The sequence below is a fragment of the Quercus suber genome, unplaced genomic scaffold (assembly GCF_002906115.3).
Source record: "Quercus suber isolate HL8 unplaced genomic scaffold, Cork oak 2.0 scaffold_724, whole genome shotgun sequence".
NCBI lineage: Eukaryota > Viridiplantae > Streptophyta > Magnoliopsida > Fagales > Fagaceae > Quercus > Quercus suber.
Window position 1 is genome coordinate 2480 of NW_027070164.1, and position 71206 is coordinate 73685.

The 71206-nt window shown below is 35.8% G+C and overlaps 7 protein-coding genes across 7 annotated transcripts; 5 read left to right on the forward strand and 2 right to left on the reverse strand.

Annotated features, from left to right (window-relative positions):
- Positions 1 to 2391: 2391 nt before the first annotated feature.
- LOC112025314 (uncharacterized) lies at positions 2392 to 4387 on the reverse strand. The gene is made up of 3 exons (XM_024057967.2): positions 3951 to 4387; positions 2792 to 3164; positions 2392 to 2676 (listed from the first exon to the last, which is right to left on the reverse strand). Exons 1-3 carry the CDS (start codon positions 4329 to 4331, stop codon positions 2486 to 2488), a joined length of 945 nt encoding a protein of 314 aa, XP_023913735.1. The 5' UTR covers positions 4332 to 4387; the 3' UTR covers positions 2392 to 2485.
- Positions 4388 to 9174: 4787 nt separating this feature from the next.
- LOC112025306 (uncharacterized) lies at positions 9175 to 13716 on the forward strand. The gene is made up of 7 exons (XM_024057958.2): positions 9175 to 9471; positions 10153 to 10299; positions 10512 to 10610; positions 10784 to 10975; positions 11099 to 11218; positions 11754 to 11825; positions 13233 to 13716. Exons 1-7 carry the CDS (start codon positions 9214 to 9216, stop codon positions 13455 to 13457), a joined length of 1113 nt encoding a protein of 370 aa, XP_023913726.1. The 5' UTR covers positions 9175 to 9213; the 3' UTR covers positions 13458 to 13716.
- Positions 13717 to 16127: 2411 nt separating this feature from the next.
- On the forward strand, positions 16128 to 21307 carry LOC112025303 (uncharacterized). The gene is made up of 2 exons (XM_024057952.2): positions 16128 to 18453; positions 20982 to 21307. The coding sequence occupies exon 1, from the start codon at positions 16244 to 16246 to the stop codon at positions 17321 to 17323; it is 1080 nt and encodes a 359-aa protein (XP_023913720.1). The 5' UTR covers positions 16128 to 16243; the 3' UTR covers positions 17324 to 18453; positions 20982 to 21307.
- LOC112025271 (uncharacterized) lies at positions 17952 to 18554 on the reverse strand. Its single transcript, XM_024057924.1, has one exon. It carries the CDS (start codon positions 18552 to 18554, stop codon positions 17952 to 17954), a length of 603 nt encoding a protein of 200 aa, XP_023913692.1.
- An 8235-nt stretch (positions 21308 to 29542) lies between the features above and the next one.
- LOC112025295 (uncharacterized) lies at positions 29543 to 31304 on the forward strand. Its single transcript, XM_024057944.2, has 2 exons — positions 29543 to 30155; positions 30532 to 31304. Exons 1-2 carry the CDS (start codon positions 29694 to 29696, stop codon positions 30856 to 30858), a joined length of 789 nt encoding a protein of 262 aa, XP_023913712.1. The 5' UTR covers positions 29543 to 29693; the 3' UTR covers positions 30859 to 31304.
- Positions 31305 to 37522: 6218 nt separating this feature from the next.
- On the forward strand, positions 37523 to 42848 carry LOC112016573 (uncharacterized). Its single transcript, XM_024049126.2, has 8 exons — positions 37523 to 37867; positions 38872 to 39016; positions 39097 to 39265; positions 39754 to 40024; positions 41015 to 41280; positions 41554 to 41769; positions 41991 to 42102; positions 42291 to 42848. The coding sequence occupies exons 1-8, from the start codon at positions 37717 to 37719 to the stop codon at positions 42350 to 42352; spliced, it is 1392 nt and encodes a 463-aa protein (XP_023904894.1). The 5' UTR covers positions 37523 to 37716; the 3' UTR covers positions 42353 to 42848.
- Positions 42849 to 44202: 1354 nt separating this feature from the next.
- LOC112016574 (early nodulin-like protein 8) lies at positions 44203 to 45318 on the forward strand. Its single transcript, XM_024049127.2, has 2 exons — positions 44203 to 44575; positions 44688 to 45318. The coding sequence occupies exons 1-2, from the start codon at positions 44383 to 44385 to the stop codon at positions 45083 to 45085; spliced, it is 591 nt and encodes a 196-aa protein (XP_023904895.1). The 5' UTR covers positions 44203 to 44382; the 3' UTR covers positions 45086 to 45318.
- Positions 45319 to 71206: the final 25888 nt, after the last annotated feature.

Below are 71206 nucleotides of genomic sequence, written 5' to 3' on the forward strand. Positions count from 1 at the left end.
ACTATTTTGAGCACTCATTGTTTTTGTTTCTAAGTTGTAAGGTGCTTAAACACACCTTACTAAGTTGATAGGTCTGACCAAGTGTTTGCATTCCACAATTACTTGATTTTTTAATTATAATTTCAAGGCTTCTCAGAATACTGTGTTCCCCACCTCGCCTCCTTTCTTTTCTCATTCTGTCCATTTGTGAATACCTCAACAAAGATGATCCAGTAACTATCAGTGACAACTGCCCCCTATTTGAATATTCTTGCAGCTTTATTACCATTGGGGAATCTTAGGTCTTGTTCTTTGTTTAGGAGTTTCCCTGAGCATGCCCATCCTAAATTCCAAATCCATGAGAAGCCATTAGATCAGAGGAAAAAAGTACGTCATATTTTTCTTTAAATGATTATTAAAGACCCTTAATCCATAGAAAACTGTTGAAAAAGAAAGGAGTAACAATATTTAAACAGAGAAAATTATCTGTATTAGAGTGTAGGGTTTTTCAATTGAGAGGTTTCCCTTGGTTGATGCATGCCAGATACTTCATGTTTCTTATTTGCAGTTTGCTCTTTTATCCTGCTTTAGTCTGTTTTCTAACTATTTATGGGAATTCATAACAATGATTATAGGAACAAGATATGTTACATTTTTTCTTTTCCTTTTCTTTTTTTTTTTTTAATCTTTGTGGATCATTCAAATGCTAGAGATTAATCTCTTTTATGTCAGATATTTTTTTTTTACTCAAACTAAAATTAGTGTAATAAAATCCAGGAAATTGTTACTTTTTGGAGTGGATAAAAATTGGTAACATCTTACATTCAGTGGTCAGAGATATCTGTACTCAAAATTCAATGCATGAGTACTTTTACCTTTTTTTTTTCTTATCATTGTTGGTAATGTCCTGTCTTGCCTCCATCAGAGTGAGTACCAAGGAGGAGTTAGCGCCTGGAACTTTGATATTGAGGATTTGAAAGCACAAGAATCACTGAAGCAACTTTTTTTAATATTTATCAATTATCAAGTTAATTCATATTGACTGCTGGGAATGAAGTCATTCAATATGCATCAAAGATTTTCATCATTATCGTCATTGCTGCTGCTGCTAACAATAGACTGCAGCTTTACAGAATTTGTTGCATTAATTGTTTTTCTCCCCCTAATAGGGTTTAGAGATTATTTAGATGACAAATTGTAGGCTAATCTGGTGCAAATTAAAGGATGATTTTCTGTAACATTAGAACTTGCACTTCTGATTCTGGAGTACTGAATAGGGTTCAAGGGCTTGGCTCATTGTTTATTAACTGAATTTATGTAATATTATGCTGCAGTAACATTTTACTGGTTTATTCATCCCAAAAAAAAAAAAAAAATTACTGGTTAAATTTTGAAGTAAACTGTGTACAGAATAGTGGCATAGTGCCTTATTATTAGTGAAAATTATTCAGCTGACAGACTTTATGCCCAACCTCAGGGCTGCCGGGTTTTGGGTTTACTCTACATGAATTTTATAAGACTTGGGAGCAACTATGAGTTGGACTGAGCCCTCAGATCCCCGTGTATTGTTAAGGCTGGGGAATCAAAGAAAGTGATTCCTATTTGACACCCAGAAATACTTGCTCACTGCACCCTTACATATATGTGACAAAAATTATGGTAGCAGATAATGGAAAATGCTTTTCCTAAAAAAGGTGGACGTTGGAACCGTGAAGTACTGGAAGTTGATGGAATGACACTGTCAAAGAATTTTTTTCCAACCATGTAATCAGAATTCAATTTACCCATTTGGTTTATAAATCCTGAAGTTATTTTGATTTTTGACCCCCAAAACATTCCATTTCCAAACGCTGGAAGTGGATTCCAACTTCCAAGCCAAGAGGCTAGGTTCAATTGTTTCAAGCCAAAAAGAGTTCAGAGGATTTTGCTACAATAAAAACGGACAGTTCATGATCGTGGAAATGACTTATTATTTTACTTTAATATATTGCTAGAATTTGGGCAACATCAATCCGGGACATACCATTTGCTACATTTCAAGTAACCTATATGTGCCATTGGCTTATGAAATTCAGCTCAGTTTGCTATTCACTGTAGATGGTAGTGAGAGTTGGTTGAAGTCACTCACTTTTCAGTCCTTTGCCTAATGCATCAAAGCACTTAAGCAAATACTCCACAAGGCATTCTTTACCATCTACATTTTCTTTTTCAGTTATTGATTTGATCCTCAATTAAAAGGGGAAGGAAAAGCGGAAAAGGGAGTAACACCTTTTGGCTGCATCTAACAAAAGTTTCGATCTACCAATAAACTGTAATTATAGATCATTGTATCACTTAGGATCCAACTTGTAAGATATTTGGTTGAATTGGAGAAAACAGAACTCATCAACAATCAAAAGCACAACTACAACGAATTCTGAATGGTTGCCACATTTTATAAGACATGAATTTCGCATATATTACATATTATAGCTTTTAAGTTTGATATATCTAGCATATATGGACATTACCTTGAAATTGATTTTTTGATAGGAAAAGGACTAAGTAGCTTCATCTTAAAACAATAATCTAGACCAACAGAAGCAAAAACAAAAAGGAAAAGATTCTCAGACACATATACAGCTCCATCAAAAGCATGTGATAAGAAGCTTCCAGTATTTAGTTCCAAAGGTGGTCCACTACCCAGCATGGCAAGACCTGCATTGTGAATTCATTTTTTAAATCAGAACCTGAACTACCTGGTGTCTGAACTCTGTAGTACCAAGTTTTGAAAAATCATCCAAGTTCCTTTTACTCAAAACTATATACATACCTTTAACAAATCCAAAAGCTGCAGATGTCCCTGTCTTAAGCTGGATATTGTCCAAGTCCCTTCTTATTGTGTATCGAAATGTTATTCCAAACAGTGCGCAGCTGATAAAGTTAATTGTAAGAGGAAGTATGAGTTCTGAACTGCTTGTTGCTTGGGTTAAAGAGATGGGCAGGCCTGCAAGGGTGCCAACAAGAGCAGAAATCAAAGCTGCTTTTATGGACTCCACTCTCTCCTCATTTCTGTCAATTTCTTCGCTTTCTTTCTCCAAAAAAGCATCTCCATCTTCAATTCCATCCACATTTAGCCCTAGTGAGCGCTTTGCTTCTTCAACCATTTCTCCTGCTTCTAATATTTCCCTTTGACATTCTGCAACCTTAGCGTGCACCACGTTGAACACCGTTAGCAACAAGAAGTCTCAATAACACAAATGAAGGAATCAAACAAAGAGCTGTCAAAGAAAGTAGGTAGTTTGTTAGATTGACATTTGCCACATTCCCTACACCTGCTTACGGTGCAAGAAGGGACAAATCCCCATGAAAGGAAATGTATGTGTTTATGAATTATGATGATAGACCAAGATCATATTGTTTCAGAACCATCTACTTACAATCATCTTTTCAGAAGAAATTTCAAAGCTGTACCATCTTCACCTCACAACAATTTTAACTACAAAGACAAACTAAATGTCAAAAGAGCAGTCCTAATTCTTCAAAAGCATGAAATTGCAATGAAAACCTCCTCTAGACCTTATATATAAAAACAAACTCAAACCATTTCATTCACTGGTCCAATGCTCTTTACATGTAAATTTTAGTTTTACTACCACGACAATGTCAAAGTTGAATTTGCACTTAGCACCATCCAGACTGGTTTTCAAATCTGTCCAATTTACAGCATAAAACACAACAAATTGTCTAAAATCAAAATTGCCCACATAATGAAATCATCCAAAACGTCCAATTCTCACATCAGTAATCATTACTTCAACTTAATGAAATAATAACATGAAACATTGTCTAAATCAAAATTACCCACATAATGAAATCATCCAAAATGTCCATTTCTCACATCATTTGTCATTACTTCAACATAATGAAACAATAACATGTCCTCCAATAATTAAAACAATGAAGCATAATAATACTAGAAAGTAACAGACCTCAGAAGCTTGGCTCTCAAGCTGGTTAATGTAATCCCTCATCTGCTTCGCCTCAAGTTCTTGTTTTTCAATCTCTGCCAGCTCTTTCTTGGCCATCTCTACCCTCTGTGACGCCTTGTCCAACCCATCAAGCAAAACCCTGTTCTCTTCTCTGTTCAACAGCTCCCCTACTTGCTTGTCCACCATACCAGCCAGTGCATCCTTCAGATTACCACCGCTACCTTCTATCTGGCCCGAGTTGTTGCATTTCACTATTAGGATTCGAGGCCTTGAACTTGAACAGGCTCTGCGAGAGATTGGAGATGTGATAGGAAACGTTACCGGGGAAAGAGTTTTGGGGTTTGGAAAAGGAACCAAAGTGAGCTTGATTGTGGTGGGCATGGCGTTCAAGTACAACCAATGCCTTTGTTTATCCTTTATTCCTTTTAACGGTTTGGAGTATATATTTCGGCCAGAAAGATAGTCAAAATACTTGAAAATTTGAACCTTTTTATTTATTAATTTTTGTTTCTATATGTTTTCAAATGATAAAAGTTAGAGTGGAAAATCTGATTTCAAGTTATAATTCCAGTTGTTTCTCAAAAAAAAAAAAAAAAAAGCTATAATTCCAGTTGATTTTTCATATGTGTGTAATAATTAATAACAGAACGTATGTAATACTATTCTTTCTTGAATAAGTTGTTTAAAAAAAATGATATATATATATATATATTTTTTTTTTTTTGGATGGGAATGATAGATATTTTTTTTTTTTTTTTTGGAGACCAGAATGATAGATATTTTATTTGTTAAGTAATTCACAATCCCCAGCCCAAACTACAAAATATACCTATGTCCTCTCTTAAATATTGGAATTATGTAAATACCCCTAACCATCCACTTTACTATTATAAATAACTAGAAAAATCTTTTGATTCCTTAAAATTCCATACCAAAGTTACTAAAATACAATTCTCTAGATTGACACTAGTCTTGGCTTTCAAGATGTCTTTCGCTACGCAAAGCTCATACATCAAATTCATATAATGTAAAAGACATTTTATTTATTGTGTAATTCAATCTAAATTGACTAAAATGATTATGTCAAGGATTAGAGGATTTAGGATTAGAGGATCATATCCACCAGAGACTCATAATCAATCTACACACTTAAGATCTCCATTTTATTCTTTTTTATTTTTATATTCAAACATAGGATCATTTTTAGACAAATATCTCGGACTAAAGTTCATTCAATCATCTTAGCATTCAAAGACTCCTCATCATGTCTTGCCTAGTCAAATGACCTTGTTCACCAAACATCTCCTTCCTTCAGACTCAACATGATGTCCAAGTCAGTATCATCCCTTAAGCATTAGCATTAGGTCTACTAAATGCTAAATTTTTAGCATTTAGCACACCAAATAAAAAAATAAAAAAAAATCACTACCATCCACTTTACTATTATAAATAACTAGAAAAATCTTTTGATTCCTTAAAATTCCATACCGAAGTTACTAAAATACAATTCTCTAGATTGACACTAGTCTTGGCGTTCAAGATGTCTTTCGCTACACAAAGCTCATACAATTCATCAACACGAACGTTCCAACAATAGAATCGTACAGATAAATATGTTATTAATATTTTAGATTTTTTTTTATTCATACTTTTTCTCTCTCTGCTGTCATATTTGTTGACAAATAGGCATTACTCAAATTTGCCCTTGTGGATGTTGGGACTTAGGAACCAAAAAGAAATAATAATAAATAAAATTAAAATTTTAAAAATAAAATAAAATGGTAAAAGAATAGAAGATATGATATAGGGTGTATTATAAAGTGATGTGTTAAAATAAATAAAGTAACTTTTTAATGTGTTAAAATAGTATTTTTTAGAACATCTGATGCTAATGCTTTAATGCTATCAATGGAAATTGATGCCAATATATAGCACTTTGTCGTCTCATTGGACTTTTGCTAGTGATCATATCGTTGTTGATCCTCTAAAGATGCATCGTAGTTGATCCTCTAAGGATGCATCGCGTGACAGGAAAATTTGGATAATGGTAATTTAGAACATATTTGTGTCCTTAAGCTACAAGCACTATGTTCAGATTCCTTTTCCAATCAAGCTAATTTTAGTTATTAATTAGGTTAAAATTTAATTTGAGAGGGCACTTAAGGAATAAATTGACTTAATTTTGAAGGTTAAGGGACTAAATTGACACACCCAATAGTTGAAGGACTAAATTTAACTTTTTCAATAGTTGAAGGATCAAATTAGTAATGTGTCCTTACTTTTATAATTAATTATAACACATCACATTACATTGTGAAAATATTTGGTTTGGTAGACAGTGGAAGAAATAAGCAAAATATTAGGGTTTTTGTTTGTTTGTTTGTTAGAGATTAAATTCTATAAGGATGTGGTATTAAACTTAAGTTTTATACCATCCAATCCTAACCGCTACATCATACCATATCATTTTATTACATGTTAAAGAATAGACATAACTACACACAATCAATTATAAAACTCATTTGAAAATCCAACCCAACTGAGAGTTTATTGGGATGTTATTAGGTGTGGTAGGATGTACTGAGTTTTAAGTAAAAGGTTAACGTGACAATTTCTTATTGGATTGTAAAACATATGTTTTATACTTCATTCTTACCAAATTCAGACTCTTTTTGTTATTAGTAATTAGATAGTTGGGGAAGGGATATTTGAACACTAGACTTCTTTTTTGGAAACAATAAAAATATCATTTGTACTACAAAATTTTTGACCTAATTGTTAGGGGGTTTAGTGGTTGTTGAGGGCCATTTTTGAGAAGTCATAGAGAGAGAAAGGAGCCCAGCAACACAGACAGAAAAGAAATTGGCAAAAAAAGGATAGAAAAAAGAACCATTAAGTCCAAGTGGTAGGAATAATAGATCACAGGTCCATAAAATAAATAAATGGGCCTTGAGGAAGCAAATGGGCTCAAAAGAGCCCGGAAAGAGAGAAATAGCAAATAGTAAACTCATAGGCAGTGTATGATGTAGAAAAGTAAGAATGAGCCACGACAGGCTCAAAGCAATGCAAGCAAAGAGAGTAGGGGATTAATGGCAGGTCCACAAACCCCAAAGATGAGTATGAGGTAATTAGGCGGGGGCAGCTTAATGAAGTTAGTAAAAGCCCATGAGAATACAAAGTTAGGAAAAAGGGCCGAGGAAGCCCAAGACAAGCAAATGGGCCAAGGATGCCCAAGGGAAAACAAAAGGGACACAGAAGCCCATAAGTAAGAAAACAACCCATGACCATGCTAAGCCACTGGGGAAAGCATAAACGGCAGACCTAAAGAGGCTCAGCAGGATTGAGTCATTACAGTAGAAATGACAAAGTGATATGACAGGAAATAAGAGCAATCAAGAAATGGGCCAAAAGAAATGTAAAGCCCAGTATCAAATAAAACCCAACCCCCTAAGGGGAGTGAGAAATAAAAAAACAGCTCACATAAAAGGGTCAAAACGGGTGGCAGACTGTGCAGAAAAGCCTCCAGACTACAGCAGACGAATGAGCAACAGGTAGATTTTGGACATATGTGGAAGGAAGGCATGCACAAGGCCTAAGCACCACCAGCCTGTACCCAGCCAATATAGGACATGGTGAAGTCATGGGTCAAGGGTAAGAGGGCATGGTTTGGCAGTGGAGAGAGAAAAAAAACCTATTTTTTGAGGTTCCTGCTAAGGCTCTTTTGGGGGAAATGTCCTGCTGGGATGACATACCACCCAAAAGAAGCAAGCTGAGCTGGAACCACTAGGTGCATGCCATGAGAACAGAGAGTGAAAGAGAACCTAGATCGTAGCAGGAAAGGTGCCACAACAGATAAACAAACAAAATACCCTTCTTTGTCTGGTGAGGGGGAGTGGCATGTAGACAGTCCAGTGGTAGTCGGCCAGTACACCCAGACCAGACAAAGATAATTAAGGGCTAAAATAGTAAAATCTAGTCATGGCAGACACTATAAAAAGGGATCCTTGCCATGTATTGAGGAGAAGGAAAAAATCATAACCTGAGTAACAAGAATCTCTAAGAAAAAACCAAGAAGTAGAAAAAAGGAAGGGAAAGAAAGAAAGAAAATATCAGAGTAAAAAAATTAAGAAAGAAAGGAATAGAATAGAGAGTGAGATTGGCAGGCATGTACCAATAGGTTGATTCCCTCTCTCCCTCTCTAAATCCAGCTCTCTGTCGGAAAAATAAAAGGATTTTCCTTTGGGCATCAACTATTCAGGTCCTCTTCCCTCAAAGCAATTAATTTCCATGGCAAGATTTTCCCTGGGAGATTAGCTGCATTGAGAGGAGGCGTTCTTCTCTCTTTGGTCTTACTCCTGCGGATCAGACTTAACTTAATTTCTTTCTTTTCTGGTTAACCCATATATTACCACTTGTTCTTTTGCTTTTCTCTGTAAAAGTCATTGTTGTTATTGTGATTATATTTCATTAATAAGGATTATTTGGTCACTTTCTATTAAAGAGCCAGAGTGCTCTATTTTGTTGTTATTATATCTGTCTGCCATGACTCATCTGAAACAGCTCTACCTGCCATAAGCACACTCTTGGCAGATGAGACATAGTTTGTGCACAAGCCGACCCAAATTGAGTTGCAGTTGGACTGGTCTCAACTTCCCTTACTCAGAATACTTAGGCCTATTACTGCAGGAGACAGCCCAGCCCAATATAACAAAAAAGGCCCACCACGGTGGTCAAACAAAAAGTAGACGACATTCACGACACTACTACAACTCAAGTCTGGTTTTAAAAATTGGACCATCCAAAAAACAAAAAGGACAAAGGTTCCCAGATTTAAGGTGCAATTGAGTTTAACTAGAAATCAAATTGTGAATACAAAAAATAAGACATTTATAAACATTAACACATTTTAGAAAAACAATACCCAAAAATCCTTATGAATCCAATAAAGAAAAATAATATAATAGCCTTTGTAAGTCAATTGACAACTCCTAATATTTTTAAAAAATACATTTAATATTCAAATCCCTCCTGTTAAAGGAAGATAAATAATAGAATGAATCTCCACAAGAACAATATTTCTAAGTCAATTAAAAAAATAAAAATATTAAAGTTTAGTAAATGTCAAAATATTTGTAAATTTTTTTGATTTACCATTTATTTTCAAAAAAAAAAAAAAAAAAGTCTAAAACATAGCACGTTTGCTTTGTATTGTGGGTGAACCGTATCTAGCTTTAGAATTATACAACTTATTTATGTTTCGGCAATGCTGGCGCAAACCATTACCAGAGGCTTAAACCAGAGACTCTTCACTTTCCACACCCAGTTCACTCCTCTTCTTCTTCCTCTCATGGCTACTAGGGTTTCCGCTTTCTCTTCCGCCGGTTCTCCCAACCACGCGCCCCTAAAGCGTGTTGGCACTCACAACGGTAGCTTCCACTGCGACGAGGCCCTTGGTTGTTTCATGATTCGCCTCACCGATAAGTTTTCCAACGCCGAAATCGTTCGCTCTCGCGACCCTCAGGTTCGTTTTCTTTCATCACTTTCCCTGTTTGTTTCCCGAGAAAACCGAGGAAAATAAAACCCCAATAGAAAGAAAATGAAAAAGTTTCCATTTTTATTTATTTTTTTCTTTAATCTGCTGTTATATGATTTTTATTGTGAATTTCATGGGCTTAACGTTTACTCAGTAGCTCAATGGAGAGCATTACTTTCTTCAAAATCAAGAGGCCAAAATGCACTGCTTTAGTTTATGAGAGGTTTTAGTCCTTTTTAGAGTTTAAAGTAATCACTTTTAGTCCCTAAAATGCTCAAAGTGAATGCTTTTAGTTCCAAACAAACTTAAACTGATCGATTTTAGTTCCCTATGGAGTATTATTGTGTCAATTTTTAGTTTGGCCGCGGTATTTGCTCTACTAAAACTAGAAGTGATCACTTTAAACTGTAGGGACTAAAATCACTCATGGGCTAAAATTTAGAGACCAACCACATATTTGAGCCAAATCGAAACTTGAAATTCATTCAAAGTTTTCTTTTGTAGTGGGCGTGTTGTATGGATGGTGATGAAGTTTTGTTCAATTGGGGTTGTTATAGAATTACTAGTTTTTAATGAGGTTGTCTATTATAGAGGAAATGGGGGTGTTTGTAATGTATGAGTGGCTGGCTTTATGTGTGGGTGATGTTTGAGTTGGTTTTGAGTTAGCAGGTATTGGAGGGCCTTGATGCTGTTCTTGATGTTGGGGGTGTCTATGATCCGAGTCAGGATCGGTATGATCATCACCAGAAGGGGTTTGATGAGGTTTTCGGGCATGGCTTCTCAACGAAGCTCAGTAGTGCCGGTCTTGTTTACAAGGTAATCCTTTGTTTTAACAATGGTTATTGTTAGTTAGTATGTGGTAATTGAAAGTGTTTTAGGTTTTGTTTAATTTTGTTGGTGCTGATGATTTGGTTGTGGTTTGTGTCTTTTGTTGGTTAAGAATCTAATTTGCATCTCTTTTGTTTTGTTTTGTTTTTTTGTTTTTTTTTTTTTTTTTTTTTTTGTGGGGGGGGGGGGGGGTGTTGTAGCATTTTGGAAAGGAGATAATAGCTAAGGAGCTTCAAGTTGACGAGGAGCATCCAAATGTGCATCGATTATTTTTGGCCATCTACAAGAGCTTCATGGAGGTACTAAATTTTACATGCAGGATAGGGTCATTCCCATTCCCAAATTTTGACGACTTTCTCAGTTTAGGCTAATGTAGTCATTTGCTGACAACTAAGTCAGTATTTTTTTTGGTTCAATTCACATAAACTGGTGTTTAGTGAGATTTCCCTAAGATTCTTATTTAAGCTTGCAGGCAATTGATGCTGTTGACAATGGGATAAATCGGTATGATACAGACAAGCCTCCTAGATATGTAAATAATACACACTTGTCTTCAAGAGTTGGAAGATTAAATTTGGATTGGATAGAACCTGATCAATCACCTGAGAAGGAGAATGAGGCTTTTCAGCGAGCAATGGCTTTGGCTGGCAGTGAGTTTTTAGATGTGAGCATTTCTTATAGTCACTGGATATGCATGACTTTGTTCCTTTTTCATTAATTTATTTTCTTTATCAGAGACCTGCAAGTAACTAAGATTTAAATATAACAATTCTTTTTCGTTTTTCAGCGTGTTCGGTATCATGCAAAATCCTGGTTACCAGCACGATCAATTGTATTGGATTGTCTTACAGCGAGACAAGATATTGATCCTAGTGGAGAAATTATGGTTTTGACTACATTCTGTCCTGTAAGTTGGCAATGCTTATCTTCTTTTGGGCCTACGGAATATTGTTAGTTTAAAGTTGCTTCATTCCCATGTTGAATAATATCTATAGAATGCTTTCATTCGTTTAATCTTTTCTATACACCTTTTTTTCCCCTCCTCTCTATTATGTATGTTTGAATTTATCTAATTCTTTTATCGGAAAAGTTAAGGGGGCATTGGTTTATGAAATATTTTTAGAAACTTTTTATGGGAAAAGAAAAAGCAACGGACTCTTTTGATACCTTTTTATATTTCCCATGAAAGTGGTATCAAAACTTTCCTAGGACCTTTCTTTTATTTTGTATCCTATTTTTATCTGGTAGTTGGTACAGTGATTTAATAACTTTTGCAAATCATATGCATTTCATTTTCTTTGTATAAAAGCATGCTGGTTTCTCAAAAAAAGTATGCTGCTTAGGATATCAGCTATATTATGGTGATTTATAATGTCTGCATCAATGATGTACTTGATGTTATGAAGATTTTAATCTGATATATAATTTTTTTTCCCGTGCAGTGGAAGCTTCACTTATTTGAGCTTGAGGAGGAGATGAAGACTGAACCCACCGTCAAATATGTTCTCTATCAGGTATTTATATTTTATCTTCTGCAATTTTTGTCTTTTTTTTTTTTTTCAGATGGATGCAGTTGTTTCGTTTATAAATAGATTGGGTATCATGGTAATCTTATATATATATATATATAATTTTTTTTTTTCTTCTCAAAGTAAAGTTTGAAGTTAAAGATTTTAAAAGAAGAAAATCTTTTCTATTTTTCCATAGGAAATAAATTGTCAATCATGAGAGGATGTGTATGTGAATAGAGTTGGGTAATTTACTTGCAATGTCAGTATTTTTTTTTTTTTTTTTTGATAAGTAATAAGTTATATTGATATAAAAAAGGAACACCCTAGTACATAGGGAGTGAACAAGGGAAAAGAAATCAAATACAAAAATTGCAAGAGTCTAGGAAATATTGTTGTTGCAAAGCAAACAACCAATCCCTTAAGGTTCTAAAAAAGAGTAGCTTGAGGTCCGGAATAGATCTCTCAATATCTTCAAAACATCTATTATTTCTCTCCCTCCAAAGACACCACATTAAGCAATGAGGAATGATGGACCAAATGTAACCATTTCGATGACGACCAAAGCTGCCTTGCCAACATCCTAACAGCCCCAAAACAGTGTGCAGCATAACCCAAGTTACTCCAAATAGACCCAAAACCATAGATCATAGATCCATAGCAAAAGGACAATGAAGGAATAGATGGTCAACCGATTCACCATTTCTCTTACACATGTAGAACCAATCCAAAATCCACACCTTCCTTTTTCATAAATTATCAATCGTCAAGCATTTTCCTAAGGCAGTAGTCCAAACAAAGAAAGCTATTCTAGAGAGAATCTTCTGTTTCCAAATACTTTTCCAAGGAAAACCAAAGGAAGTGTTGCCAACTAAAATTCTATAATAGTCTCTAACCATGAAGCCCTTATCTTTGTTAGGTATCCAACACATTTTATCCTCACCTAGCCCCCTTAAAGGAATAGATGGTCAACCAATGTCAATATTCTAGTGCTCTTCTACACATTACACTTGTTTACTTGATCTTAGCCAAATTTTTAGGACACTCCTGTTCTTTGGTCCCAGTGGTTAAGAAAGAAATGCATTTACTTCTAATGGAAGGTTGCTGTGATAAGTTTTAAGCATGCCCTCTTCGGTTTGGTGGTAGTTCTGTGTTGTAAAACTGGAGAGTGTGTATTTTTTGTCAACTAGTATTATCAGCCTTTTGTTCTTGGTCTCTATTGGGGCCTGTCCCCTATACTCAAATTAATCTCTGTTTATCATCAAGAAATGTATCAAAAATACTGTTTCTAACCAGTTTTATTTACAACATCTATAAAAACTCATTTATATGTAAGTTTACTGGTATGTCTCCTGAATCCTGATTGCATATTTTTCATGAGGAAAGTTCTGAATATACTTGTATAATGTCCAGGATGACAGGAGCAAACATTGGAGAGTGCAGGCGGTGGCAGTATCTCCTGATAGTTTTGAGAGCAGAAAGCCTCTCCCTTCTCAATGGCGAGGTCTGAGGGATGATGAACTCTCAAGGGAAGCAGGTATCCCTGGTTGTGTTTTCGTCCATATGAGTGGGTTTATTGGTGGAAATCAAAGTTATGAGGGTGCATTGGCCATGGCAAAGGCTGCTTTGAAGCTTTAACTGAAGAAGAGCAATATGCTATGTCTATGTTATTGTCAGTTTGAAGAACAAGATTTTTACAGCCATTTTAAATTTTAGCACAACCAATATCAATTTCTCATGACCATTCTTCCATTTTGTGCCTCAGGGCATTAGTTTTGTAGCTCCTATAGTTCTTCTCAGATCTTGTTTTAGCTGGGATTCTCTCATATAATATTGTTTGGAAGATTATATATTGAAATACTGAGTCAAAATGCACTGGAAGCAGATTGGTAGATTACTTTTTATCCATTTCCCATTTAGAAAGATGTATAACTTGTTTAATTGTTTTGATATACTCCTCTCAACAGAATTTTCTTCAATCATGTATTTTGTATTAACACGAACTGTTATTCTTCTGGAATTAACAATTTGTGCTGTCATACTCATGTTGCTGTTACATAACATAAACATTAGGCAGTTTGTCAAGTTCCTTTCCTTTTATCTCTTGAAATAAAAGGACTATCAAATGCTATAGCTAAGTAGCACCAAAGCATTAAGACAGAACGACCTTGTTTCATCATGCTGGAAGCTGTGCCTTCTTTCTTCTTTAGCTAAGAATTGCCAAAGCTTTTGGCCATTATTTAGGTTCAAGTGCATGGCTACATAGGTAATATTAATTTTCACTTTCAGGGAAAAGCATGGATAAAAAAGGGCAAAACTTCTTATAAAAAAGAAAAAAAAGGGTAAAACTTAGAAAAACATAGATTGCACGGCTTATGAAAATAAAATGGTATAACTTAGAAAAAATGTCAATACGAGTATAGAGAATACAACACATTTCGAATTTTCTCTCTCCCAAAAAAAAAAAAAAATCCCGAATTTTACAGTAACCTTCAAAAGGATCACTTTTGTCCCAGATTTCAGCCAGATCATAAGAGTACACCATACACGTGCACACGTGACAAGTGAGGTAGATTCCCATTTCTTATATCCCTACTCAAAAAAATTTGCAATTTACTTAGTTTAGTAGTCCAATTACTTTTTTTTTTTTTTTTTCTTTTTTTTTTTTTTTTCTTTTTTTTTTGTGTGGATCAATGGTAGTCCAAATAGTATTAATTATTAACTTAAAAAAACTATTAATTATTAATGAAAAACCTAACAATCTTAACTTTGTTTGTTTTGGCATTAACATTTTTTAGAAAATGATTTATTTTTCAGAGAGTATTTTCTGGAAAATTATCTTATTTTCTGATATTTGGTAACAACCTTAAAAATGAGCTTGAAAATGTTTTTTGGTATTCACAATTTTATAATATTTCTTGTATAATTTAAAACATGTATAATATGTGTATTGTGTGAACCCATCTAATGTAATCAATATAAATAAATAATAATAATAAAAACCAAGAATGAATTTGGTTTTCAAACTAAAATTTTGATAACGGATATAATCAAAATTAGCTATCTAATTTTCATGATCTCAAATACTCATCTTTCTCATGTATATAATTAGTAACGTTGCAACCAACTTGCCAATTCACCAAAATTGACCCGACCCGACTAGCCGTGTTGGGTCAGATTTTAGGGCTTGGTGGGTTGGATTAGGTTATAAATTATATAATTAATAAAAATTTTAAAATAACTAGCTTTTTCTATCCTATATAAAAACTAATTAGTTCACACAAACCCTAGTAAATTACTATTGTTGTTTAGTTATTAGTGTTGTTTGCCTTTAAGGAGTTACATTGATATTAATCTTTGGATTTTTTTAATATATTTATATTTATATTTTTTTCTACTCAATTTATTAATAATAATAATAAATTTGTCCAACTCATAGGTTCAATCCAACCCAATCCAACCCATGTGGGTTGGGTTGAATTTTTTTTTTTTTTTGACCAACTATGGTGGGTTGGGTCAAAAAATCCTCTTAACCTGACCCAACCCGACCCATGCACATCCCTACATATATATATATAAACCATACTTCTCATAATTCAAATAGTTCAAAATACCACATAGGCAAAATAGTTTTATTGGCAAACTAAGAACCGCTGACCAATTGTGAGGAGAAAAAAAAAAAAAAAACCTTATTAAAGAATGATGTTATAGAGGGGAGAACAAATAGGGTGAAAAAAGAGAAAAAATGCAGATAGAAAGAGAAGTTTGTGGGAAGAGAAGAGGCCAGAGGGGATGATAGTGAGGGTGTGAGAAGAGAGAAAAAACAAAGAGAGGAGAAGAAGTTAGAGAGTTTATTGTGAGAAAGGCTGAATGAGAGAAATAATTTTTTTTTTTCTAATTCATCAGAAGATAATATTTATAAAGACTATACACTATGTAAGAGAGATTGTTTTCCAAATTTTTTTTTGGAAAACAATCTATAAAAAATAAGTCTTATTTTTATAAGAGTTTTTCGTTAACTAAAGATAGTTTTTCATTAACCAATTTTTTTTTTATGCTACTAAACACTGAAAAATATAAAAAAATTATTTTTATAGAAGATTTTCAACTAAACAAAATTATTTTAGGGATGTTTAGTTTATATTTTCAAACAATCATTTTCAGTTTTTAAATAACATTTCGTAAATTTTAACATACTTTTTAATCACACATATTTACACAAATATTTTTAAATAACAATTTTTAATTTTTAAACGGATAAAACAAATGGCCTCTAGTTATTTTAAAACTAGAACTTTATGTCAAAGTCATTAAAGTTCTCTTCTCGCCTTGAAAAAAAAAAAGGTTCTCCTAAAACCTCAGTCTTCAATTAAATTCAACATTCATCGAGGACCCCAAAGTCTCAACCCTCAAAGACACAAATCATGGCTTCTCTCTATCTCAGCTATTCCACCACAACCACCGCCATTTCCTCTCTCTCAACTCTCAGAAAGCCAAAGCCTTTGGCTTTCACTTCCAACATTTCCACCAAATTCCTCAAAACCCAAACATTCAAAACCTTAACCCCTATCAAATCCAAACCCACCACTACTCATTCAGATCTCTCCCCCATAGACTCCACCACCACAATCGCTAACCCAAACACAAACACAACCAACAACCTCAAAAACCTCAAATCTCGTCTCCACAACAACGAGACCTTGTACGGTATCTTCCTCCTCTCCTTTTCCCCAACCTTAGCCGAAATCGCCGGTCTCTCCGGCTACGACTTCGTAGTCGTCGACATGGAACACGGTCCTGGTGGCATCCCCGAAGCGCTCGCGTGTCTCCACGCGCTCGCCGCAACAAACACCCCAGCGATCCTGCGATTGCCAGAGAGCTCCGCTACATGGGTCAAGAAAGCCCTCGATCTCGGCCCACAAGGCCTCATGTTTCCCATGATCGAAAGCCCAATCGAAGCCCAAGAAGCCGTCTCTTATTGCCGGTTCCCGCCACGTGGCGTCCGAGGTTCTGCCCACACTGTCGTCAGAGCTTCGAACTACGGAATCGACGAAGGGTATTTGAGTAACTACGAGGACGAGTTGCTGGTCATGTGCCAGGTGGAAACCGTAGAAGGCGTGAAACACGTCGATGAAATCGCGGCCGTTGATGGGGTCGACTGCGTTCAGATGGGGCCGTTGGATCTGAGTGCTAGTATGGGGTACTTGTGGGACCCAGGGAACAAGAAAGTCAAAGACATGTTGAGAGTAGCTGAGAGAGCTGTGTTGAATACTGAAGGTGGGAATGGTGGGGCCTACTTGTCTGGGTTCGCATTACCTTACGATGGACCTGATGATCTTAGAAAACGAGGGTACCACATGGTTTCTGGTGCAGTCGATGTGGGACTGTTTAGGAGTGCGGCTGTGGAGGATGTGAAGAAGTTTAAGAGGGGGTTGGAGATGGACGGCTCTGATGATGAGCAGGAGGATCGTCAAGATGGTGATGAGAAGTACTGGAGTGAATGAGGGCTGGGCTTGGGCCTGAACTTTATGTTTTTCTTTTATGGATTTAGATGTTTTTTGTTTTTTGTTTTCTTTTTGGTTGTTTGTAAATAATAATGTATGAGGTGGGGTTTCTTTTTTGCTCTCTCTCATTGGTCTTGGTCTGGCCGATTGACTAGAGGGAGTGAATTAGTGATGTAATTTTCACCGGCCCTCGGGTATTTTCTTATGGAGAAATGAAGAGATTGGACTTTGGACTTTGGGAGGTCTTATGCTCTTTTTTATTTTATTTTATTTTTCAATATTTGAACTGAACCGAGAATGTCCATATTGAAAAAATATTAGGAATCAATATTAGGAGATGTTAGTCCATATGGCCATTTCATGTGCGGCTTTGTTATATTCTCTACTCACCCACACTTGAAGGAGGGTTTGAAAGAGGATTTTTTTTGCTGAATAAGACAATATATTAACACAAAAGAAGAAAGCAAATACAAACAGAAAGGGAATGGGAGAGATTTAGCCTACACCTCCATCCACAAACCCGGAAACAACAGAGAGAGAGGGGGGGACCCAAAACTATTACAAAAGTAGCCCATTGGGCAAGGGAATGAGCTACAACGTTAGAATCTCTAAAAACAAAAGAGGCATTCTAACATGCAAAGGAGTCTAGAGTCATACAGATATCCTCTATAATAGCATTGGACCAGTGAGGAGTTGTAGATGGTTTTAGGATAGCTCTTATCACTGATTGGGCATCTCCTTCTAGCACAACTCTAGCAAAGCCTTCTCTACGAGCCAAAGTAGCAGCTAAGAGAGCTGCTTTAGATTCCGCCCATAAGGGCTCACCTGGGCATTCTTCTTGAGACTCAGCTGTTACTATGGATCCGTTGCTATCTCTGCAAACCACTGCCAGCACCACATTGTCAAGCTTCACTGCTGCATCAAAGTTACATTTGATCCATCCAAGAGGAGGAGGCTTCCATGAGGGAGGGTTCTCTTTTTCTCCAAGAATCGATTGCCAAGCTTGTTTGTGCTGAATAAATACCTTATTTATTTGGATGGAGAGCTTGATTGAGTCTACTGGTTGGTTTCCCCACACTGTTTGGTTTCTATTCTTCCAAATTTGGTCACAAAGAACTGCTGCAAAAAGAGTAAACTCCTTTGCTTCCTTGCCTTGGATCTTTAACATTTCTATTGGATTTATTATAATTTTTATCCACTGATCAATATTCATATCTTTGAAAACAACCATGTTTAAGGGCCAAACTGAGTTGGCCCAAGCCTGAACTGTGATGGGGCAATGTATAAAGACATGTTCAACAATTTCAACCTCTTCCCCACAAACAGGACAGCTTATGTTAGGAATTGGAAATCTTTTACTAAGAATCTCCCGGACCTAAAGAGATTTGCAAACTATTCTCCAAAGAAGAAGCTTCAGCCTCTCATGCATTTTACTCTTCCACAACATCTTCCAATACTCTTCATGCATTGGCCCCAGTGAGGTGCTATTTTGTTGCATTTTTAGCAAATATGCTGATTTTACAGTAAACTCACCTGATGGACCTAGTCCCCAGCATAAGGTGTCACACTTAGAGGAGGTAGGAATGTGGATGTTGAGGATCCTTATAGCTGACTGAGTCTCAAATAAGTCAAAAATTTTCTCTCTATCCCATTGTCTTGAGTCATGGTGGATGAGCTCGGCTACTAGCAAGTTGTTTGGAACCACCCTAGCCTTGAGTCTTGGTCTAAAATTTGGCTCTTTAGGAACCCAAGGGTCATCCCATATGTTAATACTTCTTCCATCTCTCACTTTATAGCACATGCCTTTCTTAATGAGCTTGTTACAACTAAATAAGCTCTTGCAAATCCAAGATGCTTGCTTAGGTGGCCTTGTATTGGAAAAACTTCCACCTCTTAGATATTTTCTTTTAAATATTTTTATCCAGTGCTTATCCTCATCTTTTTGGACCTCCCAAGCTAGTTTGGCTAGTAGAGCCTGGTTGAAATCTTCACTTTTTCTAAGGCCGAGACCTCCCATGGACTTGGGTTTGCAAATAGAATCCCAGTTCTTCAGGATGCAGCAGCTGGAACCATTCTCCTTTGAACCCCACCAAAATTTCCTATTTAAAGCATCAAGCTTCTTAGTTGTTTCTTTTAGGAGTCTGAGAGAGGACATAACATATGATGGCATGGCTGAGGTAACTGTGCGAATTAGGGAGGTTCTAGCAGCTTGCGAGAGTATTTTAACTTCCCAGCCTTGGTACTTCTTCTCCACTCTTTCCACCACCTCTTGAAATGTACCTTTCTTTGACTTTCCTATCAACATTGGCTGCCCCAAATATTTTCCTTTTGACCCTTCAATTTTCAAACCCATACTCCCAACTAGCAAATGTTTAGAATGCCAACTAGTTAGGCTTTTGTTGAAAACCATGGTAGATTTGTGGGAATTTATCTTTTGCCCTGACCAGGCAGAATAAGTGGATAGACATTCTTTGATGGACCTTATATTCTCTTCCTCTGCCCTCCCAAAAATAAACAAATTGTTTGCAAATTGGAGATGAGATATTGGTTGGCAGCCCTTAGCAAGCTTGATACCTTTTAGCTTATTACTCTCTTCAGCTTTTTGCAAGAGTTTGGATAGCACTTCTGCTGCTACAATAAATAGGAATGGGGAAAGAGGGTCTCCTTGTCTTAGACCTCTTTGTGGTTGGAAGAATCCATATGGGGAGCCATTTATGAGTATAGAAAAAGAGGTAGTTGAAATGCATTCTGAAATCCAATTTATCCATCTTTCATCGAATCCAAAATTTCTTAAGACATTGAGAATAAAAGGCCATTCCAATCTATCATAAGCCTTTTCCATATCAAGTTTAATTGCCATCCACTTTTCCTTACCTTTTTTCTTTCTCATAGCATGAATGATTTCAGGGGCTATTATGCTATTATCTTGTATTTTTCTACCTTGAACTTGATCTCATAAATATCTTTTACAACTTGAGCGTTGGATCTATTCTTGGGACTGTCTACAACATACATTACAGTTAGAGCATCTCCTTCTGCACTCCTAACTCCTGTGCCCATCTAACTCCTTGAGTTTCATCCACTAAAGCAGACACAGTTGAGAACGTTCTTATCCATGCTTTCAAGCAATCATCCACATAACTTCTCACCACTACCGCAATGTGCCATTACCATTTAACCAAGCAACATCAACATTTGCTTTCTACCAAAAATATGGTCTTTCCCACTGGAGCTGTTTAGAAGTTTGTTTGCAAAGTTAGGTATTCAAAGCCATATGTATAACTTCAAGCTTCCATGTGTGCAGAGCATCACTGGATTCGTCTCAAAATTCCGGGTCATTAGCATACACATCTCGCATACCTATCAAAGCTATTTGAAATCATTTCACAACTTCAAGTGTTCTCCTCCGTATTAAAGTAGCTCAGATTTTAACCATGCAGTGTAATCCTGTAACAATCTGATGAGAAATAATGTATCTTTACCATTCAAGCACAGAAAAAATTGTCACAAACAACCAAAATTTCAATAGTCCAGGTGAATTTTGCCACTCGGATGAGTGTTCATATAGGCAGTCATATGCTGTCATACCCCTTGAATAATTTTCTTGTTTATTGTCCCACACTGCTTAGATGACAATTACCATATAACTTTATAATAGGTACCACGTGCGCCCTAGTGCACCGAGCTGGGTAGCGCTGGCTTGTAACTCGAGCGAGGGTATCAAAGAGGTGGAACAATGATTGGACTCACTTGGTAGGGTCAGTAGGCACAGGTTCCTGGTTCGCCCGTTCCAAGTTGAGAGTTGAACCGTGTGACTTGGGCGAAGGCCTGGGTCTTGTGGTTCCTAGCGTGGAGGGCACAGCGTGAGGCTGGTTTCACAGAGCAGCGAAAACCTCCCTCTCTCAACAGTGGAAGGATAACGAGCTGGTGTGCTTCTGAACCCAAATTGCCTAGTGAGTCGGGTTCGATTGAACCATGTCTTTTTATTTTTTTAATCTTTTGAATTTTCAATGATCCTAATTTTTTTCTTTTTTGAGAAACTATGGGAATTATTCAATAGGTCTGCTGCATTAATGGGAATGCCACTCTGGTTTCTGCGAACTCTACTGCATTAATGAGACACGCATTTGCATAAAAGAATTATTTACCACGAAATAGGATTTAAACATGTACCAAATGCAACATGTAATTTATCTAACTTTTCTTTACTTTTTTAATCACCATTAACTTATGAATTGCCTTTGCTGCTGCAAGCAATTTATTGATTTCTCGACTCTATTTGAAGTTATCTTTTCTTATAACAAGCATTATTGTTATAAATATTATATTTGCACTTAAAATAGTCTAAACTTAATATATGACCTTGTTTGCTATGACAATGATTTAAACTTTACATCCTTTCAATGCACATTCATGATGTACGTTATAGATTGTTAAATTGGCAGGGCAATGTTTTTGATTATTTGTTATACTAGTAGTTTATCTAAGAGACATGATAACTCATATGCATAATTTTGGTACTTAAAAACTCCTAAGTCAAAGGTGGAAGACGAGGTCATAATAACTGAAGTGGATCTGATTACTCATATGCATCATTTTGGTACCTAAATTTATCCTATCACTTCCTAAAAATTAGGAAAGCTCTTTTATTGATAATTCCTGTCCCTAAAATTAGGAAAGCTCATATAGACCAAGCCAGTCTTCATCACTTATCCCAACAGGTGTCCTCCAGACAAGACCGGGTCATAACAGAGGCGGTATTGGTATTCACAGCAATATGTGAATCTTCAAGCTTCCATGTGTGCTGAACACCCAGCTGCAAAGTTTAAATTTCTGATAATCCAAATGGATTTGATGAATCAGAATACCTGCATTAACACAAGTAGTTATTGCTATCAAATCAGAATCAGACTACCTGCATTAACATAAGTAGTTATTGCTACAAGCTGATATTGAATGATGTATTCATTGTTTAAGTTTGTAAAAAGTGTTGGAGTATGTATGTGTTTCAAACACTTAATGTATGTTTGTGTCCCACATTGGCTAGGAATGAATCTTGTTATGAGTTTATAAGACTTTGCACATCTTAGATGGTAAGTTTGAAAGACAATGGGCTAAGGGTTGGATTTAAGTTTGTCTCTCTTGAGCTTCATTTCATTTCCTTATCTTTTGCTTTCAGCCTACCTTTGTTCTGCCCGTTGGGCATTAAATAGCAGCCCGTTGGGGCATTTATTGTGCTGCCCGTTGGCTGCACAGTAACCGTTGGGAGCAGCTCTTAGTTAGCATATAAAACCCTACAACACACACTATTCATTTATCACATTTTTTCTCCTCTTCTCCAGCCGAAAAATCCCCTGTTTTTGCTGCACAGAAAATTTCAGCTTCACAGAAAAATTTCAGCTACAAAGAAAAAATTTCAGATTCATTTTTTTTTTTAAGGAAAGGAAAGGCAAGTAAGGTTGTTCCTAGTTCTTCTTGTTTGAGTGTGTGATCAACTAGAAGAAATTACTATAGTCTAATCTTGGGGGGTTGTTCGGCCAAGAGAGCCATTCACACCGAGTTATACTCCAGGTGGCACGAATCAACCTTTAAAGACAACGCATTTGCGTGATTCTATAGTTTGTAAGATCTTTCTAACTCTATCTATTTATTTTTGTCATTGCTAATTTTTTAGGGTTTGTATTGTTGAATCAAAACTTGTTTATTTAGCCATATTTTTCAACAATTAAAAAGTACTGTGAATAGCAACTGAGAAATTTTTTTTTGAACCAAGCAACTGATAATTGGTCTTCATAAATATTGGCTAATTAATTTATCATACTTGAGTGTTTTTGGCATTTGGGGACTTCAATTCTAGATACATACTTTTCTCAAGGGTTTTATTATGTTGACATGGTCTATATATTAACAAGAGTGGTGCCGGGGATAAACTGTGGTTGAGTAAAATCTCGAAAATGATGTACTAATTACAACAATTGTGATTCTTAAAAAAAAAAAAAAAAAAAAAATTACAACAATTGTGAAAAAAAAAAGGGTAAAAAATGACATTTTTGCATTACTTCAAGAAAAAAATTATTGTGCAAGAGCAAAACCAGATATTTAAACACACAAAAACCCACCATTCATTGAAGTTCATATATTCCAATGCAACATATAAAAATGTTATTTGGATAATGTTTATTACAAACTGCTTATTACATATTACATGTATTTAGTTTTTGAACATAAATCATGACTTCACAATTTTAGTTCAAAAATTAAATTATGAGTACAGTATGTTACGTATGTAAGTGCAATAAGGTGTGTGCATTGACAATTACTAATGTTTTTATCCTGCGTATCCCAGACGGCAAAATATAAGTGGTCCAAGTGGTCCTATTATTATACATAAAAAATGTATTCATTCTCAAGTGATCAAGTCTTGCCTGCCCCGGTTACTACCTCACAAACTGAAATTGTAAAAAATACCAGGCCAAATTCAAATGACCGAATGAGAAAATAGAAATACTATAATAGGTAAAAAAAAAATGGTGTATAATTTCGAAAATGTAGTAAAAACTAAAACGATCGTGTACGTAACTTCACTCAATCCAAATTATCAAACTTGTCACTTGCGAACTACGCACCACTTCCTCTCATTCATTATCGGCTCGCACACACNAAGAATCAAATAAATATAAAACTAATGTTACATCCACAATATTTTCACAATAAATTTTATATGGTAAGCTATTACTAATTCTAATTTGGGTTCAATATTGACATGTTTTACCCACCAATAACTTGTTGCATAAGATTTGTTATAAAATTATTGTGGTCACTTAATTATTCTCATATCAGCATTTTCAACTTGCACTTTAGCTTTTATTAGTCTATTTTTTTCTTATTCTCTTTGTTAATACAAAAAATTGTAATATTTCATGTATTTGCGTGTTTTTTTGCGACATTATTATATTGAAATTGTCTTTTTATTAAATTTGTATAATTTAAGATTTTTAGTGAACACCCTAAAAATAATTCCTAGAGCCACCACTGCTTCTCTCCCACCTTGGTTGAAATTGCAGGCCATGCAGGCTATGACTTAGTTGTCGTCGACATGGAGCACGACCATGGTGGCATCTCCGAAGCTCTTCCTTGTCTTCAAGCCCTGGCTGCCACTCAAACCCCAACTATCGATCCTCAGACTCCTTGAGAGTTTTACAGCATGGGCCAAGAAAGCACTCGACTTAGGACCACAGGGCATCATGTTTCCTGTGATCGATGACCCAGATTTGGCCAAGAAATCCGTCTCCTATTGCTGGTACCCTCCAAACAAAGTACGTGGAGTAGCCCACCCTGTTGTGAGCTATGAAGCACGGGTGCATTTCCAGATTCGGGTGTGGTGCAGGTGTGAGTGCGAGACTCGGCAATTTTTGAAAAAGTAGGATGCAGTGGGGTGCAGCGATTAAAAATTATTAACAATATTTTTATTTATATATTCTATATATTTTTACTATTAAAATATCTTTAAAAAACACATTACTATGCCTTGATTCACAAAATAAAGAAAGAAAAAGGCAAGAAACATAAAACAAAACACAAAATAAAAAAGAAAACACAAAAGAAGCAACAAATATTCAGAATAAAATTGAGGAATGACAGATTTAGGATGTTTGGGCCTCATTCAAAGTCGATTTCAGTTGTTCCGGCATAATTCAAGGTTGATTTCGGCCGTTTCGGTCGCGGGCTGATACTACCTGATTCGGCGCGAATTCGTGAAAAAAAAAAAAAAGCTTGGACACGGCACTGATGCATGGCAGCCGTGTCGAATGCCGCACCTGGCGTTGGGTTGCATTGGACTCTAGTGCGACACCTTCCCAGCTGCGTCTGTACTTCGTAGGTTGTGAGAGCCTCCAAGTACAGTATTGATGAAAAGTATATAAACAAGTGTGAGAAAGAGTTGTTGATTATGTGCCAGGTTGGTTTTTTTTTTTTTACAAAATAAAAATATTTAATTTTTTAATTTAATTTCCAGAAAAAAGGTTATTTAAGAAATATATATTTTTAAAATTTGTAATACTGAACTCATCTCTTAAAAGACAACCAGAGAAGATAAATGTTTTTGTAAAATACTGCTTATGTTTTCGGTAGAATTCTTGTCTCTTTAAGGGAAACATTATGCAATATTCCAAGGTATAATAATTTTATACTATCTATCTTCAGTCAAAAAAATTATACTAACTTTTCTCACATGAATACTTGAATAACGATTCCATTAAATTTAATTAGTGTGATTTACTATATATTATTATGTTAGATGAGAAAGTACAAGGTATTATACTCTTAAAATTTTAGTATATAATAGAGTAATAGAAAAAGTTTTCTTCCAACTTATTACACGACCAAAAGTCACATGACTTATTATTAAATAAACCATGTATTAATTAGAGATATTTACCTCAAAACTGGAGTGGAGAAACTTTTATTCTTATATAATTACTGCTGGTCATGATAATACTTCTAGAAGGGAAAGGAATGTATCCCCCAAATTCTTTTTTAAACCAATTGAATAAACAAAACAACTTTTAAAAATAAAGTTATTAAGCAACAACTAGCCTGCTGCAGGTTGAATCCGTGGAAGCTGTGAAGAACATTAAGGAGATCGCGACCGTTGAAGGGGTTGGTTGTGTTATGATGGGACCGTTCGATTTGAGGGTCGGCATGGGGTGGTTGAGGGACCCAGTGAATGAGAAAGTGAAGTAGGCGACGAGGGTTGCTGAGAAGGCTGTGTTGGATTCTGATAGTGAGACCTACTTGGCTGGGTGTGCAATGCCAAATGATGGGCCTGTTGAACGTAAGAGACGTGGATATCATTTGGTGTGTGGTGGTGCTGATGTGGGATTGTTTAGGAGTGCCACTGTTGATGATGTGAAAAAAGGTTTAAGATGAATTAATCACAGACTACATAATGATCAGGGCCCCCAGTTCTTTGTTTTCTAGTTTATGTGTTTTGCTTTTATGTTTTGTGTGTGTAATTTCTTGGGTAAAAAGGTTCAGAAATCCTAGATTTCCAAGTTTCGGACTTTCTGCCATGGGCCATGGTAAGTTTAATTTGTCACCAAAACTAACATGAGAAACTAAGAGTTATGTCAGAATATTTTATTGAAATGATGTGAATATACAATAAGACCCATGAAATGAAAGGTCTGAATCAATATCTTACCAATAAAGAAAGGAAAATGGTCCATCAATGCTAATAATGTAGTCTTGTATTTATTTTGCTTGATTAGAACCCTTTTCTTTACTTTTGTAAGTTTGTCATTTTCCTCAATTAAGATTCCATTTTAACTTGGTCTCATGTATTTTCTACAACTTAAGCTAGCTATTTCCCAGCTCGATCTATTTTTTGGATTGTTCTCAACTTGTATTACAGTTAGAGGCTTAGAGCATGTAATTCTATAATACTTTTTTTTTTTTTGAGGAAAATGTCATTCTATAATACAATTGTAAAGTTTGGCATCAATAGCACACTCCACAGCCATCTAACTCCGAGTTTCAGCCACGTTGAGAATGTTTTTACCCAAGCTTTCAAGCAATCATCTACATAACTCCTCACTACCACCGCAATGTACTATTACCATTTAACCAAGCAGCATCATCAACATTTGTTTTCCACCAAAAACAAGTTGGTCTTTCTCACCGGAGTCGTTTAGAATTTTGTGGTGTTTAGGGGTCCTTCAAATCTTTGATAGTCCAAATGTATTTGATGAATCATACTACCTGCATTAACATAAGTTGTTATTGGGTAGAATCAGATATTGAATGATTCAGGCCGCTGGCTCAATACATTTTAGAGCCTAAGATAGGCAGATTTTAACGAATTTTTTAATATTTAAATATATATATATATATATTTTTTTTTTTGAGATACATATTGAATGATTCAGGCCGCTGGCTCAATACATTTTAGAGCCTAAGATAGGCAGATTTTAACGAATTTTTTAATATTTAAATATATATATATATATATTTTTTTTTTTGAGATACAAAATTGCTAATATAACTTTTGTATATAGATTTTATTAATATATCTTTTACGAGAATGATAATACGCTCATAATAAACTCATAACAATTTTTATTTTTGGTGTAAAACAATATAGGGTTTTAATTGTGTTGGATTTCTATTGGCTCAATATTTTAATGGCTTTCTTGAAAATTGGGAAAGAATGAAAAATCCACATATTTTTTCTTTTAAAAAAAAATTAGTTATCATTACAAAATTTTGAATTTTTTAAAAACAATTTTGAGACCTTTTGTTTATTTAATGAGTGCCTTAAAACCTTTTAATTTTAAATTTTTTTGGGGGGAAAAGTGAAGGCCTAAGTTGTAGGCCTTGAGCTAACACTAGAATGATGTATTATTGTATTAATCTTTTGGGTTTGTAATAAGTATTGTGAATAGTGTTGTGAAAAATAAACTTACTTACACAAGATTAAAGAAGAGAGAATAAAAATAGAAATAGAGAATTTATATGATTTGGTAATTTGTCTATGTTTACATGTAACGACAAAGAAAGTTTCATTATAAAATAAGAAGATTCTAATAGTAACATACAGGACCCTAAATACACCATTGGCTCTCTCAGACAAAAAGTTTATATTTACACTAATCTTGTAGCACCACACTTTCTCACACGTTACAATTAACAAAGCCTTAGCACATTCACCATATATATATACATATAAGTGCAAGTTAGCCAGAAGAGTCCTAAAACAAGTAGGACTTAATTTGCAAGTCCTATTACTACTTGGCTTATACTTCTTGCAGGACACCTCACTATTGACCATGTAAAAGTCACTGATTCAACAAATCTCCACATTGCCTTGAATCAGTCAAGTCCCATGAATTAACACATCTGTTGCCGCCACTATAGCCCCTTAGGGCTATCACAAGCTACAAACATTGACTGCGTCCAACCAATGCTTGAACTTTTGTTTGTTTAATGAGGGCCTTAAAACCTTTTAATTTTTTTTTGGGGGAAAAGTGAGGGCCTTAAGTCTTAGGCCTTGAGTCGACACTAAAATGATGTATTATTGTATTTATTTTTTAGGCTTATAAGAAGTATTGTGAATAGCAATTGAGAAATATTTTTATTTTAGGTGAGCAAATGAATTTTATTATAAAAGACAAAGCCAGGTTCCTTTTTCTCTTCCTTCCAGCAGAGAAGAGGGAACAATGGAGATGGGGATGGTTACTTCAAGGCTTCAGCACAAGAGATAAGACCCCATTTCGCAACATTGAGCGTAGCATTTGAGCATTGATCCTTAATTATAAATCTTGGCTAACCAATTTATTATACTCGAGGGATTTTTACATTTGAGAACTTCAATTTCATTTATTATCCTCTAGAGTTTTTGGTATTCCTTTTAATAGATCTAATAATATTCAAAATTTATGGAATCCGTTTTATGATAATTACTTTTTACCATCAGATCAAGATATCAATTGACTTTTAGTGTAGACAGAAATTGAATATTAAATTTTTTATTTGGTAATAAAATATTTTATTAATTAAGCTAATTAAAAGCCCAATCATTTTTGTCGTTTAAGGACTTCATTTCTAAATACATATTTTTCTCATAAGTTTTATTATGTTAACATGGTTTACTAATAAAAATGGTGAGAGTAATAAACTATAGTTAACCAAGTAAAAACTTAAAAATGATGTACTAATTAGTAATTACCAATATCCTGAAAAAAGAAAGTAAAAAATATTGCATTTCTAGCCTTACTTATTAGAAAACGTTGCATAAAAGCAAAACCAAAAAAATTAAAAAATTAAAAAATTAATCACTATTCATTAAAGTTCACATTTTCCAACATATAAGATAAGAACGCTGTCTTATCATGAGTAGACATTTTATTTTCCATCGTCAATAATATGTCACGCGTATTATTTAAATTTTTTTTTTTTCAAGTATTGCTTATTTTCTGGAAAACGGAAAAAATGGATGTACGGCCGCATGACGATGATGATAACAACAACCATAAAGTCTATCCAAAAAAACAATGATTCTATAGTAAATGCTCAATAAATTAATTAGAACCCGTCACGTAGATTCTTTTTTTTGATAGGACCGCCACGTAGATTCTTTCTTTAGTAAAAGATGTCCCATGAATATCAATAATAGATCCATCTATAATAAACTAACTAAATTTTATGCTAACCATTCAATTTACAACCAATCTACTGTGACAACATGGTTGGAGGACAATAGGCACTGTTTTTTTGGTTCTCAAGTCTCGCCTGCCTCGCTACAAAATAGCTCCCCACTACACCACTGACCACACCACATTTCTCTAAACAAAAAGTTACTCACAAGACAACCATGGCCTCCTCAGCCACCCCTCAAACCCTCAAAGCTCGTCTAAGCAAAGCTAATGAAGAACCCCTCTACGGTCTCTTCCTCGTTAGCTTCTCTCCCACCCTAGCTGAAATCGCAGGCCATGCAGGCTATGACTTCGTCGTCATCGACATGGAACACGGCCATGGCGGCATCTCCGACGCTCTCCCTTGTCTCCAAGCCCTGGCTGCAACTCAAACCCCAGCTATCCTTCGAATCCCTGAGAGTTCTGCAGCATGGGTCAAGAAAGCACTCGACTTAGGCCCACAAGGCCTCATGATCCCCATGATCGACGACCCTGAGTTGGCCAAGAACGCCGTCTCCTATTGTCGGTACCCACCAAATGGAGTCCGTGGAGCGGCCTTCAATGTTGTGAGAGCCTCCAAGTACGGTATCGATGAAGAGTATATAGACAAGTGTGAGAAAGAGTTGTTGATTATGTGCCAGGTTGGACTTGTCTCTTGAAATCTTATTTCAAAATTTTGAGTTTAACTATGAATATTTAATAAATTAATTAGGAAGTGTATATACATATATATATATATATTTTTTTTCATTCTATTTTATCTAAACCAAAGTAATTTGCATATACGATATAAATCTTTTAGTGAAGTTTAATTCATATTTTCAGTGGAACTTGTCTATAATAGCGCTGTACTCTATTATTACGTGAAAAGAAAATTATATAATTTGGATTAGATGGGCCCATAAAATTACTCATTTTCAAGAGAATAGTTATATTTCCAAACACCTTTTAAACAATCCTAATTAAGCAAAATAAAAATTTTAAATAATACTATTATTAACCTAAATTAGCTTGCAGGTTGAGTCCAAGGAAGCTGTGAAGAATGTAAAGGATATCGCTGCTGTTGAAGGGGTTGATTGTGTTATGATAGGGCCGTTGGATTTGAGTGTCAGTATGGGGTGGTTGAGGGAGCCCGTGAACGATAAAGTGAAGGAGGTGATGAGGGTGACTGAAAAGGCAGTGTTGGATTCTGAGAATAAACCCTACCTGGCTGGGTTTGCAATGCCAAATGATGGACCTGATGAGCTTAAGAGACGTGGATATCATATGGTGTGTGGTAATGTTGATGTGGCTTTGTTTAAGAGTGCTGCGGTTGAAGATGTGAAAAAGTTTAAGATGAATTGATCAAAGACTGCCTGTTAATCAGGGCCCAAGTTTGTTGTTGAATAAATCTAGAGATACACTTAAATGGCACGTTTAATTTCACAATTTATTGACATGTACAATTGTGGGTGATGGATAGTTTCTATCCTTTATTAATTTGTACACAAAAATAAACTAATTGTGAAATTAGACAATAAAATAATTTTACCCATGCTTTTGTGTGTGTGTGTGTGTGCGTGTGTGTGGGGCTTTTGTGTTTTATGTGTGTTTTATTTTGTTTTGGGGTGGTTTTTGGGTATTTTGGTTTAGAAATCCTAGGTTCTGTTGATGTGGGTTTCTTTAGCAAACCAGGGTCGAAAATCGAAGTTTTGGACTTACAGCCATGGGCGGCCTTTGTAAATTTTGTCACCAAAACTGTGAATAGATGAATAAATAAGAGTTGTGGTTGTATTGACTATTGATTGAAATGATGTAAATATTCAATAAAACCCATGAAATAGAAGTTCTTTATCAATATCTTACCATTGAAGAAAGAAAGTGGTCCATCAACACGAATAATGTAGTCTTGTATATTAGTTTGCTTGATTGGAACCCTTTTCTTTACTTATGTCTTTCTCCTCTCATTTCAGATGGTTCGTAGTTTTTCCAGTGTGAAAATTTATTGAAATGCAAATTAATTGGATGACTTTTTTTTCCTCTTTATTTATTTATTTATTTTTTAAATCATGCAAATTGGAGGACAAGCATCTTATATTGTTTCGGGTAAAGTATAATGTATCTCATTTGGTTTGGTGGTGTCACAATTTACTTCACAAAAGTTTCATTTGCATTATCTATATCTTTAAGACTTCAAGAGAACTCACATTGGCAAGTATATAATAGAAAAATATGTAAAATTTACATAAATGACACATGTTAGTCGGTGTATATTTGTGTAAATTACACTATAATTGTGTAAATTGCTTTTTCACCTATTATAGTTTTTGTGTAAATTTACACTAATACTATTCATTTCACATTTAATTTATTATCATTTTTTTACGTATCTTGATGATAAAAGAAGAGAGTGGATGGTGGTTGTTATGTATAAAAATAAAAAATAAAATAAAAAATAAGAAGATTTGATATTTTAATGAAATATAATATAAAATAGATAATCTGATCTGGGGTTTTTTAAAAAGTGAGTATGTAAAATAAATAAAACGTAGGTTCTTATGCTAAAATAGACAGAAATTTGTGTATGAGCTAATGCAAATGCTATAGTTGAACTTAGACATTATTTGTTTCAATGAAAAACCTTATATAAAAATAGTTTTCCATATTTTTCTATGTTTTGTGGTATCGAAAAAAGTGAGTCAAAGAAAAAAATATCGCTTAACTTCTTTTATTTAGTTTGAAACAAAATATAGTTGTTTTTTTGTTAAAATTTTCTTGAAAACAACTCGATCTCATGTGAATCTAAATAAGGAAAACAATTTTATCTCATGCAAAGCTAAATTAAAAAGTTAAGAGATAATTTTCCAATTCATTTTAAAGTCATTACTAAACATAGAAAAATAAGATAGTTTTCTAGAAAATGCTTTTTGGTTTTCTAGAAAAGGCCTTTTGGAAAGAGATATGTTACGTCCACAACATTTTCACGGTAAATCTTAAGTGATAAGTTGTTATTGGTTCTAATTTAAATCCACCATTGAAAAATTACTTTTTTTTTCTCACTAGTAACAACCAATAATAACCTATTAATTAGAATTTATTGTAAATATGTTGTTCATGTAATATTTCTCTTTTTGAAAAATGATACATTTTCTAGAAAATATTTTACCTAAAGCCATAAATTACTTGAAATGATGATATTTTTTTTTTTCTGAGTAAATGAAATGATGATAATTAACAATTCAATATTGCCTGCTTCTAGCCTACTATTAATTAAGACAAGCAACACGTCAGATATATAACCAAAAGTTTTTAATTAGAAGTGATTGCAAATCTGCAAAACATGTTTTAGAAAAAGTCCAAAACATTGCATCAAAACATATTTTTGCATGATGGCAAGCCGTTCTCTCAATTTTTGATTTTAACATAGAATTCATAGAAGGAGCCCAAAACAACATCCCCAATTTCCTTACTCGTGAACTCTGGCAAAATCTAGCCCAAAATGTCCAGAAAGAGGCTAACACAGCAGCCCTAACCCCCAAAGCTACCTAAACAGTCACCTCCCAGTAATACTAGTCAGGCAAAGAACCCTGGCCAGATAGTCCTAATTTCCCTAGTTTCCTTGGCCAATTGCTATGTGGTTTCTACAATCCTGAAACCAAATTATGAAAGGCCACTCCTAACCTAGCCCAGTTTAGTTCTGCCTTAGTATCCCTAGCACCTAGGGCAATAACCCATACACAGTAGATGATCCCTTTAGCCCCTTACAGTCCCAAAGATCATCACAGCCATCCAACAAGAAAAATAAGTCTCCTTACATTGATAAACCTTACATCTAGCACATCTTTTATATTGAACCGCACATGATCCATATAAAAGATCCATTGGCCCTAGCAATGGAAGTTTTGCCACCAAATTGGCACTTTCTTCCAAAAGTCCCAGAAAAATCCATCAAGTTCTATAAGAGTATTCTCACCCAAGAAAAGTCTGCTCGAATAGAAGACATCAAGTAAAAAATGGACCCCTCAGTCATCCTTTACCACAAGCTCATCATCATCAGGTTCATCAATTGCAAAGAATGGGGCCAACACCCCTCCTTCCTTAGAGCAATATAAGGCACAAGAATTCAATATAGTTATTATGACTATGTTGACACATTTGAAAAGATTTTATTTTATCAGAAAAAGAACTTTGATCATTCGTGGTTCTTAATGCCCGACAAAATTTCAATAGCCAAATTCTTGAATGGAAACATACTATTTGTTTGGAGAATTTGGACCAGTACGTTGAAGGAGAATGCCACCATAAACAATGTTAGAGGCATTTGTCTGGACAATCTTGAAGGAATTTAATGAGGGAATTCCTAAACAAGGGAGAGTCTTGATATATTTTTTGATTTGTTGGACAACTGATGTATGAGTTGGGGTCTAAGGATGTGGATTGTTTCGAAGTCTATCAAAAAGTGGTTTGCATTGCTGCCTAAGATTTTGATAGAAATCTGAAATATAATTTAAAGATCCTAAAAATCTTTGGAGCTGGGTTTTATCTAGGATTTGATCTGGAAATTTATTCGCAAATTGAATGGCTTTATCAATGGGTTTGATCAAACCATGATGGATGTCAAAACCTAAGAACCTAACACGTGTTTGGAAAAGTTTGATTTTTGGGGTTGAAACCATAAGACCATTGAGCTTGACTATATTGAGAAACGATCTCAAATGTTTCCAATGTTGCTCAATAGATTTTGAAAATAAGCACATCATCTATGTAAACAATAGAGTGACTATAGAATGGATTGAAAATCTCATTCATGATGTTTTGGAATTCACTAGGTGCATTATTTAGATCAAAAGGCATTACATTCCATTTGAACTATCCAAAGGGTGTAGTGAATGTTGTTTTATACCTATCAGACTCTTTGATTTGAATCTGTCAAAACCCACTTTTCATGTTGAACTTACTGAAAATGACTGCCCTACTAAGCCTATTAACTAGGTCTCCTTTATTTGGGATAGGATATCTAACCCATTCTAGAACTTTCTTAAGGGGCTTGTAGTTGATGACTAATTTGGGTACACCTTTCTCAATCTCAGTATTTTTCTGGACATAAAAGGATGGACATGACCAAGGTGACTTAGAATTTCTAATGATTCCTTTGCGAAAGGGGTCGTTTATCTTTGTTTAGCAAAATTTCCTGAGTTCTCGGCTCATTTGGATGGGTCGAGCTTTGGTTGAGATATCATTTTCCTTAAAATCTTTGACATATGGGAGAGTTACTTCATGTCTCTTTCTATGCCAAAAAGCCGTGGATAGATCGGAGCAAACTTCATGTTTGAGTTTTTCCTTAAGCTCTCTAATTTTGCTAAGACCATGTTGGCTGTCAGATTGGTTGACTCATCATAGACTTTTTTTTCTTCACCATCTGAAGGGTTTTGGTATGAGAGGCTTGCCTCATTATGACCTTGATGAAAGGTATTATCTTGATGCTTAATTCTCTGGTTAAGGAAATTGTGGTCAATCATAAGAACGGTTAAAGCCTGGTCAAGCTTTTTAACTTCTTCCTTGAGGGTTTTAATCTCATATTTAGTTTCCTTGATTTCATGTTGGAGGTCATTAACTGTGATTTCTTTCTTAGCTTTGGTAAACCTATTGAAGATTTTTTCGAGGTTAACTAGAGGTTCGGGGTGTTTGGGTTTGGTTTTCTTTTGTTTCTTTGACTAAATTGCTCTGAAACTTGCTAAGGTATTGGGTCTTAATAACTGGGTCTTCAACTTTATCTATTAAGGTGAGGAGAAGCTCCTATTGCTGGCTAAGAACGTTGATTGATTTGTTTTTGCAACAACTGTCCTTACATCCTATTCTGACGTCTAGACTATTAGACATACTAGATGACTCTCTAGAAGATGTGGATTGGTTTATCTGAAAGATTTCATTGTCACTAAAACTGTTAGAGGACTCACTGTTTGTGTGGTTGAGTTCTAAGAGCTCAAAGATTTCATCTTTGCTAGTTTGGTCACCTTGGAGGGTGTTGATTAAAGCTTTAGCTTTGGATCTATGCCACACTTATAACATTTACTATTTTTCTTATCGAATGTTTTCCCTACTGAATCTTTCCTTTTACCATTGACTTTATGGTAATCTTTAGATTTCTTGCTTTTCTTATAGAAATCATTTTTGCTGAAGTTATTGGGCTTCTTATGACTTCTAGATTTCCTTTTGGATGGGGCTATGGAAGGGAGAATATATATATATATATATATAAAGGAATGCATCAATATGTATATATTTTTTTTAAAGAAACAAATAAACATACAAGGAAGAGGAAAAACGATTCTAACACAAAGACTCACTACAAATTCCATTCAAAAGTTATAGTAACTTTTAAGGGAGTATATCAATAATTTCTATGTAATACTTTCTCAATGCAGATAACTTTTTATACTTGCTTATTTAGTTCTTAACTTCATTTTTGAGGATAAACTAAAAGTTATTAATTTACTAATGTTCCTATTATACCCCTACTTTATTTTCAAAACTATTTGAAAAGAAAACTAACAAATATTTAAAAAAAAAAAAAAATCAACCTAATTGGGACATGCACCTTTTTAGTTGTCTCATTAAGAATAATTCTCAGAGAAAAAAAAAAGCTAATAAATTTATTTAAGGATAGTTTTGTAAACTTATATATTTTTATAAGGTAGACAAGACAATAAATAATGTTTTCTTAAAAAATTTGACTTTTCAAACAGGACAAATAAATTAGGACGAAGGGAGTATGTATTTTGAGAAATAGTTTCAAATTATGGTGTCCACTTTTGATAATGGAACCCAATTAATACATATAATTGACATGTGATTCAATTCACTAAATATATCATATACAATTCAAGTGCTTTCTAATTTATTGATATTGTCAGATTCTCCCCATAAGCAAAACCTAGGTCTAAATGCCCCTCTTTCTCAAAAAAGAAAAAAAAAAAAGAAAAGGTCTAAATGCCCCTCTCTCTGCAAGTCACCATACAAATTATGTGTTTCTTGAAAACATAAATCAAATTGATTAATACAAAAAAGAGAAAAAGATAACTCTAATAAATTAGGAAAATGATATGTTCTCAACATTTTTATAACAAATTTTAAGTGGTAAGTTGTTATTTGTTGTTATGGGTGGGTAAAAAAGTAATTTAAATTGTGAGATTCAAATTAGAACTAATAACAGTTTACCACCTATATTTTTTGTGAAAGTGTTGTGAACGTAACACCCTTCAATAAATTATTATTTTTGAATAGTCTTCTCAATAAATTATTAGCAAGTAATTAAGGTATATCTAAGTTTTATGACTCTCCTTTTTGATACCTATTTTATCTATATGTTTCTCCAAAAAAAAAAAAAAAAAACTATATTGATATGATAATATATAAAAGAAAAGTTTTCGATTTTTTAGTTTTTAATTTTTATTGTCTTTTTGTAAGTTTTTTTAAAGTTTTTTCCTCATATATATATATATATATTAGAGAGAGAGAGAGAGAGAGAGAGATAATTTCTTTTTAGAATTACAAATAATACCAAAGTATATTACTTAATTAATTAGATAAAATTACTCAATATTAATTTTTTTATTAAATTATATTTTATATTTTCTAAATAATATTAATTAAAAATATAATTATTAATAAATATGTATTGTCAAACTTTTAGTCTTTCACCTACATCCTAAAGTCAAGGGCATTGTAACTTAATTAACATCTTTCTATATATAAAGTGTTTAGGGATTTAGAAAAGAAATGATTTGAGTTATGAGACTTGCAATATATTGTAACTATCTTAAATAAAAATTATATAACTACTTGTCTTATTTATTACTTAAATAAATATGTATTGTCAAATTTCCATTCAGCTTAATAAAATTTCTCATTCTCAAAAAAAAAAAGCTTAATAAAATTTCTTATTTCAATTTTTATAAAAAAAAAAAAAAAGGGTTATTTCTCATTTATTATTTATTACTATTATACATGGAAAATGGAGAACCCGGGAAATCCTAGAATTGAGGGTCTAAATCTAAATCTATTGAATTAACCCATTGCCTTTTTGATTCCACCAAAAAATGAAAATCCGGCCAACCACGAAAACGACATTCACGAAAACTCTGTTTTAACAACAATTCCACCTTTCCTTCCTCACCTTCTTCTGTGACTACGCTCTCTCTCTCTTAGATATTGATCTGCATAATGGAGCTCTTCTTCTTCTTGTTCTTTGGTTTACTCGCTGTAATAGTGGCAGCATTGGAGCTAAGCAAATCCAGCAAAGATCGCATCAACACCACCTCTGCTTTCAATGCCTTTAAGAATAACTATCTCGTCGTTTACTCTCTCATGATGGGTACACTTTTTTTCGATCTGACTCTTCATTCTTTTTTCTCATCTGGGTTTTGTTTATTCTAGCTAAATTCAATGTAATGTGGTCTTTTCTTATTGTTTTTTCATTTGGCTTTTTTGTTTTTTCTAGCTAATTTCAATGTAATGTGGTCTTTTCTTATTGTTTTTTCATCTGGGTTTTTGTTTATTCTAGCTAATTTCAATGTAGTGTTGACGTTCTTATTGTTTTGTAATCTGGGTTTGTTTTGTATTAGTGATCTATGATTTGGTTGGATTGTCTTGCTAATGTTTGCTTTTTCTGTGGGTTGGTTTTGTTGTTGGCATTATAATTGTGATTTTGGTCTGTTTATTTGCTGAGAAAGTGGAGGATGAGAATTGAAAAGAAAATTAAATTAAATTTGAGATTAAAGCGATAGAAAGAGGAATAAGAACCCAAATACGCTAAAAGGGCATGTCAATTAAGGAAGTAACGGATAGAATACAATGGCAGAAATGATACATGTAGCCAACTTTGACTAATTTGTTGAGGATCCATTGCTGACCCCAAAAATTTGGGACTTGGTGGTGGTTGTTGGATTAAGAAATGTAAAACTAGAGATTTGCTATCATAGTTTCTTTGTTGTTTTCCCCTCCCATCTTCATTTCAATTGTGGATAATGTTTTGGCTATCAAATGGGGTATCAAAGGTTGGGGCAGTGAATGCCTTTTTGTTTTAGTTGGTGTCAGGACAAACCTCTAGTTACTGTTTTTTTGTTGCTTCTGCCTTGTGATGCTGCTTTATGTTAATTTACATTCATTAATACTTTCATAAATGTATTTTCTTATTGTGTGTGCTTTGATCTGTTGGCAACTATGAAATGTATTGTTTATATTCTAAGAAAAATGGTTGATGATCATTAGTTGTCATAATTATTAAGGATTGCTTGAATTGACAACAACTGTTGGTGTTTGGAATCTTTGACATCTTCTACATTTTCTTGAATCTGATTTAATGGATTGCGGCAATAGCTGGGGATTGGTTGCAGGGTCCATATGTGTACTACCTCTACAGTACGTATGGGTTTGGAAAGGGGGACATTGGACATCTCTTTATTGCTGGGTTTGGATCCTCTATGTTGTTCGGGACAGTTGTTGGATCTTTAGCTGATAAACAGTAAGATCTCATAATTGATTTGTTTTTATTTGTTTGCGATTGAATGATTAATCTGTGACAAATTGTAACACCACATTCAGGGGTCGGAGGAGGGCATCTGTTACTTATTGCATTACTTACATTCTAAGCTGCCTCACCAAACACTCTTCCCAGTATAAAGTTTTAATGTTGGGACGAATATTGGGAGGCATTGCCACTTCTCTTCTTAACTCATCTTTTGAGTCTTGGCTTGTTGCAGAACACAATAAGGTATGTTACTGCTTTACTGATGTAGCGTAGTTCTGCATATCACATACACAACTGGTTTTAATATCTTGTTTAAAGAATATTGTACTGAGTGCACAAAAGTCTCACTTCTGCGGGGCTTGGGAGGATTTTATATCTGGTTTATGTTACAAAAATATTGATTAACATATTGTTGAGCATAGTTTTGTGGATAAACATATCCTGGTTGCCTGTTCCATAATCTGTGCATCATATGTGGGGGAGCCTGTCATTGACTCATTGATAGGCTCCAAAAAATGATGTCATCTCCTGCTATTACTTGCCAATTTTTATATAAAGATGTGGTAATTTAAATGGGCTTTTCAATGGAACACGGGATGTCAGACCTTTCAATGTAAACTTGACAGATGCCGCAAATTTTCGCTTGACAGATGCTTTGGATTTTTGCTTTCAAATTTGCCTTCTCTTATATGTTGTTTGTAACTTATAAAAATACTGGTTGATATTTGCAGAGGGGTTTTGATCAACAATGGCTTTCGGTAACATTCTCTAAGGCAATATTTTTTGGCAACGGTTTGGTTGCCATTTTATCTGGGTTGTTTGGAAATTTACTAGTAGATACACTAGGACTTGGCCCTGTTGCTCCTTTTGATGCTGCTTCATGCTTTCTGGCAATTGGCATGGCAATTATATTGTCATCATGGAGTGAAAACTATGGTGACCCTTCAGAAAACAAAGACTTGCTTACCCAGTTTAGGGGTGCTGCTGTGGCCATTGCCTCTGGTGAATCCCTAAATTTGTGTTTTCATTTTGTTTTAATACTTTCTCTTTTATAATGGAAGTTAGCTGCATTGGGTTTTTTTATGGCAACCCACATAATTGATGCAGGACAAAAATCTCCAAGGATATTTCAAGGAAAACAAAGCACAGAGAAAAAGAAAAAGAAAAACTAGGAACTAACACTTAGACTTGCTTGGAATCAATGCCAAGCAAAAGAAAACAAAATCTAGGAATCATTACCTAGGGTGCCTGGAATTAGCACAAATCTATTGAAGGAAAACTCCAACACTAATTGTATTATTCAAGCAATCTGTAAACAATTCTGAACTATAGGTTCTAAAAAATAGAGTTCCAAATTTATTATGCTAGTAAGGAAAGGAAACAATTCTACTTATCAAAGAAAAGGAAAGGAAGCAGTTTAACCAATTACATAAACTAAATAAAATACATCCTAGATTGATTAGGCCTTATGCCCAACTAGTAGCAGGCTCCATCCGTAAAGCCACTAGCATGACTGTCTTTTCTTGCAACCAATTTCATAAGTATGTGTAATTGGGGGATTGTATTCACCCCTACACCACAAAATTACATCATTCATGTTATGAATTAATGAAAATATTAGTACATGAGATAAAGATTAGTAGAGATGTGACAGTGCAACTTGTTGCTTTACCTCCCCCCTTGGTTCCTTTTCCTGAACACAAGGATTTGTGCCAATGATCCTTAGGTTAAGTGGTACTTGGTGTTTCCAATGGAGATTTCTAGTGTTTAAATCCCCATCCTCCACTTAAAATTTATTCAAAATACTTAGAAAACACACACACAAGGTTTGCAGACTCCTAGGGCTTTTAATGGCCAAAAATTGAACAATTTATGTTGATTGCAGTCATGTTGACCAAAAAAATTGAAATGCAGATAAAATCAATTGACTTTCTTTATGCTCTATCCATGAATGCTTGTTCTCTTACAATGTTACATTTAATGTGGGATCAGACGAGAAAATTGCATTGCTGGGTGCTATACAGTCCCTATTTGAAGGCTCAATGTACACCTTTGTATTTCTCTGGACTCCTGCTTTGAGCCCAAATGATGAGGAAATTCCACATGGTTTCATTTTCGCGACATTCATGCTGGGGTCAATGCTAGGAAGTTCCTTTGCTTCTCGATTAATGGCACGCTCATCTATCAGAGTTGAGAGCTACATGCAGATAGTTTTTGTAGTCTCCTCAGTTTCCCTTCTGCTCCCCATTATAACTAGTGTATGTTGTGGATTTTGATTCCCATATTTCTTTATTTATATAAATTCTAACACATTTTTTTTTATGCATATGGTATTGCTTATTTTCGTTGGCTTATTTTTCTTAAAAAATATGTTGGGCTAAAGTACAATTGTACTTAGAAAAAGTGAAGCATTTAAAATGAGCACATAAACCAAAAAAGCTAGAAATAAGCTATACCAAATGGCCTCTTAAGATCTGGTTACGGTGGAAATACTGGTTGCTTTTGTTAATTTGTTTGTGAATTTGGAACAGTTCCTGGTACCACCTTCCAAAGTGAAAAGTGAAAGTATGTCATTTGCGGGGTGTATTCAAGTTGTTGGCTTCTGTACGTTTGAGGCTTGTGTTGGGATATTCTGGCCATCTCTCATGAAGATGAGGTCCCTATACATTCCTGAGGAGTCAAGAAGCACCATAATGAACTTCTTTCGCATTCCTCTCAACATCTTTGTGTGCGTTGTGCTGTACAATGTGAGTGACACTATTGTTTATTTGATTTCTTCTAGAAAATAAGTGTGAAGATATTTTTTGGGGAGGGGGGCATTGATAATCTCTACTTGAAATGAGTCTACCACTAGTAGGTGACTTAATGAATAGATCAAATTGGAATATGAAAGCACCATGTCCTATTACTGGCCTTCTCTTAATCTCTCTATTACTAAGAATTAGTTTGCATGGCTTCTCTTTTGAAGGTTGATGCGTTTCCCATCACCATCATGTTTGGCATGTGCTCGATTTTTCTCTTTGTGGCTGCTTTACTGCAGAGGCGGCTAATGGTAATTGCTGACAGTCAAAAGCCAACAAGTAAGTTCTGCAATTTGCCCTAAAATGTTACTATATACTTTTGAGTTAAAATGGGCTAAAACACAAGTTATTTTATGTATTAAATATCTCACTGTTTTACCTAGAGGCTGTAAGTTTCTGACAATTTAGGTTCATTTAAAACCCTATGTTTATGAAATGATCATTAATCATGAATGTTTTTCATACAGAACCACAAGACTGGACAGCACTTGACAGGGACATGGAGGCGGAGCCGTTGAATGTTAATTGATGTGAATAAGAATAACCTCTGGAATTTTTGAAGGTTAAAACCAGCAACTTTGTCTTACTTGGAATTGATGGAGGTGAACTCTGGTTGCTGTCTGGCTAATAAGGAAAGGGAGAATGTGGGTTAATTCCTTCTTGAAAAGAAAGCATAAATGATTTTCAGGGGAGCAATCAGCTGGTGACTATAACATAAAGAAACTTAGGTAAAAGAATGATAGTGTTAGTACTTTTAGATCATGTCTTCTGCAATTCCTCTAAAATGGTGCCACATAAGCTCAGGCAATTTTAAATTCAGTGTTTACGATTATATATAATGATGGCTGTAAAAACATTATTATTTCATTTTTTTCCCCTATTCTTAAATTCATTTCTAAATTTTTATGTTATAATTTCTCCCCCTTCTGTAGCACCATATTTTGTTAATATAGTCTCTTGCAATTGTCAAATGTATCTATCTGGATGAATAAGATATTACAGGAGTTTATGTTACTTTAATTCCATTGCTGTGTGTGCTTGCTTTTTTTTTTTCCCCATTAATTTTTAAACTGATAGTCTCATTATTGCAATTTATGAAACTTAAAATGAATTGAGTTAAGATTTGATGATATAGAGAAGATTGATTGAACGTCTAGGACATTGAAGTAATTTTGTTAATACAAGTAGTTCTGGTTTCATACGTGATTTCAAAGAACCTACCAAATTGCTTACATATAATAATTTGTAAAAATTGTTCCATGAAATGGCCCAAAAGATTCGATTGCTGTCATTGTTGGTGGTAACTTTAAATTATCAAGTGTTTTGATTTTGTTTTTGTTTTAGTTAAGAAATAATAAAACAAAGAAAAGAAAATCTTATGAAACGGCAGGAGCTTGAGGAAGAGACAATATGGCTTTGAATTTGGTTTGTGACAACATTCTTCTGACTTGGATACCTTAACCATGAACTCTCGCTCTTGACTAGATGCTGGTAACTTTCTTGTCATATTGGACCAGTTCTTTTGATCAAGAGAACAGTAAACTATAGAGCTTGCAATACAAATTCTTAGCCCCAAAGCAAATGAAATCATGTTTCCTGATTAGAATTTACACGTTACCAGCAAGCAACATTTCTGTGGCTAACCTGTTAGCTTTAATTCTACTATTTTTTTCATCAATTGCAGCTGGTTACCAGTTAGTGAAGATCCTTGTGAGGCTTGTACCACAAAGTTCCCACGCTTTCATAAACGTGCATACCAGCTTGTCCACGTAGAGATAAATTGTTAAAAAAAATGGTTTTACCACGGAGAAGTCAAAAATATTTCCATTGGCAAATTACATATAGAACAATATTGGCAAGAAATATACAATGAGACAATGAAGTTTGAGCTGTATCTCCTTCTGTTCATTGGACTGGTTTTTGTTCAAAATTGAAAGGGGAGTCGAAATCGCAGAAGACTAAACCATGTGAGAGGAGACAGGAATCTCTTGTCTTCTTCACGTGATGATGTGATTATAAAAAAGTGAATTATAGTCTCTCTTCCACCTTCAAATTGCAAACCCATTCTGAGCTGCACTTGACAATATCCAACTGGCCATGTGCCATTATTAGCCTCTTGATTGACTCTCTTTCTCAGTTGTAACCTTCTAAAGAAGTCGGGTAAATGTCCTTCTATCCTATGTCTTTTGGGTATGTATAAAGTATAACTAATAATGGCTGAGAGCTAAAACATAATTTTTTCACCGTTTATTAATAAGAACAATTATGATTAGAAAATCATTTTAATATGGATCTATTATTGACACAATTTTATTTTGTATCAACTACAACAATTTTTTGTTGATCCCAGAGGACTTCCTCAAATAACCAGCACAAGTTACATCTTACTAGGAAGAGGGGCATTCAGGTAAATTGGCTCCAACTCAGTTACTTTTGCTAAACCCATCAGTCTACAAGGACTAGAACCAATAAGATTTAGTCTACGCTGTCCTGACCCCTCTCAGAGTCATAAATTTGAGAGAGACATAGAGACACAGAGAGAGTGTGAGAGGATCTAAGATGGCTAATCTTAAAAGTAGCGGATACTACTTCTTGTTGGCTTTCCAGTTCCTTGTGTTAATTCAAACCAAAGTTTTGAGCTACCAGTACAAGGTTGGAGATTTGGATTCTTGGGGAATACCCACTTCAGCAAATCCACAAGTCTACACCTATTGGTCCAAGTATCACACTCTCAAGATTGGAGATTCTCTCTGTAAGTTTCTTTCTTTCTTTCTTTCTCATATCCTTCATTTTGATCCTTGAAAAAAACAAAAAATCATAGCTTTTGACACTTACGGGTTCATTTTCTCTCTCTATTTGTTCAGTGTTCTTGTACCCACCAAGTCAAGATTCATTGATACAAGTCACGGAACAATCCTATACTAGCTGCAACCTTACAGATCCAGTACTGTACATGAACAATGGCAACTCTCTTTTCAACATTACCGCATATGGGGACTTCTACTTCACCAGTGGAGAGAAGGGTCACTGTGAAAAGAATCAGAAGCTCCACATTTCAGTGTTATCTGCTACTGCGCCTGCATATTCTCCTTCCAATGGTCCTAGTGCATTTTCACCCTCTTATCCCAATGTTTTTGGTTCAATCCCACAACCACCTTCTTCTGCTTTATCTGCTTCTTCTTCACATTCACTAAGCATTCCAGTCTTCATGGCATCTCTTACTGGATTTTTGGTATGTGCATTAGTCGGTGGCATCAAGTGAAGAACATGATTATTTATTCTTTGTTTCCCACTTTGGTATTGAATTTTTTTTTTTTTTTTTTTTGGGTTCCATTCATTTTGGTTCGTAAGTCTCATGGCATATTGGAGTAATATAGTTTGGATTTCTTTGTAATTCTTTAAAAGCAATTAAATACAGTGGTTCAAATTTGATCTGGTATTGTTGTATATGACTGTTATTTCAATGTTATGCATTCTCTCTTTTGAAATTCTAAATGAGAGTATCGATGAACTGTAAAAAATAAAATAAGATTTTCTGTTTTGCTCTTTTCTAAAAAGAAAGAAAATATAACATTACTTTCTACTTTCGATGTAAAAGAAAGAACAAAAATCAATCTGTAATTGTATAGGTTCAAGACAACACAACACGGCCCGATATTATCGCTAGTGTCAAGGATCCCTGTTCCATTAATTTATGTATTTGCCAGCTGGATCCTGGTAGTGCATTTTGCCTCCAACAGTTTCTCTTCCTGTGGGTCACATATTCACAATATATAACAAATTTTACAGTTTTTTTTTTTAATAAAATTTCTTGGTTGTAATTTGAGTAGGTTACAGAAGCATTTAATCATGGACATTTTCGTTAAAAATGAGAAAATTAAGTGATAAGATTAAGAATACCGAGAATCATGCTGTATGATTCATATGAATCACAAATTCACAATATACCATTTGGACCTTGGAAACAATAATGGTAAAATTTGTGGCATGCTATAGCAGTTGGTCACAAATTTTCTGAAAACTTTGACCAAAAAAAGTGGAGGAAAAAGAAAAAAGAAAAGGAGGGGGTGGGCTGGTTTGTAACGGTGAAATTGGAATTACCCCACCAAAGTGCTGACTATGATGCAATGGCCCAAAACTTGTGAAGCTCCCAATTTCACAATGCATATGATGTAATCTACTAAAGAATATGTTGTGAACATGTTGTGGACGTAGCACTTTTCATATACTATTATGTCTTTCACATTCTATCAAAAAAAAAGAAAAAGTCTTTTACATATGAGTGGATTCTATTGTCGGTGGGCTACACAAATTTCACCATCTGTTGTGAGGGGATATAGTACATTAAATGTGCATTTAGATATCGTTTATTTTATTGAAAATTAAAAACTTATTACTGAAAACATTATAACAAAATATTTTTTATTACTCAAATTTACTGTTCATCTGCAATTTGCACTTGGCTGGTCCATGAATAGTGCCATGCACCAGCCAAAAACGCAGCTTACCAAAATGTAAACGTAAACACAGCTTACCCAAACGGAGCTTAAATATACAAAATAATTTCTATGATATAGATTGGTAATAATATAGAAATGGACAAAGTTTGGCTTCAAATATATTTGAAGTAACATGCTTTAACCCTTAAAAGGACTATGGCATTTGTCTTAACACATGTGATATAAATAGATGTCATTTCCTGATTGGGGGATTAATATACAAGATTCTAAACATGTTTGGAATCAAATTTTTTCCAATAGAAATAAATTGCAAATGATTTATGATATTGGTCAAATCTATAGTTATATATATCTAAAATTTGAAGCGTAACATTTATTGTTGCTACGTTCTAGTTGAACCACATCGGTAGCCATGTTATTATCCTTTTTCTTTTCAGTTTTTCCTATAATTTTTTTAACATTTAAATTGAATTAAAAACTCTATTAATCTTATTTTTAACTATTCTTCTTATTATTAAATTGTCAATTTATTGTTACACTTTCTCCAATCTTTTTCATTACTTTTACATTTTCATTTTCCTACTGCTTTCATCTTAATATTTCTATTTCTCTATCCCCTTATCTTCCTTTATTTTAGTTTTTCTTATTCTCATTTTCTTACTATAAATTTGTCATTTCCTCTCCCATTCTATGCATAATTTTCTATTTTCCCATACAAAAATGTTCTCTCTCTCTCTCTCTCTCTCTCTCTCTCTATATATATATATATATATATATATGTGGTGGATTTTTTTTTCTTGCATCTCTAATTTAGATTAACGAATTTTCATATTCTTTAGAATTCTACTTTGTGTTTTAAGTTGTTATCTTTTTCATTCTCTTTTATGTTACATGTTATCCTATTGCATTATAAATATAATATATAGGAATATAATATTATTCTATTACATAGCATAACTAAAAAATTTGGTGTTTATTGCTATACATTTAATTTTTAATATTTTTCTTCTCATCTTATTTTATTCAACATTTAAATTCATCCACACCCTCAAATCATTTATATTTTCCCTCATTTTTTATTTTGAAAAATTAAACATATTATATTTTACTTAAATTCAAATAAATAAAAATTGTTCTCATAAAATCTTCCCAAGAAATGTTACAACGCATCAATCAAAAAACTTGAAATTTTCATAATTATTGAAAGAGAATTGCCAAATTTTTTAGGCAACATCAAGATAAGGTAAACAAATTTAATTTTTAAGTAGCAAAAATTGCCCACATTATTTCAACCCTTATGGAAAAGAGGATTTACATGTAACATGCAAAATGTGCTCAATTTACCTGGAGATATACAAATTAGTCAACTGAATATGGTAGACTTAAAGGTTTCAAAAATTAAATAAAACAATTCTACAATAATAAAAAAATATTTTGCAATAAATATGATTATGAGATTTGATCTGAAATTTGAAGCTGATATAGGCGGAATCAAGAAGCTTTCAGTGGGCAGAACAATGACTTATCCACCATCAAATTATTGGAATTGTTTTACAAGCTATTTGTTCGTTTAAAATAGGATGATGGATTTATAATAGGAGTATGAAACTTCCACTAGGTAGTTTACAATCATATCAATTATATGCTTTATAATAAAAACATGTGTATCTAACAAATCATAAAAATGCTATTGAACTAGTTAAAGGCCGATAAACAATAATGAAATAAATAATTATTATATTGTATTGGTATAATAATAATAATAAAAATAAGGAAATCACCTTTAAAAAATAATCACGCGCAATGCTCGAGTCCCTGACTAGTTATATTATAAAAGAAAAAGAAGAAAAAAAAAGGCAAATAGGGTGGCTCTTTAATCCGACTTAATAATTTAAATTCTATAGGGAGAGAGATGCATCAGAGAATCATGAATCTTCCATATCAACAAACTAAACTGATTATTCAAGATTATAGTCACCGAGTATTAATTCTAAGGATAAAAATATAATAACCAAAAGTATAAGATAATCCACCCTCCAAAAATAAAACAATAAATGACTTAATTATTTTTATTGAAAAACTAAATTAGCAAATCAAGAAGCAGAATGAAAAACCCTTGCTGTATGCATTATAGCAGAATCAAGCAAAATTCGTTATAGGCATACATACATATATCTATGAGTAACAATGGTAAATAAACAGCTCACGAACAGTTAAGTGTGCATTGAACACTCCTAAGAAATTAGGATCTAAAATTCAAAAGATCTAACTCTAGATAAGAAAATTACACAAAGAAAGAATGTACCACAGAAGCAGTGATCTCAACATAACCAATAATGATCTAGACAACATCCAGATACTCAAACTCTTGAATAGCTACGTCTTGAATTATTTTGGCTAGGCCTTGAGCGGTAGGTACATATACGAAGATAGTTGAATTTCTAAACTGTTCGTTTAGAGGCAAACAAGTCAAAAAAACCCACAGGAATTAGGTAAATCAATTTACAATGAAGTGGAGATCGCTTAAGGTTGTAACGTCCAAAATCGGGTTGGTTAATCTGAGCTTCAACAAGAATATCCATTGATAATGGATTAATGTGGACATCGGATCCTGTCACGACAAGGAAATAGCCCTATTGCACCAAAACAGAAAACAAAACAAATGCCAATTTAGAAGCATTAAATTATATATAATAATAATATTATTATTAAACCAAATATAACATGAATAAACTAATAGTTATGGATATATTAACTTAATGGCAACAAAATAGAATGAAAAAAAAAATGTTACAATTCATATTTAGTATATTAGAATTATCATCAAATTCGGGAAAACAATAGGACGTCAACGAAGAAACAAAGAGAGAATGAGAGATTTATGGGTAATAAAGAGTATATGGAGAAAGGAAAAATAAAAATAAAAATCAAACATCAATTAGTAACCATTAATTGGAAAACAAAGCGGCTGATAGGAGGAGTAAAAATAAAATAGAGATGACCTTACAAATGTCATTAAAAACTTTACAATGCAATAAAATCAATCGTTACTTTTGCTTAATTAAATTATATAATAAAAAAGTAAATACAATTATACAAAATTTAAACTCAAAACCAATCAAACTCTAATAAGGAAAACCATATTTCTTATCATAACTAAAAAGAAGATGTTCCCTGTAATAATAGAAATACATAGGAAACAAAGTAGGAAAAATTTTAAATCCAATTTTTGACATTTCATTTGACTTTATTTATAAATAATAAAAATACAAAACAAAAATATAAAAGAAAAAAACCTTAAATGTTTATAATCTTCAATCTTCACACACCTTAACTTTTAAAAATTTAATGAACGGTTCTATGGTTTTACCTTTCATTTAATGTCTCTATTATGCAAATAATCCACCAGTAAAATATGATAATGGTAAAAACGTTACAAATGAGTTCATGAAAAAAAAAATGATAAAAATAATTAGTTACTATCATTACGGAATAGATGTCTCTATTTTTACGTATCTATGGAAGTGAAATGTATAGAGGTTTATTTTTTTATTTTTTTTTTAAACGAGAAATGTATAGAGTTTAAGGTATATATATAAATATTCACATTAAAAAAAAAAGTATAGGTAAATGCTTAAAAAGTATATGTAAAGGTTTTAAAAAAGTATATATTTATATGTAAAGGTTTTTTATTAACTCAAAAACAATTGTTAATGACTACAACAATCACTACTCCATAAAATCACACACAACACTATATTTAATATCCTAAACAATTTATAAATTACAACACAAATCCATCATACAAATACACAATCAAAACAAAAGCATACAATATGAATTACCTTTTCAATTATTACTTGAATTTTCACAATTATTGATGCCAAAGTTTTTAGGCAACATCAAGACAAGGTATACAAATTTTAATTTTTAAGTTCCATAGTAGCAAAAATTGTCCACGTTATTTCAATCCTTATGGAAAAGAGGATTTACATGTAACATGCAAAATGTGTTCAATTTACTTGGAGATGTTCAAATTAGTCAACGAACTATGGTAGAATTAAGGTTTCAAAAATTAAATAAAAAAATTTTACAATAATAAAAATTTTTTTGCGATAAATATGATTATGAGATGCATTACTCTTCATTAAATTAATCCAAATTGCAAAATAATAATAATAATAATAATAATAATAATAATAATACCACCCTTAAAAAATAATCACACTCAATGCATGAGTCTGCAATTTGTTAAATGTAAAATTCACTTAATTAGCATAATATGGATAAACTTTGTGAATTATATTGATTATTAAAACAACCTGTGTTTTTTTTAAGAGCATTCACAGCCCAAATGGTATATGGTATATGGTGAGATATTTTACCATCACAGCCTTCAAATGTTGCTCCAGTCGGACTTGCAAAATGTGTCAATTGTAAAAAATCTTATAATATTGCTACGGTACCATCTTATTGCAACATTGTATAATTAAAAATTATTATTATATTATCTCTGATTCTTCCCTCTCTTTCTTTCTGCTCTCTCTTCTTCTTACTCTCTGATTCTTCTCATTACCTTCACTCTACGCTGAACTCTCATCAACCCAATGGAAATGCAACATAAGCAGTCATCATCCTCTTCGTCTCTCTGATCAGCATGATGGCATGGTTGAGTTGGAGATCGATGTGGTGGGTTTCTAGATCGGTGGTGGTGGGTCTTCGTGTTTTTCCTTCTCCAGCAACTCTCTTTCTCTTTCATTTTTCCTTCTCTGCGTGGGTCAACAAAATCAACTTCCTTAAGCTTCTTAGCGGCGAATCCGCTTCCTTTGAGCTTCAACAAAATCAAGCTACCCAACGGTGAATTAAGCAATCCGGTTTTCATAAATTTTTGTTGTGTTTGTGGGTGAAGATTGTGTGGCTTTNAGGGTGGTGGTGGTGGTGTTGATGGTTGGAGAGGGCAGTAGGTGCAGCGGCGTGGCTACATGGGTTTGGTCTTTTCTCCTTTTTTTTTCTTTTTTTCTTTTTTTTTTTTGGTGTTGACGGTAGATTATGGGTTGCCGATGGTGGTGGTGGTGTCAATGTGTGTAGTGCAGCGGTGGTTCTTGAACAGAAAGAAAGATAGAAAGAATTCTGGGTTTTTTTTTTTTTTTTTTTTTTGGTGTTGACGGTAGATTATGGATTGCCGGTGGTGGTAGTGGTATCAGTGTGTGTAATGCAGCGATGGTGGTGATTGTGGTTCTTGAACAGAAAGAAAGAGAGAGAAAGAATAAATAATATGTTGTATTGTATGATGGTGATTGTGAGATATATTATTTTATTGTGTAGAAATATTATTTTAATGAGTAGAATAGGAAAATAAAAGTTGGGATGTTGGGAGTATTGTAAATTGTATTGTATAATTGATAAAGTGGTTTTTTGGAATGGTAAAATAGGATGAAATGAGAATTTTGACTATGGATGCTCTTAGAGGCTAGAGGATTGAGCTGGCTAATATGTTATACCCTTATTTGGGACCAACTCCCTTGTTTCTTGTTCCATTCTGCACAAGTTTCAAACAGGCTAACATGTCATACCCGTAATTAGTATATAATTTAATATTTTCTATAGATATTTTATTAACTCTCTTTCTTTGCCCCCACCTCCTTCCCCTTCTATCTCATTTCTCCTACCATTATCAACACTAACATCATCTATTAGATATTGATGAGTATTTTCTCTGCTTCAATGGAACTTCCTTCCTATATATATTTTCCCAATCTCGAAAAAAGAATACGACGAAGATATATACTTGTAATTTGGCCTTATCCTATTTACAATCCCTATTGTTATTATTATTATTATTTTTTTTTTTTACAAACGAGAGTATTCACACTTTTTTAAGTATTTGAATTTTCTCTTGAGTGTATGCAGTTTTTCATTCTATACACATCAGGTTATTGAGAATTCCCTTAGGGTAACCCTAAGCTATTAGCAAGAGGTTTTGAATCCAAAATCTCATAGATATCATGAGACTTAAAAACTACTAAGTCAACCCCTTGGTGCTCAATTCCTACTACTCGGAGCTACTTAATGACCAAAAATGAAAATTTGTGAACACAACTTTTATGCCACAATTCTTGTCATAACTCTAATATATACAAGTTACAATTATGAGATGTACATAAAAAGTAATGAATTCACGTGAAGATTCGTTCATGAATCACAATATCATTAAGTTGTGATAAATTCTGTAGTCCAAAACAAATTGTGGCAAAAAAAAAAATCATAATTCAACTCCGACCATTAGCACCACAAAAAAAAAAAAAAAAAAAAAAAGCAACCCACTGTAAAAAACCAGACTCACCACCACCGAAGCTCAAAGGAAGTGGATTTGTCGCTGAGAAGCTTGAAGGAAGTTGATTTTGTTGACCCACGCGGAGAAGGAAAAATGAAAGAGAGAGAGAGAGTTGCCGGAGAAGGAAAAACGCGGAGACCCACCACTGCTAATCTCGTCAATCTAGAAACCCACCACGCTGATCTCCAACTCAACCGCGCCGATCTCACCGATCTAGAAACCCACCATGCTGATCTAGAGAGTTGCCGGAGAAGAAAATGAGAAGAATCAGAGAGTTGCCATAAAGTGAAGGTAATGAGAAGAATCATAGAGCAAGAAGAAGAAAGAGGAGAAAGAAAGAGAGAAAAGGAAGAGAGAGAAGAATGAGATTATATAATAAAAGGAAGAGAGAGAAGAATGCGGTAATATAATAATAATTTATAATTATACAATGTTGCTACAGTACCATCTTAGAAATAAGATGGTACTGTAGCAGTATTGTAAATTTTTTTACAATTGGCACCTTTTGCAAGTCCGGCTGGAGCAATATTTGAAGGCTGAAATGCTAAAATATCTCAACATATGCCATATAGCATTTGGGATGCAGATGCTCTAAGAGCATCCACATCCAGATTTCATATTTCATCTTATTTTATTATTCTAAAAAGCTACTTTATCAATTATATTATACCATTTTACAATACACCAAACATTCCAACTTTTATTTTCCTATTCTACTCATTAAAATAATATTTCTACACAATAAAATAATATATCCCACAATTACCATCATTTACAATACAACACATTATTTATCCTTTCTCTCTCTTTATTTCTGTTCAACAACCACAATCACCACCACCGTCGCACTACACACACCTGATACCACCACCACCGCCACCAGCAGCAACCCATAATCTACCGTCAACACCAAAAAAAAAAAAAAAACCCAGTTAGCAAACCTACGCCGCCACCCACTAACCCAAAACCCACTCTGACGGAGCCACAGACACCCACCCCACCGTTGGCCCACCAGCCACAACTACTTCCACCACCTCCACCGTCAGCCCACCAGCCACAACCACAAACCCTAGTAGTTGAACCAAAAAAAAAAAAAATACAATCCAATGCCAACACAACACCACCAACATAGCACAACCAAATCCAGCCAAATCAAAATCAAAATCCAAAATCCAAAATCAAACCCATCTATTCTCACCAAACCCAAACCCATCTGTTCTCACCGGCAGCAATGGTGAGAGAGAGAGGGTCGCCCGTCGCCGTCTCTATTCATTCCAAACCCATCATCATCATCATCATCTTCACCGAAACCCACTACCAAACAAACCCAACAAACACTGAAACCCTCCATCAAACCCATCGGAAAAATCACAACCAATGGATCTAAATCCAACCACCCAAACACCACCCAAATTTGACCCAAACGCCAGAAACCCAGGAACAAACTCACAACCTCCACGCCTCCACCATAGCTTTTCTGATCGAGCCTCCACGCCATTGCCTCCATTCTGTTGAAGAAGAGAGAGCAGGAAGAAGAGAAAGCAGAAAGAAAGAGAGAGAAAGATTATGATCTATAGAGAGAGGAGAGAGAAGATCAAACCGATTAAAATATATTTTTTTTTTTACCATTGAGCTACAGTGCGATTCTACATTTAGAATCACACTGTAGCACAATTGTATTTTTTTTACAATACTTGCATTTTACAACGCCTAATGGAGTGGGTTTTTGGGCTTGAAAGGTTAAAGGAGCTTTTATTTTGGCATTTAGCCTTTCCATTGCTGTTGCTCTAACTAGTATAGACAAGTCGTGAGTCTTGTATAGCAAAAATTACTGTTGACCTAATATTTTAAAAGTGTCTGAGATGTCATGAGCTTTGTAGGTTGATAATTCAACTAAGACTTTTTAATGTTTAAATCTTCCTCATCTTCTCTCTCGACTATCAATTAAAAAAAAAAAAAAAAAAAAACCCATTAGTGATTGGTTTTCGCCTTCCACCTGTACTAGTAGAAAGACATAAATTTCTACACAGGCACTTGGGTGGACTTGTTCATCCTTCCACCCATAGGAAGTAGGACTTAATTCGTTGGTGGCTGCTTCATCTTCCCTTAGGTAGGACTTAATTTTCAGCCAAGACACTCATAGTTTGCTTGGTTCGTCCTTCCACCTTCGGAACAAGGACTTAATTTTTACCAAGGCACCTGTGATTGACTTGGTTCGTCCTTCCACCGTAGGTAGTGGACTTAAATTTTTTTCAAGCACTCATTGGTGGCTTGGTTCTCCTTCCACCCGAAGGTAGGAGGATTAATTTTGTACCAAGGCACTTGTTGGTGGCCTGGTTAGTCCTTCCACCGATAGGTAGTGGACTTAAATTTCGACCAAGGCACCTAAGTTACTTCGGTTCGTCCTTCCACCCGTAGTAGGAGACTTAAATTTTGTACCAAGGCACCTGTTGGTGGCTTGGTTCAGTCCTTCCACCTGTAGGTAGAGGACTTAAATTTTGACCAAGACACTTTGAGTGACTTGGTTCGTCCTTCCACCTAGTAGGAGGACTTAAATTTTGTACCAAGGCACTTGTGGTGACTTGGTTCAGTCCTTCCACCCATAGGCAGTAGGACTTAAATTTTTATCCAAGGCACTCGTTGGTGCTTGGTTCGTCTTCCACCCGTAGGTAGAGGATTTAAATTTTGTACCAAGGCACTTGTGGTGCTTGGTCGTCCTTCCACCCGTAGGTAGAAGCACTTAAATTTTGACAAGGCACTGTAGAGGACTTATGGTTTGTCCTTCCACCATAGGTAGAGGACTTAAATTTTGTATCAAGGCACCTTGGTGCTTGGTTAGTCCTTCCACCGCTAGGTAGAGGACTTAAATTTCAGCCAAGACACCGTTGAGTGACTTGGTTCGTCCTTCCACCTGTAGGTAGAGGAATTAAATTTTGTACCAAGGCACTGTGGCTTGGTTCGTCCTTCCCCTAGGTAGAAGACTTAAATTTTGTACCAAGCACTATGTGGGCTTGGTTCAGTCCTTCCCTAGTAGGAGTAGGACTTAAATTTTCCAAGCATCGTGAGTGACTTGGTTGTCCTTCCACCCGTAGGTAGTAGGACTTAAATTTTTATCAAGGCTCTCGTTGGTGGCTTGGTTGTCCTTCCCCTGTAGGTAGGAGGACTAAATTTGACCAAAGCACTTGTGCTTGGTTCGTCCTTCACCCATAGGTAGAGACTTAAATTTTGTACAGGCACTTGAGTGACTGGTTCATCCTTCCACCCATAGGTAGAGGACTTAAATTTCGACAAGACACTCGTTGTCACTTGGTTCGTCCTTCCACCCGTAGGTAGAGGATTAAATTTTGTACAAGCACTTTGAGTGGCTTTTCGTCCTTCCACCTTAGGTAGAAGGACTTAAATTTCACAAAGGACTCATTGGTGGCTTGGTTCGTCCTTCCACCTGTAGGAGAGACTTAAATTTTGTACAGGCACTTGTGGTGATTGGTTGTCCTTCCACCTAGGTAGAGGACTTAAATTTCAAGGCACTCGTGAGTGACTTGGTTCGTCCTTCCACCGTAGGTAGAGGATTAAATTTTTTACAGGCACTTGTTGAGTGGCTTGGTTCAGTCCTTCCACCCTAGGTAGGAGGATATTAAATTTTGTACAAGCACTTGTTGGGCTTGGTTGTCCTTCCACCTAGGTAGAGGACTTTAAATTTCGACCAAGGCACCGTGAGTGACTTGGTCGTCCTTCCACCTAGGTAGAAGAGCTTAATTTTGTACCAAGGCACTTGTAGTGACTTGGTTCGTCCTTCCACCGTAGTAGTAGGACTTAAATTTTTTACAGGCACTTGGTGGCTTGGATGTCTCCTTCCACCGTAGTAGGAGGACTTAAATTTTGTACAAGCACTTGTTGGTAGCTTGGTTAGTCTTCCACCTGTAGGTAGAGGACTTAAATTTCGACCAAGGCACTCGTAGAGTGACTTGGTTCGTCCTTCCACCCTAGGTAGAAGATTAAATTTTTACCAAGGCACTTGTGAGTGCTTGTGTCCTCCCACCTGTAGGTAGAAGGACTTAAATTTCTCAAGACACTCGTTGGTGGCTTGGTTCGTCCTTCCACATGTGAGAGAGATCTAAATTTTTATTAGGCATGTTGTGAGTCTTGGTTCGATCCTTCCACACTAGGTAGGAGGACTTAAATTTTGTACCAAGGCACTTGTTGTGGCTTGGTCTGTCCTTCCACCCGTAGGTAGTAAGACTTTATTTCACAGTGTCTTGGTTCGTCCTCCACCTAGGAGAACTTAAATTTTTCCAAGGCATGTAGTGACTTGGTCGTCCTTCACCTAGGTAGTAGGATTTAAATTTCGACCAAGACACTCAGTGGTGCTTGGTTCGTCCTTCCACCTATGGGTAGAAGGACTTAAATCTTGGAAACACTTCTTATATTTACCTTTACCCATTTTTTTTCATACCCTTTAAATTTACCCTACATTACGTCCTAATAAAGTCCTTATTTGATCTTGAAGATTGTGTAGTTCAGATATTGATATGGCTGAATAAAAAGTGTGGTATAATTCTTTTTTTGGCATCTTTTCATGAGACTACTTGTTCTTTCTGGATTAAGTATTTTTCTTGTGATTTATATTTGAGAATCTCTTTCTCCTTTCTCATTTAGTTTTTCTTCATTTTTCCATTGAGGACAATGTGAAATTTAAGGTTGGGAAAGGGAATTTATTTTATTTATTTCAAAAAAAAAAAAATTCTTTTGCCTAGCTTTTGGTTTGTGTTTTAAGTTCATTATACTACTCTTGCTTAAAGAATTTCGTTGCTTTTATGCTGAATTCATTGCACATGCACGTAGCCACTCAGACACAACTTGTTGTTGAAGGATAAAAATGATTAGAAAATCTTGATGATAATAATGTGGAGACTATAACCCTTGTGAGTTTTGAGCCAATCATTATTTTTGGAGGTTATTTATTTTTTTTCTAATATTTAAGTTAATTTGGAAGTGCGTCACATATTTCCCTTGTTTTAGTCTCATTGTTCTTGCCTTTGGCCAGAAAAAATGATTTTATGCCACACTTGAAACTTTTGAAGTCATTGATGTTGAATAAGCTATACTAGTCTTTAAGAAATGAGATTAGGCCATTTTTGTCTACTTTGAGCCATATATGTGTTTTTTTTTTTTATACATTATCGCTAGTCACCTTATTGAGCCTTTTAATTAGCCTTTCTTTCTTAAAGCCCTTGTCCGTAGTGTTTTAAGATGGAATTTGATCAGTTTGTTTCAATGTGGTGGTTTGTGCGAGAATTCAAAGAAGAAAAAATTGTACAGAGTTCCATTTATTCCAATGTTTGAGTTGCTTAGTAACTAGGGGTATTCATTACCAATGTTTACTCTTATGTCAAATTGTAACTTGAAATATGAGTATGCAAAGCACTTCAAGTTTGTGACTTGTTGAGTAACTGGGTGCATTCATCACAAATGCTGCATTCACGTCAAAAGATAAGTGACGACCTGAAGTAAGTAAGTAAAAAAAAGGGGGGGGGGGTAAATAAAAGGGTTCTCATCAAATTTTGAGAAGTGAAATGTAAAGGAGTATTGCTTTGAAGAAGAAGAGTTGAAAAAAAATGTTGAATGGAAATTCCAAAAGAGTTGACATTCCGATAAATCTTGAAAACACTTCTTATATTTACCTTTACCCATTTTTATTTCATACCCTTTACTTTTACCCTACATTACATCCTAATAAAGTCCTTATTTGATCTTGAAGATTGTGTAGTTCAGATATTGATATGACTGAATAAAAGTGTGGTATAAATTCTTTTTTGGCATCTTTTCATGAGACTACTTGTTCTTTCTTGATTAAGTGTTTTTCATTGATTTATATGTGAGATTTTTATTTTTCTTACATTATTCCACTCACATATATTGTTGAGAGTGTTACACCCCATTTCAGAGTGATTTCATTTGTTGAGTGATAACACTGGAAAGATTTGAGTTGAAGCATACTTTCAAATAGAAATTCAAGTCAAGTTTATTCTAAAACTAAGAGTATGTTTGGGTTGGCTACCACTTTTCACTCACAATGAGTTTTGATGGCATGAGAAATTTCTTTAGCATTTGTAGCGTTTTTGAACTTGAACTAATCCTCTTTGCAAAGGCAATTGAAAAAAAAAATGGACTTTCTTTGTTTTGTTTTTTAGTATTCATTCTCAGAATTTGTGGGTATATTCCCTGCAAACCTCACGAGACTACAACTCGTCCATTGGTGTAAGCTAGGGGTTTAAAGGCTTTTTGCATACGCTAAATCAATCGAAATTTCCAGCGAAAGTGGATTAGTTAGGATATTTTCTTTATTTTGTTTTACTCTTTATCTGTTTTGCTCGAGGACTAGCAAAAATATAGGTTTGGGGGTATTTGATGTGCATGAAATATATACAATAAAGTACTCACATATCTACATATTTAGCTTTAGTTTTATGTTATTTTGTTACTGATTATATTATCTTTGTGTTGCAAGTAATAAGGGCTTTTCATGTAAAGTGGGGCTAGGCCAATTAAATTCAAGTCCAATTGGAGCAAGAAATTAAAGGAAATTTACACCAAATCCAAGTCCAATTCGGATTAGGATTCCAGCCTGCACATTAATTAGTATTTTGGCATAACTTTCGGCTCAGATATCCAATCGAGATGATTCAAGCTGAGCTGGAAAGTTAACTTAAAGGGCTACAGCTTGTAGTTTACCAAAAGTCCGAATTCTGATTAAATGGGCCAAAATCGTCGGTTAAATGAAGCCTAAAAACCTGATTTTCTCCAAACGGGAATTCAACTTGTAATAGGATTCCTTGACCTATTTGAAGGATCTTTATGGTAAAAAGAAGAGGAGAGAAACCTGAGAGGAAAGGAGGCACCGCATAGAAGATTTGCTTTTGGCAGTCTTTCAAAAGAGGAGTATCTGAGGACAAAGGCAAGAGCTTCATGTTGATCAACCAATGCAGATGAAAGACATAAGTTTTATTTGTTTTCTTTTCAATTTTATTATGAACTAAATTTTATTTTCTAGAGCATTGATGTAGTCTAGCAATGAACACACAATTTATTTTCTAAGTTATTCTATTTTTAATATTTCTATGATTGAGTGTTTAATTCTTATTATTAATGCTTACTATTTTTTACAAATTATAGTTTGATCAATTGAATTACAATGAGACCGAGAGGTGATTTGTTATTTTAGTTCTAGAATTAAACACCATTAGTTGAGCGAAAGTAGAGATGCTTTACCGCGACTAGTGTGATTTTTCAAAAAATTCAAAGTACGTANAAAAAAAAAAAAAAAAAAAAACCAAAAGTGTTGTTTAAGACAAATTCATAATATTTTTTTTTTTTGTTGAGAAAAGACAAGTTAATTGTCGGCTACCTATATATGCCGCTAATTTTGTCGCGCTTGCCAGCCAACTCATTATATTAGAATGAGATCCATTTCATAAAGAAATAGTTCTTGTTGCTTCTTTGCTCCTTACTTCAAATCCTAGGTTGGTGCTAGGGTTCCGAACTTCACTCTCTAAGCTGAGTAATTTAACATTTTTGCTTTAAAAGAAGTCACTGTGATTAGTAATCATCAAACTTAAAAACAATAAAAATACTTTTGGTCAACTTCTTGTTTTGTCGTTTAATTTCCACAAAAAGTAATGATTCTTCAATTAATTAAATTCACATAGAGATATGGAATTGTTAGTTGAAGATATTTGTGATATTATTCGAGAGAAGATATTGAATACTTGAGGAATTTTTAATCATCAATGGGAGATTATTAGAATTTAATAATTAGGAAGGATAAATTGGGTGGGATTTGTTAGGTGAAATCAATCGCTCTAGATCCATTCATATCATATTTTTACACTGTTATATTTTTACGCTTTCTTAATTCTTTTTATTCGTAGATTTATTTTTATTAAATAGTTTAATTTAATTCAAATAGTAGAATATTCCATTTATTTTCGATTTTTCCAAATAGTAATTAATTTAGTGAATTTCGGTATTCAATAACATAGTTAATCCTTGTGGGTTCGACCTTCGTTTTCTAAAAACACTTTACTACTTGTTACGATTCTGTGCACTTGCAGATTATTTTACGTGAACATAGGACTTAAATTTTTTACCAAGGCACACGTTGGTGGCCTGGTTCGTCCTTCCACCTGTAGGTAAAAGGACCTAAATTTTGACCAAGATACTCATTGATGGCTTGGTTTGTCCTTCCACCTATCAGTAGAAGGACTTAAATTTTGTACCAAGGCACTTGTGGGTGACTTGGTTCGTCCTTCCACCCATAGGCAGTAGGACTTAAATTTTTTCCCAAGGCACTCGTTGGTCGCTCGGTTCGTCCTACCACCCGTAGGTAGGAGGACTTAAATTTTGTACCAAGGCACTTGTTGGTGGCTTGGTTAGTCCTTCCACCCGTAGGTAGAAGCACTTTAAATTTTGACAAAGGCACCTACGAGAGACATGGTTTGTCCTTCCACCCATAGGTAGGAGGACTTAAATTTTGTATCAAGGCACTTCTTGGTAGCTTGGTTAGTCCTTCCACCCATAGGTAGTAGGACTTTAAAATTCAGCCAAGGCACCCGTGAGTGACTTGATTCGTCCTTCCACCTGTAGGTAGAAAGAATTAAATTTTGTACCAAGGCACTTGTGAGTAACTTGATTCGTCCTTCCACCCGTAGGTAGGAGGACTCAAATTTTGTATCAAGGCACATGTTGGTAGCTTGGTTAGTCCTTCCACCCGTAGGTAGTAGGACATTAAATTTCGGCCAAGGCACCCGTGAGTGACTTGGTTCGTCCTTCCACCTGTAGGTTGAAAGACTTAAATTTTGTATCAAGGAACTTGTGAGTGACTTGGTTCATCCTTCCACCTGTAGCTAGTAGGACTTAAATTTTTTATCAAGGCACTTGTTGGGAGCTTCGTTCGTCCTTCCACCCATAGGAAGGACGACATATATTTTGTACTAAGGCACTTATTGGTGACAGCACTTAAATTTCGACCAAGACACTCGATGGTGGCCTAGTTCGTCCTTCCACCCATCGGTAGAAGGGATTAGATTTTGTACGAAGCCACTTGTGAGTGACTTGGTTCGTCATTCCACCTGTAGGTAGTAGGATTTAAATTTTTTTTTAAGGCACACGATGGTGGCTTGGATCGTCCTTCCACTCGTAGGTAGGAGGACTTAAATTTTGTACTAAGGCACTTGTTCGTAGCTTGGTTAGTCCTTCCACCTGTAGGAAGAAGGACTTAAATTTCGACCAAGACACTCGTAAGTGACTTGGTTCGTCCTTTCACCCGTAGGTAGAAGGATTTAAATTTTTTACCAAGGCACTCGTTAGTGGCTTGGTCCATCCTTACACCTGTAGGTAGAAGAACTTAAATTTCAATCAAGACACTCGTTGGTGGCTTGGTTCGTCCTTCCACATGTCGAGAGAAGATCATAAATTTTTTATCCTGGCAGTTGTGAGTAACTTGGTTCGTCCTTCCACACTTAGGTAGGAGGACTTAAATTTTGTACCAAGGCACTTGTTGATAGCCTCGTCTGTCCTTCCACCCGTAGGTAGTAAGACTATACATTTTGACTACTGCACCCATGAGTGACTTGGCTCGTCCTTACACCTGTAGGTAACTGGATTTAAATTTCGACCAAGACACTCAGTGGTGCTTGGTTCGTCCTTCCACCTATGGGTAGAAGGACTTAAATTTTGTACTGAGGCACTTGTGGGTGACTTGGTTCGCCCTTCCACCCTTTTGTAGTAGGACCTAAATTTTTTTTCCAGGTGGCTGTTGGAGGCTTGGTTCGTCCTTCCACCCATAGGTAAGAGGACTTAAATTGTGTACCATCCCACTTGTTGGTGGCTTGGTTAGTCATTCCATCCGTAGGAAGAAAGATTTAAATTTTGTACCAAGGCACATGTGAGTGACTTTGCTCCATCTTCCACCCGTAGGCAGTAGGAATTAAATTTTTTACCAAGACACTTGTTGGTGGCTTGGTTCGTCCTTGCACCTGTAGTTAGAAGGACTTAAATTTCGACCAAGAGACTCGTTGGTGGCTTGGTTCGCCCTTCCACCTATCAATAAAAGGACTTAAATTATGTACCAAGGCACTTGTAAGTGACTTAGTTCGTCCTTCAACACGTAGGTAGTAGGACTTAAATTTTTTTCAAGGTACTCGTTGGTGGCTTGGTTCGTCCTTCCACCCGTAGGTAGGAGGACTTAAATTTTGTACCAAGGCACTCGTTGGTGGCTTCGTTAGTCCTTCCACCCACAGGTTGTAGGACTTTAAATTTTAACCAAGGCACTAGTGAGTTGGTTCATCCTTCCACCCGTAGGTAGAAAGACTTAAATTTTGCACGAAGGCACTTGAGAGTAACTTAGTTCGTCCTTCCACCCGTAGGCAGTAGGACTTCAATTTTTTAACAAGACCCTCGTTGGTGGGTTGGTTCGTCCTGCCACCTGTAGGCAGAAGGACTTAAATTTTGACCAGGACACTCGTTGGTGGCTTGGATTGTCCTTCCACCTATCAGGAAAAGGACTTAAATTTTTAACCAAGGCACTTGTGAGTAACTTGGTTCTTCCTTCCACCAGTAGGTAGTAGGACATAAATTTTTTTTGAACGCACTCGTTAGTGGGTTGGTTTGTCCTTCCTCCAGTAGGTAGGGCGACTTAAATTTTGTACCAAGGCACTTGTTGGTGGATTGGTTAGTCCTTCCACCCGTAGGTAGTAGGACTTTAAATTTCAACAAAAGCACCCGTGAGTGACATAGTTCGTCCTTCCACCTGTAGGTAGAAAGACTTAAATTTCGACCAAGACACTCGTGAGTGACTTGGTTCGTCCTTCCACCCGTAAGTATAGGGACTTAAGCTTTTTCCAAGGCACTCGTTGGAGGCTTGGTTCGTCCTTTCACCTAGAGGCAAAAGGATGTAAAATTTGACCAAGACACTCGTTGGTGGCTTCGTTTGTCCTTCCACCTATTGGGAGACAATCTTAAATTTTGTGCCCTAGCACTTTTCAGTGACTTGGTTCTTCCTTCCACCCGTTGGTAGTAGGACTTAAATTTTTTTCTAGGCACCCATTGAGGGTTGGATTCATCCTTCTACCCGTTGGAAGGAGGACTTAAATTTTGTACCAAGACACTTGTTGGTGGCCTGGTTAGTCCTTCCACCCGTACGTAGTTCAACTTTAAATTTCGACCAAGGCACCCGTGAGAGGCTTGGTTCGTCCTTCCACTCGTAGGTAGTAGGACTTAAATTTTTTACCAAGGCATTCATTGGTGGATTGGTTCGTCCTTCCAACCGTAGGCATAAGGACTTAAATTTCGACCAAGAAACTCGTGGGTGGCTCGGTTCGTCCTTCCACCTGTCGGGAGAAGATCTTAAATTTTGTACCAAGGCACCTGTGAGTGACTTGGTTCATCCTTCCACCCGTAGGTAGAAGGATGTAATTTTGTACCAAGGCACATGTTGGTGGCTTGGTTAGTCCTTCCACCCGTAGGTAATAGAACTTTAAATTTCGCCTAAGGCACCAGTGAGAGACTTGGTTCGTCTTTCCACCCATAGGTAGAAAGACTTAAATTTTGTAGCAGGGCACTTATGAGGGACTTGGTTCGTCTATCCACTTGTCAGTAGTAGGACTTAAATTTTTTACCAGGGCCTCATTGGTGGATTGGTTCGTCCTTCCACCTGTAGGTAGAAGGACTTAAATTTCAACCAAGAAACACGTTGGTGGCTTGGTTCGTCCTTACACTTGTCGGGAGAAGATCTTAAATTTTGTTCCAAGTCACTTGTGATTGACTTGGTTCGTCCTTCCACCCGTAGGTTGTAGGACTTAAATTTTGTGCCAAGGCACTTGTTGGTGGCTTGGTTAGTCCTTCCACCCATAGGTAGTAGGACTTTAAGTTTCGACCAAGGCACCCGTGAGAGACTTAGTTCGTCTTTCCACCCATAGGTAGAAACACTTAAATTTTGTATCAAGGCACTTGTGAGTGACTTGGTTCGTCCATCCACCCGTAGGTCGTAGGACTTAAATTGTTTACCAAGGCACTCGTTGGTAGATTGGTTCGTCCTTCCATCCGTAGGTAGAAGGACATAAATTTCGACCAAGAAACTCGTTGGTGGCTTGGTTCGTCCTTCCACCTGTCGGGAGAAGATCTTAAATTTTGTGCCAAGACACCCGATGGTGGCTTGGTTCGTCCTTCCACCCATATGTTGGAGGACTTAAATTTTGTTCCAAGGGACTTGTTGGTGGCTTGGCTAGTCCTTCCGCCCGTAGGTTGCTGGACTTTAAATTTTGACCAAGGCATCAGTGAGAGAGTTGGTTCATCCTTCCACTCGTAGATAGAAAGAATTAAATTTTGTACCAGGCACTTTTGAGTAACATGGTTCGTCCTTCCACCCGTAGGCAGTAGGACTTAAATTTCTTACGAAGGCACCCGTTGTTAGCTTTGTTCGTCCTGCCACCTGCAGGTCGAACGAATTAATTTTCTACCAAGACACTCGTTGGTGGATTGGATCGTCCTTCCACCTATCGGTAAAAGGACTTAAATTTTGAACCAAGGCACTTGTGAGTAACTTGGTTCGTCCTTCCACCCGTAGGTAGTAGGACTTAAATTCTTTTTCAAGGCCCTCGTTGGGGGCTTGGTTCGTCATTCCACCCGTTGGTAGGTGGAATTAAATTTTGTACCAAGGCACTTGTTGGTGGCTTGGTTAGTCCTTCCACCCGTACATAGTAGCACATTAAATTTTGACAAAGGCACCCACGAGTGACATGGTTTATCCATCCACCCATAGGTAGAAATATTTAAATTTTGTACCAAGGCACTTGTGAGTACTTAAATTTTGTACCAAGGCACTTGTTGGTGGCTTGGTCAGTCCTTCCCCCCGTAGGTAGTAGGACTTTAAATTTCAGCCATAGCAGCTGTGAATGACTTAGTTCATCCTTCCACCCGTTTGTTAAAAGACTAAAATTTTGTATCAAGGCACTTGTGAGTGACTTGGTTCACCCTTCCACCCGTAGGTAATGGGACTTAAATTTTTTACCAAGGCACACGTTGGTGGCCTGGTTTGTCCTTCCACCAATCGGTAAAAGGACTTAAATTTCAACCAAGACACTCATTGGTGGCTTGGTTCGTCCTTCCACCTATCGGCGGAAGGACTTCAATTTTGTACCAAGGCACTTCTGAGTAACTTGGTTTGTCCTTCCACCCGTAGGTAGTAGGAATTAAATTTTTTTTCAAAGCACTCGTTGGTGGCTCAGTTTGTCCTTCCACCCATAGGCAGGAGGACTTAAATTTTGTACCAAGACACTTGTGGGTGGCTTGGTTAGTCATTCCACCTAGAGGTAGTAGCACTTTAAATTTTGACAAAGGCACCCGTGAGTGACATGGTTTGTCCATCCACCCGTAGGTAGAAAGACTTAAATTTTCTACTAAAGCACTTGTGAGTAACTGGGTTCGTCCTTCCACCCGTAGGTAGGAGGACTTAAATTTTGTACCAAGGCACTTGTTGGTGGCTTGGTTAGTCCTTACCCCCGTAGGTAGTAGGACTTTATATTTCAGCCATGGCAACCATGAGTGACTTGGTTCATCCTTTCACCTGTTTGTTAAAAGACTTAAATTTTGTGTCAAGACACTTATGAGTGACTTGGTTCACCCTTCCACCCATAGGTAGTAGGACTTCAATTTTTTACCAAGGCACACGTTGGTGTCCTAGTTCGTCCTTCCACCAGTAGGTAAAAGGGCTTAAATTTCAACCAAGACACTCATTGGTTGCTTGGTTCATCCTTCCACCTATCGGTGAAAGGACTTCAATTTTGTACCAAGGCACTTGTGAGTAACTTTGCTTCTCCTTCTACCCGTAGGTAGTAGGAATTAAATTTTTTTTCAAGGTACTCGTTGGTGGCTCGGTTTGTCCTTTCACCCGTAGGCAGGAGGACTTAAATTTTGTACCAAGGCACTTGTGGGTGGCTTGGTTAGTCCTTCCACCCGTAGGTAGTAGCACTTTGAATTTTGACAAAGGCAACCGTGAGTGACGTGGTTTGTCCATCCACCCGTAGGTAGAAAGACTTAAATTTTGCATTAAAGCACTTATGAATAACTGGGCTCTTCCTTCCACCCGTAGGTAGGAGGACTTAAATTTTGTCCCGAGGCACCTGTTGGTGGCTTGGTTAGTCCTACCACCCATTGGTAGTAGAACTTTAAATTTCAGCCTTGGCACCTATGAGTGACTTGGTTCGACCTTCTGCCCGTTGGTTAAGAGACTTGAATTTTGTATCAAGGCACTTGTGAGTGACTTGGTTCGTCCTTCCACCCATAGGTAGTAAGACATAAATTTTTTATCAAGGCACTCGTTGGGGGCTTGGTTCGTCCTACCACCTGTTGGAAGGAGGACTTATATTTTGTACCAAGCCACTTGTTAGTGGCTTGGTTTGTCCTAACACCTGTAGGTAGCAAGAATTAAATTTCGACCAAGACACTCGATGGTGGCTTGGTTCGTCCTTCCACCCGTAGGTAGGAGGACTTAAATTTCAACCAAGACACACGTTGTTTACTTGTTTCGTCCTTCCACATATCGAGAGAAAATCTTAAATTCTGTACCCTGGCACTTATGAGTAACTTGGTTTGTCCTTCCACCCATAGGTAAGAGGACTTAAATTTTGTTCCAAGGCACTTGTTGATGGCTTTGTTTGTCCTTCCACCTGTAGGTAGTAGGACTTTAAATTTTGACCACTGCACCCGTGAGTGACTTGGTTCATTCTTACACCTATAAGTAGCAGGATTTAAATTTCGATAAGACACTCATTGGTGGCTTGGTTCGTCCCTCTACCTATCGGTAAAAGGACTTAAATTTTCTACCTAGGCACTTGTGAGTGACTTGGTTCGTCCTTCCACCCATTTGTAGTAGGCCATAAATTTTTTATCAAGGCGCTCGTTAGGGGCTTCGTTCGTCCTTCCACCTATAGGTAGAAGGACTTAAATTTTCTACCGAGGCACTTGTTGGTGGCTTGGTTAGCCTTTCAACTCGTAGGAAGAAAGATTTAAATTTTGTACCAAGGAACTTGTGGGTGACTTGGTTACTCCTTCCACCCATAGGTAGTAGGAATTAAATTTTTTACCGAGGCACTCGTTGGTGGCTTGGTTCTTCCTTGCACCTGTAGTTAGAAGCACTTAAATTTTGACCAAGAGACTCGTTGGTGGCTTGGGTCGTCCTTCCACCCACAGGTAGGAGAACTTAAATTTTGTACCAAGGCACTTTTTGGTAGCTTGGTTTGTCCTTCCACCTGTAGATAGTAGGACTTCAATTTTGACCAGGACATTCATGAGTAACTTGTTTCGTCCTTCCACCCGTAGGTAGAAGGACTTCAATTTTTTACTAAGGCACTCTTTGGTGGCTTGGTTCATCCTTACACCAGTAGGTAGAAGGACTTAAGTTTCGACTAGGACACTCGTTGGTGGCTTCGTTTGTCCTTCCACGTGTCAGGAGAAAATCTTAAATTTTGTACCCTGGCACTAGTGAGTGACTTAGTTCGTCCGTCCGCCTGTAGGTTGGAGGTCTTAAATTTTGTAACAAGGCACTAGTTGGTGGCTTGGTTTGTCCTTCCTCCCATAGGTAGTAGGACTTTAAATATTGACCACTGCACCCGTGAGTGACTTGGATCGTCCTTACACCTGAAGGTAGCAGGATTTAAATTTCGACCAAGAAAGTCAATGGTGGCTTGGTTCGTCCTTCCACCTATCGGTAGAAGGGCTTAAATTTTGTACCAAGGCACTTGTAAGTGACTTGCTTCATCCTTCTACCCGTTTATAGTAGGACTTAAATTTTTTATCAAGGCGCTCGTTGGGGGCTTGGTTCATCATTCCACCCGTTGATAGGTGGACTTAAATTTTGTACTAAGGCACTTGTTGGTGGCTTGGTTAGTCCTTCCACCCGTACATAGTAGCATTTTAAATTTTGACAAAGGCACCCGAGAGTGACATGGTTTGTCCATCCACCCGTAGGTAGAAAGACTTAAATTTTGTACCAAGGCAGTTGTGAGTAACTGGGTTCATCCTTCCATCCGTAGGTAGGAGGACTTAAATTTTGTACCGAGGCACTTGTTGGTGACTTGGTTCGTCCTTCCACCCGTAGGTTAAAAGTCTTAAATTTTGTATCAAAGCACTTGTAAGTTACTTGGTTCGTCCTTCCACCCGTAGGTAGTAGGACTTAAATTTCTTACCAAGGCACACGTTGGTGGCCTGGTTCGTCCTTCCACCAATAGGTAAAAGGACTTAAATTTCGACCAAGACACTCATTGGTGGCTTAGTTCGTCCTTCCACCTATCGGTGGAAAGACTTGAATTTTGTACCAAGGCATTTATGAGTGACTTGGTTTGTCCTTCCACCCGTAGGTAGTAGGACTTAAATATTTTTTCAAGGCACTTGTTGGTGGCTCGGTTCGTCCTTCCACCCGTAGGTAGGAGGACTTGAATTTTGTACCAAGGCACTTGTTGGTGGCTTGGTTAGTCCTTCCACCTGTAGGTAGTAGCATGTTAAATTTTGACAAAGGCACCCGTGAGAGACATGGTTTGTCCATCCACCCGTAGGTAGAAAGACTTAAATTTTGTACTAAAGCACATGTGAGTAACGGGGTTCGTCCTTCCACCCGTAGGTAGGAGGACCTAAATTTTGTACCAAGGCACTTGTTGGTGGCTTGGTTAGTCCTTCCATCTGTTGGTAGTAGGACTTTAAATTTCAGCCGTGGCACCTGTGAGTGACTTGGTTCGTCCTTCCACCCGTTAGTTAAAATACTTAAATTTTGCATCAAGGCAATTGTGAGTGACTTGGTTTGTCCTTCCCCCCAAAGGTAGTAGGACTTAAATTTTTTATCAAGGCACTCGTTGAGGGCTTGGTTCGTCCTTCCACCTGTAGGAAGGAGGACTTATATTTTGCACCGAGGCACTTATTAGTGGCCTGGTTCGTCCTAATACCTGTAGGTAGCAGGACTAAATTTCAACCAAGATACTCGATGGTGGCTTGGTTCGTCCTTCCACCCGTAGGTAGAAGGACTTAAACTTTTTACCGAGGAACTCGTTGGTGGCATGGTTCATCCTTACACCTATAGGTAGTAGGATTTAAATTTCGACCAAGACACATGTTGGTGTCTTGTTTCGTCATTCCACATGTCGGGAGAAGATTTTAAATTTTGGACCCTGGCACTTGTGGGAAACTTAGTTCGTCCTTCCACCTATAGGTTGGAGGACTTAAATTTTGTACCAAGGCCCTCGTTGGTGGCTTGGTTCGTCCTTGCACCCGTTGTTAGAAGCGCTTAAATGTTGACCAAGAGACTCGTTGGTGGCTTGGTTCATCCTTCCACCCATTGGAAGGAGGACTTAAATTTTGTACCAAGGCACTTGTTGGTATCTTGGTTAGTCCTTCCACACGTAGGTAGTAGGACTCGAATTTTGACCTAGACACCCGTGAGTAACTTGGTTCGTCCTTCCATCCGCATGTGGAAGGACTTAAATTTTTTACTAAGGCACTCTTTGGTGGCTTGGTTCGTCCTTACACCAGTAGGTAGAAGGACTTAAGTTTCGACCAGGACACTTGTTGGTGGCTTGGTTCATCCTTGCACGTGTCGAGAGAAGATCTTAAATTTTGGACCCTGGCACTTATGTGTAACTTAGTTCGTCCTTCCTCCTATATGTTAGAGGACTTAAATTTTGTATCAAGGCACTCGTTGATGGCTTAGTTCGTCCTTGCGCCCATAGTTACAAGCACTTAAATTTTGACCAAGAGACCCGTTAGTGGCTTGGTTTGTCCTTCCACCCATTGGTAGGAGGACTTAAATTTTGTACCAAGGCACTTGTTGGTAGCTTGGTTAGTCCTTCCACCCGTAGGTAGTAGGACATAAATCTCAACCAGGACACCTGTGAGTAACTTGGTTCGTCCTTCCACCCGTAGGTAAAGGGACTTAAATTTTTTACTAAGGCACTCTTTGGTGGCTTGGATCGTCCTTACACCAGTAGGTAAAAGGACTTAAGTTTCAACCAGGACACTCGTTAGTGGCTTGGTTTGTCTTCCGCATGTCAGGAGAAGATCCTAAATTTTGTACCCTGGCACTTGTGGGTAACATAGTTGGTCCTTCCACCCATAGGTTGGAGGACTTAAACTTTGTACCAAGGCATTAGTTCGTGGTTTGGTATGTCCTTCCTCCCGTAGGTAGTAGGACTTTAAATTTTGATCACTGCACTCGTGAGTGACTTGGATCATCCTTACACCTATAGGTAGCAGGATTTAAATTTCAACCAAGACACTCGATGGTGGCTTGGTTCGTCCTTCCACCTATCAGTAGAAGGGCTTAAGTTTTGTACCAAGGCACTTGCAAGTGACTTGGTTCATCCTTCCACCTGTTTGTAGTAGGACTTAAATTTTTTATCAAGGCGCTCGTTAAGGGCTTGGTTTGTCCTTCCACTCATAGGTAGGAGGACTTAAATTTTGTACCAAGGCACTTGCTGGTGGCTTGGTTAGTCTTTCCACCCATAGGAAGAAAGATTCAAATTTTGTACCTAGGCACTTGTGAGTGACT

Bases quoted from the DNA above. Each gene is read 5' to 3' on its own strand.
- LOC112025314 (XM_024057967.2), bottom strand. From the start codon at position 4,331: ATGCCCACCACAATCAAGCTCACTTTGGTTCCTTTTCCAAACCCCAAA. The intron at 3,165-3,950 runs GTCTGTTACTTT...GTGCACGCTAAG, and splicing joins TTGAGAGCCAAGCTTCTGAG to GTTGCAGAATGTCAAAGGGA. The intron at 2,677-2,791 runs GTATGTATATAG...TTCACAATGCAG, and splicing joins AGCTTTTGGATTTGTTAAAG to GTCTTGCCATGCTGGGTAGT.
- LOC112025306 (XM_024057958.2), top strand. From the start codon at position 9,214: ATGCTGGCGCAAACCATTACCAGAGGCTTAAACCAGAGACTCTTCACT. The intron at 10,611-10,783 runs GTACTAAATTTT...TTAAGCTTGCAG, and splicing joins TCTACAAGAGCTTCATGGAG to GCAATTGATGCTGTTGACAA. The intron at 10,976-11,098 runs GTGAGCATTTCT...TTCGTTTTTCAG, and splicing joins CTGGCAGTGAGTTTTTAGAT to CGTGTTCGGTATCATGCAAA.
- LOC112025303 (XM_024057952.2), top strand. From the start codon at position 16,244: ATGGCTTCTCTCTATCTCAGCTATTCCACCACAACCACCGCCATTTCC.
- LOC112025271 (XM_024057924.1), bottom strand. From the start codon at position 18,554: ATGGTTGTTTTCAAAGATATGAATATTGATCAGTGGATAAAAATTATA.
- LOC112025295 (XM_024057944.2), top strand. From the start codon at position 29,694: ATGGCCTCCTCAGCCACCCCTCAAACCCTCAAAGCTCGTCTAAGCAAA. The intron at 30,156-30,531 runs GTTGGACTTGTC...ATTAGCTTGCAG, and splicing joins AGTTGTTGATTATGTGCCAG to GTTGAGTCCAAGGAAGCTGT.
- LOC112016573 (XM_024049126.2), top strand. From the start codon at position 37,717: ATGGAGCTCTTCTTCTTCTTGTTCTTTGGTTTACTCGCTGTAATAGTG. The intron at 37,868-38,871 runs GTACACTTTTTT...TTGCGGCAATAG, and splicing joins CGTTTACTCTCTCATGATGG to CTGGGGATTGGTTGCAGGGT. The intron at 42,103-42,290 runs GTAAGTTCTGCA...TTTTTCATACAG, and splicing joins TGACAGTCAAAAGCCAACAA to AACCACAAGACTGGACAGCA.
- LOC112016574 (XM_024049127.2), top strand. From the start codon at position 44,383: ATGGCTAATCTTAAAAGTAGCGGATACTACTTCTTGTTGGCTTTCCAG. The intron at 44,576-44,687 runs GTAAGTTTCTTT...CTATTTGTTCAG, and splicing joins CAAGATTGGAGATTCTCTCT to TGTTCTTGTACCCACCAAGT.